Genomic DNA, 72089 nt, shown 5'->3' with positions numbered 1-72089 from the left:
GGCATGAAATACCCGGGTAAGGTTATCTGTCCTGTGTTATCTGGATAGCAGGCTGAAGTTTGCCACTATTCAGATAAGTTCCAGGACCACCCTGGCATTATCTGCATAGTGCGGAGGTAGTCTGTAAGAATATTCAGAAGCACTATCAAGATAGGGCCAGATTCAGTAAATGGCACTGAAAAACAGGAGCCGGGAAAAATCAGCGCTGTTCTATAAAGGGCGCTCCGGGATGAGCAATCCCTGGAATTCTATAACACTACACACATCTTTTGAGAATGCCCCTGAACTGCTCATGTCCCTCCCATGGCCACACCCCTTTTAGGTTATGCGCTGTGGGATTTGGGCACCCAGACTTCTAGAATAGCACGCAGTCAGATGCACCTGCAACCCCTAATTGGTGCCAATTATCATCAATAATTGTTAGAATCCAGTTATTGGTGTTCATTGGCTCATTAATCAATTTCGTTGTGCACGCATCTCGGGATTGCACCCAAATTTGGCTGTACTTTATAGCATCCAGGGAATAGTGCCTGTGATTTTCCTAGTCAGCAGCACTTATCTGGACCCCTTCCCCAGCCCTGGGCCCCTGCATATGTAACCCTGGCTCTGCTAAGACTTCAGTCATCTTATAACTCATGTAATAATCCCTCATATTGATTAGTACATTACCAAGAGCATTAGTACTGTCCTATGATCATAAAATTGATTAGGAATAACAATTTCAAACCTATATTCTCCTTCAGAAGGGTGTATGTTGCTAAAATACACTACCATCCACCCTTAGTAGGAGTGGAGGAGTAGCCTAGTGGTTAGTGCAGCAGGCTTTTATCTTGGGGAACTGGGTTCAACTCCCACTCCAGCTCCTTATGACTTTGGGCAAGTTGTTTAACCCTCCATTGCCCCAGGTACAAAATAAGTATCTGTACATAAATTGCTTTGATTACAACCACAGACAGCATATCAAGTCCCATCCCCCATATAAGCGAAGACAAAAAAAAACATTTTCTTGCAGTTTTAGAGTATTTTTACATAAGTACTGGACAATGTATTTCACTGTTTATTTACCTGAAAAGTTTTTGAAAATTCAATCATACACTTTGTGAGGACAGAAAGCTGATTTCTGAAATAACCTGTCATGTAATAATCTCCCTGCAATGAGAGACAATGGAATGCTTCCTCCATTTCAGGTCCTGATCTCACTAAATTACTTTCTGTTGTCTGCTCTTGGCTGATCTACTTCTGGATGTGATTGTTATACCCTCATTGAAAAACTTCTTAATGCCACCAATAAAGCCTGTGGCACTGCTCTAAGTATTAACAGTTCCCCCATTCAACATTGGTAACCTAGGGCAAAATGTGGTACTCATTCCTAATTACATTCTCTGCAAGCATCAATCATGCTGCTTCTGTAGCCTGGAGCCCCTCCCGCATTTCATTTCTCCTGTTTGAGCAGCTCTGAAATTGTCATCCTGCTGTGGTTTGTATTTGCTGTGTTTCACCTTCTCATCATGAAGTCCCTTCTCCTCTTTCCTGCTACAGTAGAGCTGTGCTCTCCAGCCTCATGTCTCTGAGCGCTAGCTCTGTAGTGGATGACAATTATTTTTTATATTTAGCCATGAAAATAATCTCTTTTATGACAGCAGGGGCCATAGTTTCAGAATTTCTCTGTAGTTCTCAAATGAGTTGTGTGTGTGTGTCTTTTTCTATATAAAATACGCTGATTTTTCGCATCGCATTTTTCTATGACCACCTGTGTGGTGTTTTTCTGCCCACACTCTGGAATGTCTTGTTTGGGTTCTTCAAAGAAACATTTATTCAACTAATCTTTGCCTCTGCACCTTGGACTTGCAATGATTATTTTTTTCCAATTTGGTTGATTACTGTTTTAGGAATTGACAGTCCCTTTTACTAAGCAGCAGTAAGCCCACTGTGGGCTTATTGCTCACCAATCTAGAGCTAACACCAGCATTTCCAGTGGTAGCGGAAATACTCAAAAAATATTTCTGCAGGGGGTTACCCTGTGGTAATCAGGCAGCACTGGAAGTACAGGCGGGACTTGCAGAGACCTGTTCAGCTGGAGGAGCTTGGCATCCCTGCCAGCAAAGATATGCCTCAATGTTGTGGCTCCAGTGGGGGTGGGAGGAAGGAGAGAATACCTGACCCTCAGTCCACCTTTGCCCTCCTCCCCCCCCCCCCCCCCCCCCCCCCCGCAAATGCACTGTTAAGCAGATCTTAATAGTGTCTCTAGCCATTAAAGCAGAGGTAGACTGGGGAGTGAGAGAGGAGCAGATGCCAGGCGGGGGAGGGGGAAAGAGGAGCAGATGCCAGGCTGGGGGGAGAGATGACAATAGCAGAGGCAGATGAAAAGGTATATACGGGGTGGGGGGTGGGAAGGGCCCACCCAGGTTAACTTAGGGCCCACCCAAAATGGCAGATCTGGCTATGCTCCTGGTGTGGTAATTGAAGCCCCAGCTACAGAGCAGAGGATACCTGTAGAGTGTTCTCGGTCTGGGAACCAGAAGGGGTCCTGGGGAAAAGACATCCCGGATAGGAGTAGTGGGAGAAGGAGAGCCTCACTTCTGGTGGACTGTCATTGGATGCTTGAATGAACTTTGATCTGAGATGGGACAGAGTTGATAGAGACTATTCCATGATCATCTGATGCCCTGAAATTGTATAGACCAAGTTGACTGGTTTATGAAACTGTTCTTTTGAGCTGTTGTTTAGTAAAACAAGTTGAAGCAAACACCTGAGACTGCTGGTTCTGATATGGGTGAAAGTAAACCAAAGAGTACCTGAAACACACTACCCCAACATCTACCGGATTTAGCCCGGCTCCTGCCTGCGCCCAGTTCGACACTCTGTTTATACATCCTGGTCCCAAGGTCCTGGCCTGAGGAACTTAGTCTATGAACAGAGTGAGTGGGACCAGGGTTACACATATATACGTATATATTTATTTATTTATTTATCTGTGACATTTATTTCCCACTTATCCCAAACAAGTTTGAGTTCAATGTGGCTTACAATACACAGTATAGGATATATAACAAAGAATAATGCATAAGAAAGTAATCTGTTATAAGAATTCAATTTTACAATACAGTATCATAAATGTACTGGCATAGCTATGGATGTTTAACATTTAGAAAATCTATTCTGAATGAGAAATTCTACATGAAGCAAGGAGAAGGTTAATGGTAAATAGAGTAATAACCAATTCAAGTAATAATTAGTTGTTTGAGATATGGTTGTTCTTTGTGAGGGTTTGAATAGGAACGATTTGTGGATTTTGCGGAATCTAGTATAGTCCTGTTTATTTCTTATTTTGGGTGGTAAAGATTTCTACCATTTGGTTCCTAGGTAAGCGAAGTCTGCAGAGTGGACAGTTTTGTAGATCAGTTTTTTTGTAATTTGGGTATATGAGTATTCTGGTCATTTATTCACATTCTTGGGGCCTAAGTAGGCACCCATTTTTTAGAATTACCCCCATATCTCTCTATATAAAACGCACCTCCAACGTTCCATTGAAGCCTCATTTTCCCAACATTCGAAAGTGAGGCGGCTGAGACCACTTTTTTGCTCCATAAGTGTCTGCCCCGCCCACGCGTCAAACGTGATGACGCAGGGGGCGGAGCAATGACATGCAGCAAAAGCGCTCAATGACGCCCCCCCCGGCGCAACAACATGGCCCCTCCGCGCTGCCCCACCCCCAAAGCTGCAGAGTGCAGGAGGTGCAACCCCCCCCACAAGCCACCCACCATCGCGTTGCTTTGCCGGCGGGGGACACGAAACCCCGCCAGCACAAGTCCTGTCTGCTGACTACGGCGTGATCTTCGGCGTTGCAAGCCTCTGCAGGCAGGGCTTCTGTGCGTCTGACGTCCTGCAAGTGCAGGACGTCAGACGCACACAACCCCGCCCTGCACAGGCTAGCAACGCCGAAGATCGCTGCAGTCAGTCAGACTCAGACAACACAGGACTTCTGCTGGCGGGATTTTGGGTCCCCCGCCAGCAAAACTACGCGATGGTGGGTGCGATGGCGATGATGGGTGGGAGGCCGGCGGCCGGGTGCATCGCGGTGGGTAGGATGGCGGCAGGGGGGGTGCATCGCGTGGAGGAGGCGCTAAGCAGGATCTCCCCCCCCCCAAAACAGAACTATATGGCAGCCCATGGAGGGATGAGGTGTTGGGTCTGGCTGGTTGGAGGGAAAGCATAGGAAGGGCAGGAGCTTTTGGGGGTGGCAGGAGGGGATCTGGGGATTTTGAACAGAATCAGAGTTATGCAATTTTGAGCTGTCCTAATTTAACCCAGTGACCAATGTGGGTGGTCAGTGCTGAACATCATTGGCACTCGCATAAACCACAGTGCCTGCCCAGTACTGTCCACAGCGCCCCCCCCCCCCCACCTCCCCAAAAGTCCCTTAAGCAACAGTTCAGACACAAGGAGGGGGAGGATGAGGGCCGGAAGAGGTCCAGAGACCACAGATGGAGGTGGGGGAGGGGGTCCTCACAGCACAGACGAAGGGGGACGGGGGATCCACAGCCCTGACAGGAGGGCAGCAGGGAGACATAAGAGGAGGAGGGGGGGGAACACTGACCAGACAGAGAGATGAGGGATCCTGCGACAACACAGTGGCACAGGCAGACGGAGGGGGTTCTCTCACTCTGTGTCTCTCTCACTCTCAAACACTGTCTACAACACACGCTATGTCTCACACTGGATCACATTCACTATGTGTCACACAGTCACTCTCAAACACTCTCGCTGTGGCTCACATATCCACTCAAAACACACTGTCAATCTCACACACAAACACTCTCTAACAGACACACTTGCAGCCACAAACATTCAATCTGTCTCTCTCACATAGTCACTCTCACACAAACTCTCTCAAACATACACACTCCAAGGAAAACCTTGCTAGCGCCCGCTTCATTTCTGTCAGAAACGGGCCTTTTTTTACTAGTTGTGCAATAAATATTAAATTTGTAATATGCTAGTGGCTATTGAATAGGTGTGACATCAGCTGGATTTTATGGTTGAGACTCCACATTAAACAGTTTAATAACTAAAAGAGGATCAGGATCTCCACAAGACCTTATCTTGGGTTTCCAACTCAGTGTTATTAATTAGTTCTGAAGTTAGAAAGACAAAGTCTTATGGTAGGAGATGGAAGAAGAAATTTCATATATGATCAACATCATGCTGTTCCTTTCACACATTGGAGGAGTAGCCTAGTCGTTAGTGCAGCGAACTTTGATCCTGGGGAATTGGGTTCAATTTCCACTGCAGCTCCTTGTGACTCTGGGCAAGTCACTTAACCTTCCATTGCCCCAGGTACAAATAAGTACCTGTATGTACTATGTAAACTGCTTTGAATGTAGTTGCAAAAACCACAGAAAGGTAGTATATCAAGTCCCATTCCCCCTACACAAGATTCCATTTAGGGCCCACCAGCAGCTTAGCCTCCCTCAGTTGACTGAGGAGCTGGATTTGCAGTGGTAGTACAGTGAAGGCAGAGATCTGCAACTGAAGTATGACGGTCAACAAACTCTGGTTATAGCTTCAGTAAGGAGATTGATTTATTCCTTAAAGAACAATTTAGACAATTATACAAAATTGTGGATTAATTTTGAAAATGCTATGAATCCACAGTCTAGCTGATTTATACCCAATTAATTGGTTTTCAGTGGAAATGCAAATGGTTCACATGCAAAAGTGCAGTCATATGTTTTTGTCTTTTAATGCATCTGGTTTGATCAATAAATAAAAGTTTAAACAAAAAGCGACAAAGTCAGCAGCATTAAAGAATTATAAGAATTAAAGGTGAGAGAGACTAAATACTGTAGGATGGATACTTTAGACTTAGAAGTAGATAAAGAATCCTATATACTAGAGGCCGACCGAAAACACGCCTTTTGGTTTTGGCTGAAATAGAATCTTCAGCCAGAGTGAAGGCTGGCTAGGCCCCACCCCCCTCTATCCCTCCATCCAGTGGCGTTCCTAGGGGGGCTGACACCCGGGGCAGATCGCCGATGCGCCCTGCCCCCCGGATGCAGTGCAGACCCCCCCCCCTGGTGAAAGGACACCCCCCCCACAAAGGAACTCTCCCCCCCGGGTGCAAGCCGCTGGGGGGGGGGGGTGACACGCACGCCTGTCCTCCGTTGTTCCATGCTTCTTCTCTGCCCCGGAACAGGAAGTAACCTGTTCCGGGGCAGAGAAGAAGCATGGAACAACGGAGGACAGGCGCGCGTGGCACCCCCCCAGCGGCGTGCACCCGGGGCAGACCACACCCACCGCCCCCCCTAGGAACGCCACTGCCTCCACCACCAAATGGAGTCCCCTTCTGGACTCACCTATCAGCCCCCCCCCCCCTTCACCATACCTTAAATCCTGGTGGTGTAGTGGCCTAACCAGGGCAGGGGTGATCCCCATTTGCTCCTGCCCCTGCTGTCTCCACCATCAAAATGGCTGCCGAGACCTTCAGCCATTTTGAGATTAGAGTTGGCGTAGGCAGGAGCGACTATGAATTGCTCCTGCCTATGCCGGCTCCAATTTCAAAATGACTGTCATGACCTAGACCACCAATAGGCATATTTTCAAAGCACTTAGCCTTCCAAAGTTCCATAGGTTTCTATGGAACTTTGGAGGGCTACGTGCTTTGAAAAAGGCTCCTATGGTAGGCCTGGGGAGGGCCTAGGGGTGGTGGGAGGGTGTTGGTGGTTTTGTTTGGGGGGGGGGCAGAGAGTGAGCGCAGTTTTGGTTTCAGCTGAAAATGCACTAGCATTTTCGATTGAAACCGAAGCATGGCTGAATTGGCATTTGGGGCCGATTTCAGCACCAAAGCCAAAAACAAAAACAAAATTCGGTCAGCCTTTATAGTACCATATTCTAAAATATGACGTGACTGCGTGCATTTCCTGGCATTTTGTTCTACTTATTCTCCAAGTGCTCAAACACCAATATTCTGCCTTTTGCACTTTTTCGGCAATCTGATAGCAACATACATAATTATGTCAGCCATGTGTATTTTTCCCAAATCTGTCACAGAAATTGATAGAATGTACCCCCACTTCTGAAAGGGGAAATGCAAGTTTATTTTTTTGTCCTGTCAAAAAAAAATATGCCCATTTTGTCTATGCCCCATTGCTATATGAACGTTTTTAGTTTTAATATATATCCTGGTTTTCTAAAATTAGGATTTAGATGTGTATGCATATCTAAATGCTAGGTTATACACATTTATAATGCTAATAGGGCTTCTAAAATGACTACCACAGTATAATTCAAATAATAATAATAATAATTCAAATCTAACTCTTAGAGCACTTCAGTAGGCATTTGTTTTTTCTGAAAAATAACTTTAGCCCACAACATACATATCATATCTCTCATTCATAATGTTCCATCAGTTTATTTTCTATCAAGTTTCCCACTATGAGGTCTGTCTGCTCTGCACCATAGAGCTCAAGGTTTTTCTTTTTGTATTTTATATTTATCATTCCAAAACATTTAGATGCAAGTGAGCACATAGGAAACATAAGCTATACAAATGAAGAAAATAAACACAGAGAAAAAAAACCCTCATATTTTTCCATTCTTATCCCACAATATATGGTTGGAGGGTGTTGAAGAGCTAGAGCATCAGGGGAAAATATAAAATAGAAATAAAGGACAATCAGTAAGTTATAGGTACGAGAACCTAAGCTGACATTCCTAAGCAGTTACTACCCCATTAGACCTAGTTCCTAATACGCTAGTAAACTATTCTGGGACATAGAACATATAACTAACTTCACCATATTTTCCTTACAAGGGTATATAAGGAATAATGAGGCCCCCATCTGTGAGCTTCTTAATGCACTGAAAAACTCTCTCCTATCTTGAGTACTTTTAGCCAAATCAGGAAATATTCACAATTTATGCTCCATTAAAAATGTCTGCATATTACAAAAATGCAAACACATATATCAGATTGTAATTTTGCTCAAATACCAAGGTCTTCAGGAGTGTAGCTCTCCCAGTCACCACAGAGCTAGAATCCTCCAAAAAGGTAGAAATATCCAATCCTAACTGTTCCGCCCTCACATTCTCAACTTCAGATGACCCAGTTGATTCTAGACAACAAGAAAAAAGAAGGGGTAGACCTTTATGATGTAAACTGTGTAAAATCTTTTTCCTTTTTATAGGGGACGTAATACCTCCTTCCAAGAATAAATCTTCCAATCTTTCATGTAATATTCCCTACAACAACTCATAAGTACATAAGTACATAAGTAGTGCCATACTGGGAAAGACCAAAGGTCCATCTAGCCCAGCATCCTGTCACCGACAGTGGCCAATCCAGGTCAAGGGCACCTGGCACGCTCCCCAAACGTAAAAACATTCCAGACAAGTTATACCTAAAAATGCGGAATTTTTCCAAGTCCATTTAATAGCGGTCTATGGACTTGTCCTTTAGGAATCTATCTAACCCCTTTTTAAACTCCGTCAAGCTAACCGCCCGTACCACGTTCTCCGGCAACGAATTCCAGAGTCTAATTACACGTTGGGTGAAGAAAAATTTTCTCCGATTCGTTTTAAATTTACCACACTGTAGCTTCAACTCATGCCCTCTAGTCCTAGTATTTTTGGATAGCGTGAACAGTCGCTTCACATCCACCCGATCCATTCCACTCATTATTTTATACACTTCTATCATATCTCCCCTCAGCCGTCTCTTCTCCAAGCTGAAAAGCCCTAGCCTTCTCAGCCTCTCTTCATAGGAAAGTCGTCCCATCCCCACTATCATTTTCGTCGCCCTTCGCTGTACCTTTTCCAATTCTACTATATCTTTTTTGAGATACGGAGACCAGTACTGAACACAATACTCCAGGTGCGGTCGCACCATGGAGCGATACAACGGCATTATAACATCCGCACACCTGGACTCCATACCCTTCCTAATAACACCCAACATTCTATTTGCTTTCCTAGCTGCAGCAGCACACTGAGCAGAAGGTTTCAGCGTATCATCGACGACGACACCCAGATCCCTTTCTTGATCCGTAACTCCTAACGCGGAACCTTGCAAGACGTAGCTATAATTCGGGTTCCTCTTACCCACATGCATCACTTTGCACTTGTCAACATTGAACTTCATCTGCCACTTGCACGCCCATTCTCCCAGTCTCGCAAGGTCCTCCTGTAATCGTTCACATTCCTCCTGCGACTTGACGACCCTGAATAATTTTGTGTCATCGGCGAATTTAATTACCTCACTAGTTATTCCCATCTCTAGGTCATTTATAAATACATTAAAAAGCAACGGACCCAGCACAGACCCCTGCGGGACCCCACTAACTACCCTCCTCCACTGAGAATACTGGCCACTCTACCATGCAGAGTAATATACCATAGGTCCCGAGTGTGTCGTCCCAGCCTCCAACACACCCAGCCATTCCCTGTATAACCAACCAATATCAAGTGATCTCCAATGCCCCTTAAAGGTAAAAAGTCCCTCCTAAACAAATCTGCTGTCTTATCTATTCCCCTACCCCACCCGCCCCCGACTCCCCCTCTACCCTCCTGATCTCGTCCCTACTCCCCCCAACCCATTCTCTTCTCGATACCCAACCCTCTTGGATGTTGCCATGTATCGATCACCCTTCCCCATGACCCAGCTACCCATTCTCCCAGGGCACCAAGAATATTATTTCAACCCCTTAAGTAGCAGACCTTATTGAGTAGCATGCTAAGTATTTATATTTATCCAGAATTCTAGATTGCATATCCTCCCCGGGGTTAGTTTATAACAACTTCCCTTTATCCCTAAAGGAGTGCATGATACCACATAAACAAATGTCCAACCACCCCTAAATAAATCATCTGCAGGTTCGCTACTGCTTTCTAGCTCACTAGGGGATCTTACATGATCACACTCTACTCAGTGGCGATCCTAGGTCAGCTGCCACCCGGGACAGAACGCCGCTGCGCACCCCCCCCCCCCCCCGGTGCAGCGGCATCCGTCCCCCCAGGGTGCAACATGAGACCCCCCCCAACACAATGACCCCCCCTCCCTGGCACAAGCCCCCCCCCCCCCCGCGGTGCATTCTTGGCTGCTGGAGGGTGCAGAGAGCAGCCGCGTGCCTGTCAGCTCCACTGGCTCCCTGCTCCCTCTGTCCCGGAACAGGAAGTAATCTGTTCCGGGGCAGAGGGAGCAGGGAACCAGCAGAGCCGACAGGCACGCAGCTGCTCTCTGCACCCTCCAACAGCGTGCACCCGGGGACGGACTGCCCCCACCGCCACGCCCTTGGTACATCACTGACTCTATTTAAGTTGTAAGTTCTTCCTTTAAAAAAATCATATATATTGAGTACTTCCCCCCCCCCCCCAATCCTCCCAACCTTACAATCGTCTCACATTATACCAGTCTACCATTGAGAACAGTGTGATCACCATCGCAGTACTACAAAACAAAAATAAAACCTTTTTTTCATATATGTTGAGTACTTCCCCAAACCTCCCAACCTTACAATCATCTCACATTATACCAGTCTACCATTGAGAACAGTGTAATCACCATCGCAGTGCTACACACACAAAAAAAGTGTTCATATATATTGAGTACTTCCCCCCCCCAAACCTCCCAGCCTTACAGTCCTCTCACATTATATAAGTCTACCATTGAGAACAGTGGAAACACCATCGCAATGGTACAAAAAAAAAAAAAACCCAAAACACCAGCACAGAGGTCATAAGCAAGCATCAGTCATAATCAAATGCATTTCTCTCTTCCTCCAATAGTTCAATCCAGAAATATCAGACACTGGGGAAACAACCAACACTACCCCCATGCCCACAGTCAAAGTACCATATAACCAGCAAATGGTCTATGGACTTTTCCTTTAGGAAGCTGTCCAGATCTTTTTTAAACCCCACTAAGCTAATTGCCTTTACCACATTCTCTGTCAACGAAGTCCAGCTATTGCGGGTTCTATTCTGTATATTATTGTTTATATTTTATATATTTTTTCATTATATTTTATGATATTTTATTGTTTATATGCTTTGTTTTTTGCAGAGATAATTTGTATGGCTCCTGAAGCAGGTATAGAAGGAACGAGGGAACGAGAAAGAGCGAAAAGGAGGTATAGAAGGAACGAGGGAACGAGAAAGAAAAAAGGACTAGAAAGAATGAGGGAAAGAGAAAGTGAGAAAAGGAGGTATAGAAGAAATGAGGGAACGAGAAAGAGCGAAAAGGAGGTATAGAAGGAACGAGGGAACGAGAAAGAAAAAAGGACTAGAAAGAATGAGGGAAAGAGAAAGCGAGAAAAGGAGGTATAGAAGAAATGAGGGAACGAGAAAGAGGGAAAAGGAGGTATAGAAGGAACGAGTGAACGAGAAAGAGAAAAAAGGAGGAATAGAAAGAACGAGGGAATGAGAAAGACCGAAAAGAAGGTATAGAAGGAATGAGGGAACGAGAAAGAAAAAAGGAGGAATAGAAAGAAGGAGGGGACGAGAATGAGCGAAAAGGAGGTATAGAAGGAACCTAGGACCATCTGCTATTTTTGTAGATATTGAGATTTGGAGTGCCTATATTATATATTTTTCCACAGATCTAATTTTTCCCTGATGCAGCTGGAATGGTGAAACGTGGTGCTATGTCAGAATAAAGGATTAGTTTCTGTGAAGTGCAGCTACCCTAAGTTGAAGAATTCAGTTATCTTGAGATAAGTACTTATTATTGTTACTTTTATTGAAGATTATAAAGACTTTGAAAAATAGAAAAGTTGAGGAATATTATCACAAAATGTTTCTAAAACATAGCTAAAAAATAAGGACCAATGAGGAAAAATGGTGTGGCACTATATGTATGATACTACATGTATGGTAGAAATTGGAAATGCTCATCTTCTGGTGATCCTAAAAAAATTGTTGCACTATATAAAGATCCTTTCTTTGGGGTCCTTTTACCAAGCGGCAGTAAAATGGGCCCTGCGCTAGCGGTGGGGGCTGTTTTTGTCGTGTATCAGCGCCCTTTTTTACCACAGTGAGTAAAAAGCACCTAAAAAAGACATGTCCATGCAATAAGATTATTCTTACCACGTGGCCATGTGGGGGGGGGGGGGCCACTTACCATTGAGGTGGTGGTAAGGGCCTCCATGGCAACCTTAGCACCATGCTAGAAATTCCGGAATTATTTTCCATAGCACTGGAAATGGCACATGCTTGAGGCAGAACTACCGCCAGCGGCCGTGTTGGGCTAGCGGTTTTTCCGGGTTGCCAAGCAGCAACCCTTTAATAAAAGGGTGACGGGTCCCTATATTTGTTGCATTAATCATACAGCATATTCAGGCTCTGGTTTGGACTGTGAAACTTAGAGTCTGTTCCAGAATTAGAATACAGGAGAGTGTGCTGCCAGAAGTCTGTTTTGATTCTCCACATGCATTTTTAATTCCTCCTATTTGCACATGATCAGGATAATTTTTTTGTGGTTGTTACATTTGTACCCCGCGCTGGCAGCTGGGATCAATGACTTACAGGACAGCAAAGCTATAAGCTTACATGATTTGGTTGAAGTACTACATAGTAACATAGTAACCTAGTAGATGACGGCAGAAAAAGACCTGCACGGTCCATCCAGTCTGCCCAAGAAGATAAATGCTACTTTTTTATTTGTACTGTCCTCTTCAGGGCACAGACCGTAGAAGTCTGGCCAGCTCTATCCCCGCCTCCCAACCACCAACCCCGCCTCCCACCACCAGCTCTGGCACAGACTGTATAAGTCTGCCCAGCACTATCCTCGCCTCCCAACTACCAGTCCCGCCTCCCACCACCGGCTCTGGCACAGACCGTATAAGTCTGCCCAGCACTATCCACGCCGCCCAACCACCAGCCCCGGCACAGACCATATAAGTCTGCCCAGCACTAGCCCCGCCTCCCAACCACCAGCTCTGCCACCCATTCTAGGCTAAGCTCCTGAGGATCCCTTCCTTCTGCACAGGATTCCTTTATGTTTATCCCACGCATGTTTGAATTCCATTACCGTTTTCGTCTCCACCACCTCCCGCGGGAGGGCATTCCAAGCATCCACCACCCTCTCCGTAGGACTGTAGGGTCCTTTTACTAAGGTGCGCTGAAAAATGGCCTGCGCTGGTGTAGATGTGTGTATTGGACGCGCGCAGGTGCATTTTTCAGCGCATCTGCATAAAAAGGCCCTTTTTTGGCCGAAAATGGATGTGCGGCAAAATGAAAATTGGCGCGCATCCATTTTGGGCCTGAGACCTTCCCCCCACCCATTGACTTAGCGGTAAGGTCTCACATGTTAACCAGGCGGTAATCGTCAGCGCGTGTAAGGTGCCGACTACTGCCCAGTTAGCGCTACTTCTACTACTAGTACTATAAATCATTTTTATAGCGCTACCAGTCGTACACAGCGCTTCACAATTGAACATGAAGAAAGACAGTCCCTGCTCAAAAGAGCTTACAATCTAAATCAGGACAGACAAACAGGACCAATAAGGATAAGGGTAGGACAGACAGAAGGACACTTAGGGAAAGGGACTATTGAAGATAAGGATAAGAGTAGGACAGACAGAAGGACACATAGGGAAAGGGACTATTGAAGAGAGGAAGACAAGGTAAAGGTTACGAGTAAGTGATAAGTTAGGGGTCAAAAGCAGCATTAAACAGGTAGGCCTTTAGCCGGGATTTGAAGGCAGCCAGGGATGGAGCTAGACGTAACTGCTCAGGAAGCCCATTCCAGGCATAAGGTGCAGTGAGACAAAAGGAACGGAGTCTGGAGTTAGCGATGGAGGAGAAGCGCTACACACCAGAAAATCAAAAGTATTTTCCAGCGCATGTAGCAGACACGTGTAAAAAATGAAATTACCGCCCGGGCCATGCAGTAGCCAGGCAGTAGTTCAAAATTGACGCTTGTAGGTGCCTAAGTGGCTTAGTAAAAGGGCCCCTGCATTTTTAATATCCAGTCTCCAGGACTGTAACAAGCCACAGTTGCACCCTGTTCAACTCATCCACTGGCACACCACCTTCTTTGCTACTGCCAATGAGAAATAGTGGGCTAGGAACAATGTTTGCACTTCTCCTTATTTGTGTCCTGCGTAGCTGCTCCGCTCGCACAGTCCTTGTTATGGCACCGACAGTCACTATCCTGTTCATGGCAAAAGGACCATACACATACGAGTTAGATGTTCTTTTCAGGCAAACCTTCAAGACAGTTACTGAATTTTTAAAAGAAAAGGTTAAATGATAGCACACAGTATGATTCTGAGACAGGTTCGGTGCCATTATTAATGTGAAAAGTGTATTTTACTCAGAGGTCTAAGTGTTACTGATTCTTGCATAAGATACCATGCGATCTCTCTTTCTCTCTGCTAGAGATGCCTTTGGATCAGGGGCGTAGCGTAGCCACGGGTGGGCCTGGATGGGCCTAGGCCTACCCAGTTTGGGTTCAGGCCCACCCAGCAGCGAAGCGGAGGGAGCAGGCAGCGCTGATCCTGCATCTGCCTCCTTCTCTCTGATGGCAGTGCTTCCCAGACGCTGCCTCCGCCGCCACGATCTACCTCCTCCCTCTGTCTCACTCAACAGCAGCGGTAGCGTCTCGATTCAAACACGCTGCCTCCTGCTTCTTACCCGGAAGTGTCTCCTCTGCAGGAGGTAGCGTGTTTGAATCGCTACCGCTGCTGTTGAGAGTGAGACAGAGGGAGGAGGTAGATCGTAGCGGCGGTAGGCAGCGTCTGGGAAGCGCTGCCGTCAGAGAGAGGGCAGGCAGGTGGAATGGGAGGGAAGGATGCATGGGGTGAAGGAGAATCGCTGGACACATGGATGGGAGCGGGAGGGGAGAGAGGAGAGTCACGTTATGGATGCTTTGGATTGTAGGAGGTAGGAAGCTGTATATTGGTTGGATGGCATAGCAATGGAAATCTTGCACTTAATCTATAATATTCTATATTTGTCTTGCCAGAAGCTGTGCATAGATTTGATGTCAGAAAGTGTGAACTTGAGTCTGCATTTGGGAAACAGAATTCTCTAGCAATTTCTTTGTATTCTTAAAGTTTTCTTTTAGAGACCCCCAAAATAGAGCCCTTATTCCAAATTAGGCAATAGCTCTTTTATGTTTCTCTTATCTGGGGTAACGTGTGTGAAATTGGAATAGCCTTTTTCTTTAGCTGCTGCTTTTCTCTAGAGTTGTCCTTTGGAAATAAATTATTTTCTTAATACCAAATAATTTGGGAGATTCTAATATTTTCATATTGGGTCAACCAGAAGATGTTATTAAGGTAGATAGTTGCAAGGTACTTTTCCACCAGGCTTTACACCAGTTCTTAAAGGAAAAGTAGCCATCTACTTTCCCTTTGAAAACTATCTAGTGCCATGTTTTCAATGCAAGGCCCAGGGTGCAATGGTAGCTCCTGGAGACCTCTGGAGTGGCCCTCATTGTCATTCTGTTTTTGTTTTTTCCTCTGTTCTCTGTCTTTCTACCAAAGCTCATGACAGAAAGGGGGGAGGGAATGGGGGAAGAATCATTTGCTTGAAGGACAAGGTATTTCTCAATAGATGAAGAGAATTCTTTTGGAAATGCCCACTTCCTTCACGATACCCCCAATGAAATGTTTGAAGGTGGGCTGGTGGGGAGGGATGTCATTGATACATGCTAGTCAGCAGTGTCACGGGTCCACATGGGAAGACATTTGGCTTTTCTCCTTCAGCCTGTTTGGATCCATGACAGCCCCAACTTAAAAATTAGTGGTCTAGGGAAAATAAACTTGCAGAAATTTTGCAACTGCTTTGACTACAGATACAGTTATCCCCCCAAAAAAACAATCTATAGAGGGTCAATATTCAAAGCTATTTAACTGGTCAGAAATGGCTCCTAGCCAGTTCAATCATGTAACCAGTTAGTGCCTCTGAAAATGTTCGGTTAGTGCTGAACTCAAAACCTGCTATTTCGGGGGTGGAGTCAGCAATTGGCCAATTAAGTGCCAATATTCAAGACTTAACCAGCCAATACCACCACATAAATAAGACTACATAAAAGTCAGCCCTATCTTTATGTGGTGACCCATAGCAGGTTAACTGCTGAATATTGCACTTAACCAACCTTTTTAGCTGGCTCCACAAACACAGAAATTCAATACCCAAGCCTGGACATGTCCCGACATTGAAATTCTGGGCATAACACCAGCGGCAGTCAGCAAAATGCTGAGCGCTGCCAGCTGAATATCAACGCCATAGTTTTTTAAAATGCAAAATCCCAAGTGTATTCCCCCCCCCCCCCCCACCTTGAGCTAACCCCCACCTTTTATTTTAGCCTATCTGCCTATCCCATGGGTAAATGTACATGTGTTAATTCCTATGCATACTTTTACCTGCATACAGAGTAGTAATTTCCAGACATCCTATTTACCTATGGCTTTTGAAAATTGTCACCTCCCCAACTCCATGTGTATCTTTTTGTAGATTAGATTGCAGAGCCTCTGAGGCCCCTTGAAATGCCATTCTTGGAAAAACTTCTGGAGTGCTTGAGGACTACAGAAATGTTTTGTCAGTCTGCTCCAATCAATCAACAGGCACCAAGCAGAACAAAATTCCAATGAGTTGCTGAAATATGTGCAGTATACCTTTGACCAACTCAGAATAATTTCTATTAAATCACATGCTGGTCGATATTCAAAATGATTTAACCGGCCAAAAATGGCCATTGACCAGTTAAATTGTTTGTTCGGGACTATCAACTAATTTTCAGTGGCACAGAACTGGTTTTCACCGCTGAAAATTAGTGGTTAGCGCCTAAGTGAAAGGTGGCTATTTTGGGGGGCATTCTGGGGACAGAGTGGGCACTTGGCCGGTTAAGTGCCGATATTCAGCAATTAACTGGCCAAGGTAACCACATAAATGGGATCACTTAAAACATAGTCCTATCTTTATGCGACAACCTATGGCCAGTTAAGTTCTGAACATTGACTTAACCAGCCTTGTGCAAGCCGGCACCACATAAACTGAATATTCAATGTCGAAGCCCGGACATGGCCTGGCATTGAATATCTGGAAATAACGCCAGTGGTGATGAGCAAAATGCTCACCATTGCCAGTTGAATATTTATCCCATGGTAAATTAATCAAAAGCCCTAGAACTCTCTCTCTCTGAGGCCTGCTATTTTAAAGTAAACTGATCATTGGTCATTTCTTTACTCATGCCCCAGGTACAAAACTTACATTGTGAACCCACTAGGGACAGAGAAAGTACCTGCACATAATATGTACTGCACTGTACACTTCTAGTAGCACTATAGAAATGATTAGTCTTCATACCCTTAAACATCTTTCTCTTTCTAAAGTCTAAAAAATACAATTCAGTCTAAAAAATACAAATACAATTTGATTTTTTGGAAATGTACATCTTTTCTAATTTTGTATTTAGCAACTTTTCACAATCCTCTAGCAACTTAACGGCTTTGTCTTCCCTGAGTGCCCCTTTTACCCCCTCGGTCATCTGGCGATCCAACCGATTCTTTTGCTGGCTTCTTGCTTTTAATATACCTAAAAATTTTTACTATGCATTTTTGCCTCCAACGCAATCTTCTTTTCAAAGTCTCTTTTTGCCTTCCTTATCAACGCTTTGTATTTGATTTGCCATTCTTTATTTAGTTTACTATTATTTTCAGTTGGATCCTTCTTCCATGTTCTGAAGGATTTTCTTTTAGCTCTAATAGCTTCCTTCACCTCACTTTTTAGCTATGCCGGCTGTCGTTTGGTCTTCCTGCCTCCTTTTTAATAGACGGAATATATTTGGCCTGGGGTTCCAGGATGGTATTTTTGAACAGCATCCACGCCTGATGTAAATTTTTGACCTTTGCAGCTGCTCCTCTAAGTTTTTTTTTCACTGTTCTTCTCATTTTATCAAAGTCTTCTTTTTGAAAGTTAAATGCTAAGGTATTGGATTTCCTGAGCTTATATTAAATCTGATCATGTTAGGATCACTGTTATCAAGAGACCTCAGCACCATTACCTCCTGCACCAGATCATTCGCTCCACTAAGGACTAGGTCTGGAACTACAGAGGAGGACACGGCAGGGGTGTCCTCTGCCTTTTTATTTTAACATTGGAACCCCTGGCCCAAAATATGAATGCTCCCCAGTGTTATGATTCTGCTAGAGAGGCAGGAGAATGACTGGGACTCACTTCTGATTGGCCTGTCAGGGATTGAGCTGACGTCTGAGGCAGCAGATATCAGAAGTCAGATCTATTTAAACCTACCTTTCCCTACAGTCATCATTTATTTTATCATTTATATACCGTTTCTTATTTCTATTGCAAAGCAGAACGGTTTACATTAAAAAAGAAATACTTCTCATACAAACAAACAAATAAGAACTCCAATCATTGATAGAAAAGCACAGCAACCCAAAAAGACAAAGAAATTGTCACGTTTTCAAATCTGGAACTGGGTTGTGAGCCCTTGGGCCACTGCCGAGGAGCGGCAGTGGCAGGCAAAACCACCCCACACCAGGGGCAAGGCAGAACTCTGACAACAGTTAGGCTTCACCTGTACCTGGCCACTTTCCACCAAGAGTTAAGCTCCCAGCTTCAGGTGGCTGACAGGACTTTGCAGGGCAGGGCAGGGGCTGGATAACAGCTAGGCAACACAGGGACTGAGTGTCAGAGGGGAACGGAAGGAACATGGGCAGCAAGGCAGAAAACTGGGCTAGACAATACAACACAAGGCAGGGACAGGACAAGCTAGGGGACAGAAACTGGAAGCTGCAAACAGCCACTGAAACAGGGAACAAAACACTGACTAATAAGACACAGAACTAAAAGCTGCAGAGCAGCCAGCAGGATACAAACAGACAAGGACTAAACACCAAACTACCACTCAGAGACAAGCAAACAAACAACAATCTAATCTAACTATCCACAGACTAGCAAGAACAGACAAGAATCAAGACAGGCAAAAACTAGAACTGGAAACAGCAGAAGTGCACCAGCACCCCCACATACCAGGGCCTTAGACGCAATGCAAAGGCAAGTAGAAATGTTCCAAGATGGCTGATAAGCCCAAAAGCAGTTGGAATTCAGCTGCTGCAATCACCAGGCCGCTACGGGTGCTGTGAAGGCTCAAACGGCACAAGCAAACCCGGCAGCCTGGAAGATCTGGACCGGACTAGGCTGAAATCTGTAACGGGTGACGGTCCACAGCAGCCACCGGTTCTGGCCACCAGAGGGCGAGATGAACACAGACGTAACAGAAATACATTTCTAGTAAAATCTACTACTCCAAACCCCCCCCCCCCCCACACACAATTACCTATAATAAATATAATTTAACCAAAACTTCTACACCTTCCCTGTTATCATAAATTCTGTTCAATACAGTTTGTAAAAAGAAAAGTTTTCAGAAGTTTTTGAAAGTGAATGTAAGAATCCTCTAATCTAATCACTTTTGGAAGTCTGTTCCAGAGAGAGGGAGACAGAAAAAAGAACGCCGATGCACGCGTAGATTCCCATCGAGCCTTAGCAGGCAGAGGAATGACTAACCTATTATCTGTTAGCAATCTAAGAGTCCGCATAGGAGAATATGGAATAGTCAAATTAGATAGGTAACTAGGAGTAAGTAAATGAAAAGACTTATGTATCAAAGTGAGTACTTTAATTTGACTCTTTAGCGTTGATCCCTCTCAGCTGAAGTCTGTTACCCTCTCTCTGTGCTAGTAGCACACCATGCTTTCATGGGAGTTTGTTTACTCCCCTCTTTGCTCGAAGCTTCTCTGTGTGCTGGTTGTTCCCAGTGTATTCTTGTTTGTTTCCCTAGCTAAGCTGCTTCCCGGATTACCATGCTTCCCTGTACATGTGGGTGCTCTTTTGCTCTGTCTCTGTGTGCTGACTGAGTTCTGGTAAGAACATTGTTTGCTTTTCCCCTTTGTTAGCTTTTATCCTTTAACTGCAGTGTAAGCCCTGCTTCTCCCTGACTTGTGTTCAACAGCCCTTCCATTTAGCCTGCTTTTACACCTTGCCTGCTGTGCTTGTCTCTTGTTTTTTGTGAACATTGCTCTTATCTGTTTGGAGGCAGCCTTTCCTGTTTGCTTGCTTTTCCCTTTGTCTCTAGTATCTGTTATTTGACTCTGTGGCACTGCCTTGCGTACTCTTGTGTGTGGATTTCCTTGACCCTTGAGTGCTCAGTGGCACAGTCCTGTGTATTCCTATAGTGGTTTCCCTTACTCCTTGAGTGCTGTGTAACACAGTCTTGTGTATTCCTTTAGGAGACTTCCCTTTTCCTTTGGGTGCTGTGTGGCACTACCTAGTGTATTTGTGTGCTGTATGGTACAGGCTAGAGTGTTCCTGCGGAGCTTCGCTCTTATAGACTCTGTGTCCCAGGAGTCACGTGATGCACTGAGAGCAGCAGCAGGGGCTAGGCTGTGCTCCGAGGTTCCCACTCCGTTTATCGCACTTTAAACTGATTGAAATCTCCCGCAGCGATTATTTGGAAAGGTGAGAGCGCCTTACTAATGTGCATGGAAGCCTACCTTGTCCCAATGCCCGTCGGATCCGCGAAAAGAAGTGCTAAAAGCGATAAAAACAAACAACAGCCACCCGCGGCTGAATCCAAGATGGCGGACGCTAAGATCGAGTCGGAACCGGAGTTTTCTGACAACAACTAGCGCAGCTGACAGCAGCGGTCGGGGCAGCTCAGAATGCTAGATTTGAATCGCTGGCGGGACAACTGGAGAAATTGGAGGCGAGTATGGCTGACAACACGAAGCGCACGACAGAGCTAGAACACCGTGTATCTGAGGTGGAAGATTCCTGGAACAAACACCTACCGGTGATTAAAGAACTTGAAGAGAAAGTTCGAGCTCAAAACGCCAAGCTAGAAGATTTTGAAAGCAGAACCCGTCGGTCAAACATCCGAATCATTGGTATTCCCGAGTCTACCCCTGAAAAGAACCTGGGGCCTCGGCTAGAAACATGGCTGCAGCTAGAATTCGCGCTCTCAGACAGTCGTGGGGCCTTTTGTATCGAGAGAGCACATCGCTTAGGCAGACTGCAATCGGAGCAATCGAGACCACGTGCAGTTATTGTGAAAATTCATAACTACATCCATAAAGAGGAAATTATGCAAGGCTTCCGAACCAAAAGAGACACTTTACGCTATGATGGAGCTCCGGTCCTGATTTTTCCGGATTATCCGGCAAGCATCCAAGAAAAGCGTAAGCGTTTTCACCCAGTGTGCTCCAAATTGGTGGAAAAACAAATTCGCTTTACACTGGCATATCCTGCAACTTTAAAGATTCAAATTGGAGGCAAATGGTCAAAGTTTGAGTCAGAGAAAGCAGCGCTGGAATTTATAAATCAACAGCCTGAGAACTTGAACGGTCCACCATGAAGGCCAGATAGCACGTGCCAGGGGAAGCTGAAAATAAAGCAGGAATACCATTATCAGAAGAATGGGACGTTAATGGAGTGGGGAGTAAACTGTTATAACTTGAATTTACAATACTGTTATGTTTTGCAACATGAATGTTTCCAGACGGAGGGGGGACCTCTGCATCAGGGTGACCATCAACGATGAAAGACTATTCATCGCTAAGTATAGAAGTTTGTTTGGGGTGTTGGGTCATAGGGGAGGGGGTGGGAGGGGAAGGGGAAGACAGGGGTTTTAGAGATAAAGGGGATTCTTGTGAACTAGTTCTTATTAGTGTTAGAGGACGGGTTGACGCATTGGCTAAATTATCAAAAATGCTGTGTAGAATTGCAATAGAATTCTGGGTGCAGGGGGAGGGCTGGGCCCCTGCAGCCATTCGTATAGGGTTACTGTCTTTTCTGTTAGATCCTTTGCTTAGTGAAATCTTCATCATATGACATAGTGACCTGGAATGTGGGGGGGATTTCCTCCCCCATAAAACGGGCAAAGATCCTTACTCATTTAAAATGGCTTCACGCCGACATTGCCTGTCTCCAGGAAACCAGATTATCGGATGAAGAGCATGAGAAACTGAGAAGAACGTGGGTGGGACAGGTGGACTATGTATCATCGGGAGGGAGAAGAGGAGGGGTAGCTATTTTATACCGCAAAAACTTAGTCTATTCTTCTGAAATTATTCTGAGGGATACAGAGGGCAGATATTTGATGGTTAAGCTTAATATTCAGGGGAAAGAAATATATTTGTTATCGGTGTATGCACCCACTCCCTCAGACCCAGTCTTTTTTCCTGGCCTAATGAGGGCTCTTCTCCCATACAGTGAAAAGGACATAATATTGGCTGGGGACCTGAATGCACTAATGAATACAGAGGTGGACTGCACGGGGCAGAGGAGCCGGGGGGCAGAGCGGGGACATTGTCGGAGCGTGTTGTCTTCCTTTGCGAATGCCCTTGGATTGATAGATACTTGGAGAACTCTTCACCCTGAAGGGAGGGACTTCACACACAGATCCCGTGCACATGGGTCATGGGCTCGTCTTGACTACATATTGGCTTCGGCATCCTTGTTCCCGTGTGTCATGGCGGCCGACATTGAACAGGTGTTGGTCTCTGACCACGCCCCAGTGCGGCTCACATTGGATATCGGGACGGGGATCCCGATGGTGAAACGGTGGAGGTTTCCGGGATATTTGGTGAAGGACTCAGAGTTTGTCCTTTTCTTGCAGCAAAAGTGGGAGGAATTCTCCATGCATAATGCTGAACACAGATCTGACCCAGTCCTGTTCTGGTGTACTGCTAAAGCAGTTTTGAGAGGGGAGGTGATTTCGTATGTGGCGACTAGAAAGAAAAAAGTAGCGGCCAGTATTCTTAATCTGACAAGACAATTGAGCAAAGTAAAAAAAATGTTCATGGCATCCCCTACTCAAAGTCATAGGGACAGCTATGAAGCCTTACAGGTCACAGTTAATTCCTTGATACATGAACACACGCAAAAACACCTTTTATACCACAAATTTAGGCTACACAAATATGGGAACAAGCAAGGAAGGGTATTGGCCAGGATGGTGGGTCCCCGGATGGGGAATCGCACGATTGTAGCCTTAAAAGACAACCAAGGGACCGTACATAATAAAACAACTCAGTTACTAAGACTGTTACAGAAACATTTTAGTGATGTGTATGCCCCTATGGCCCCGCCACCTAAGGAATTGGTGCACCAGTTCCTGGATAAATCAGGGATGTCAAAACTGGGACCTGGGGTACGTGAGTGTTTAGGGTCACCCCTGCAACCGAGGGAACTACAGCGGGCTATCAAAGATTTAAAAACAAACACAACACCAGGTGCTGATGGTTTCTCCGGAGAGTTCTATAAAGTCCTACAATTGTCCCTAGTGGCACCTTTACTTGAGTACTATCAGACAGTAATAGATGATGGGGAATTTCCTCCAAATGAAAACACAGCATTGATTACGCTTTTACTTAAACCGGGCAAGCAAGCAGACGATCCAGAGTCATATCGCCCTATTTCTCTTATCAATGTAGACATCAAACTTTTGGCAAAAGTTTTAGCCAACAGAATGTCAGCATACATACCAGAGTTGATTAGTGCGGCTCAGGTGGGGTTTGTTCCCAAACGACACTCGGTTCTACATGTGCGACGTATTCTTCTCGCATTAGCCCAGTGCACTGATCGAAGAGAACCTTGTATGGTGGTTAGTTTAGACGCGGCCAAGGCCTTCGATCATGTGGACTGGAGCTACTTATTCCAGGTGCTGGAGTGGCTAGAATTCCCGGAGGTTTTCATTCAGTCCGTTCGGGCACTTTATAAAGGGTTGGGTGCTCAGGTGGTGGCCAATGGGGGCAGGTCAGAATGGTTTCCGGTTAGCAGAGGAACGAGACAGGGGTGTCCGTTGTCACCATTTCTATTTAATATCTCCCTAGAGCCCTTGATCAGGACACTAAATGGGACAGGGAACATTAAAGGGGTGATCCTTGGGAATGAAGAAGTGAAAACCTTGGCCTATGCAGATGACATTTTGCTGGTGCTGAGAGAACCACAAACGTCATTACAATATACTTTGGAAACCATAGAACATTATGGGAGACTCTCTGGGTTTTCATTAAATCTCCAAAAGTCATGTGCACTGGCATCGGATGATACATTACAGCAGGCTTGGCGGGGGCATTTCCCGCTGCGATGGGAGGACAGGGCCCTTAAGTATTTAGGTATATTAATTCCCAAGGAACTATCGGTGCTATACCGAATTAATGTTGACCCAATGATAAAGAATATGAAACAAAGACTGAGGTTGTGGCAGGCTCTTCCCCTCTCGCTGTGGGGGCGGGTTGCACTTTTTAACATGCTTATTGCGCCGCGATGGCTCTATTTGTTTCAACAACTTCCACTATTTTTGCGGGTAAAAGAGGAGAGAGCTTTAAATAGGCTCATACAGAACTTTCTCTGGCAGGGCAAGCGTCCAAGATTGTCTATGGAAGTGATCACCACCCCACGGGAACAAGGGGGAATGGGTCTGTTGAGCTTGCGGAATCTTTCAATAGCATGTGAAATGCGCCACATAAATGATTGGTTCCGGGGTACAACAGAATTTTCTAACACAGAGGCAGAGATAGCGGTATTCCCTGAGATTCACTTTAGCTACCTATTGCATACGGGACGCAGCCTACCACCGAGAGCATTCCAAAGACATCCACTTTTGCGCCCGATGAGAGCTACTTGGCGGTGGGTATGTCGGAGATACAAGTTTAGTGCAAAAGTCACGCCTCTGCTCCCTATTTGTAATAACCCAGATTTCCCCCCGGGGGTAGGGGCTAGTGTTTTTGGCCAATGGAAAGACAAAGGAATTATTTATTTGTCTCATATAGTCACAGAAGAGGGACAGATTAAAACACTAGATGCGCTAATTGAAGAATTTGGTATCTCTAGATCACAATATTTCGCCTATGCTCAGTTAAAACATTATGTGTCCTCCTTAACATGGACAGATCTCACGGAGGACGTGATTGATGTCCTCACGGAACAGTACTCTTTGGGGGCACAGGTCTCTGTTCCTTTAAGATTTCATTTACAGCAACTAAAAGACACAACCCAGGAAATAGATTACATAGGGGTGACTAAAGCGTGGACTGAGGATCTTGGCTGCACAGTTACAACAGATACTGGACAGAGGTTCTTGGGTAGTATCTATAAAATGCACTTTTCGGTCCCTCAGGGTGAACGGTTATATAGATTTTTTATGAGAACCTACATGGCCCCTAAAAGAATGGCCAGAATAACTGAGTCTTGTGATGGGACATGCGCAAGATGTGGAGGGGGGGCAGCTACGCTTGGGCACATGTTCTGGCTCTGTCCCCGGGTGCAGGCCTTTTGGAGGGCCATACTTTCCTCATTGCAGTCACAGTGGGAATGTTCTGTAGTGTGTGACCCGCTGATATTATTTTTTAGTTACAAATTTACTGCGACACCACCTAAAGGCTTTAAGAGATATGTGCAGTGGTCAATTTTATTTGGTATTACCACGATTCTGAAATCTTGGCGATCAGATCTCATGCCACCACTAGCATGCTGGCGTGCGCAGCTGATACATCAAATGCGGCTGGATAGATGCCGTGTGAAATCCCTGGACAGCACAGAAGGAGAGAGGTTCCGCATGGTATGGGAGCCATTGTGGTTAACCATGCCCTCAAGAGCACGAAGCTTTATTTTGAATATTTAAAAAGTTCACAAGTGGGTTGTGGGAAGGTAGGGGGGGTGGGAGTGATCTTTTCAGTTTGGACAGTTGTTGGGGTGAATTTTTTTTGCATAACTTTTTGTAATATTGTGGTATATGTGCGAAAGCTTTGCTTATACTGGTGTCTGTTTTTTGAGGCAACTGGTTCCAATAAAAAGACTTAACATGTTGGAAATGGGGTTGGGGAGAAAATGTGAAACTTTGATGATGATCTAGCTGTATGATTTAACTTCCGATGTATAACCATGGTTAGTTGTTTATTGTTTAGGGGTGACATATGGCGGTCTGTTTAACCTGTTGATCATCAATAAAAACTATTGAAACATAGACTCTGTGTCCCATTCTGTTCTTGACTGTCTCTTCCCCTGGTCGTAGCTTATACCTGCCAGCTTCTTGTCTGTCACCCTTCCCTTGTGTCACTAGCTAGCGCTGTGTACGTTGCATGTGCGCCAGTCCCTTTTGGGACCTCTTGTTGTTTTTTTCCCTTCCCCAGTGTGTGACTCGGTTCCCGTTCAGCCGTGAGGCCCGCCTGAGTGGTCTATCTCCCTTTTCTAATGGTACTAGTTGTTTGTCCTGAGTATGCGGGGCTTTGTGGCTGAGGTTTGCTTAGTGCCTGTTTGGTCCACCCTAGGCCTTGGCCAAGGTCCTTCCTAAGCCTCAGCCTGGGCACAAGGGCTCACGAACAGTTTAAGACCCAGACATTCATAGTATTTATCTAGGTGACCATGAGCAGCATATACACCTTTTTGCAGATAATTTGTTGTTGTTTTTTAGGGGGACCAGATTTAGATCTGGAGAACTTTATTGCGCTGATCACATCATTTGATAGTTTTACAGGTCTTAAAACTAAATCTGAGTATCTGGGGGTAGGGGGTTAAATGTGGGGTCTCTCTCGGTATCCCTTTAGGCAACTAATGGTGCTTTGTGGTACCTTTATATGTAGCTTGTGCCAGATTTGTGATGTATGTATCATCTTAACATATGTTTTCACTTGGAGAAAATTAAGATGGTCTGTGAGCGTTGAAGGAATCTTCCACTCTCCTTGATGGGGAGATGTGCCCTTTTTTAAAATGGTGATGTTACCTAAAATTCTTTACCCTCTTCAAATGGTACCCTTTTGGATGCTCCAGAAGGAGGATGATTTCTATAGAGGAATTTTGCAATCATTTATATGGAGGAGTAAAATTCCTACGTTAAGCTATACTAAACTGACCTTGGATAAGCTAAAGAGGGGGGCTTAGGAGCACCTAATCTTCATATGTATAATGTAGCAGTGTTAATGTGCTGGATTTCAGAACTGTATGCTGGTTAACCCAGATATTCTTTTTTTTTAATGAGAATGTAAACCACTTTGTTCTGTTCACCAGTGAAAGTGATATAGTAAGTGTAAATAAAGAGCTTAGTTACATGCTTTCAGAGCAATGGGACTTTATGATTCTGTTCCATATGCCACAAAGAGGAGGAATGAATAGAACGCGTGGCTTATCGTGCTCCTTCCGCAAAGCATGGAGTTGGTGGCGGACTTTCTGGCAGTTGTCCCTGCAGGTATCCCACTTTTTAGCTATCACTGGCAATCTAGGTTGGAATTCTGGGTGCAACAGGGCTGTAAACACTGGGGGATATCATGTTACTCTCAGAGTGCACCGTCTTTCCTACCTTTGAAGCTATTATACGAAAGTGGCAACTCCCTAATACCTATCATTTCCATTATAAGCAAATCCGACAGTATTGGGAGACACTCAAAAAGAAAGCTACATCTAGTTTGCAATGGAATGAAAGCGGTAAGGATTTCCGGGCATTACTCTTTAAATGTAATACACTATCTGATATAAAGATAGCCTAATAACCCAAGATATCAAACATATTGATTCATTAGCTAGGCAGTAGGCAGCAGAATTAGGAGTGGATGTAACATCAGATAATCTGTGTAAATATTGGGAGGAGGGCTATAAGTTGATATCTTCGGTGTTACAAGAATTAAATTTCAAAACTTCCCATAGGGTGTATAATACTCTTTACAAAGGCTATCAAATTAAGCTATGGAATAATGATATTTGTCTAAAATGTAAGAGAGACAGAGGTACGTGGCTCGATTTGTTTTTGGAATGCTGTGCCTTGAAAACATTATGGAGCTCTGTCTTTAAAGCAATTGAAACTGTTCTGGGGAAGTCGCCACCATATACACATACTACTACTACTACTACTACTACTACTATTTAACATTTCTAAAGCGCTACTAGGGTTACGCAGCGCTGTACAATTTAACATAAAGGACAGTCCCTGCTCAAAGAGCTTACAATCTAAAGACAGTCAGTCCGATAGGGGTAGTCAAATTGGGGCAGTCTGGATTTCCTGAGAGGTGAGAGTTAGGTGCCGAAGGCAGCATTGAAGAGGTGGGCTTTGAGCAAAGAGTTGAAGATGGGCAGGGAGGGGGCTTGGCGTAAGGGCTCAGGAAGGTTGTTCCAGGCATAGGGTGAGGCGAGGCATACTTCGCTTATGCTAGGGAATTGGGAACCTGATGTGGATAGAGACAGTGAACGTATTATCTCTGTTGCCCTGAAAAAAATGTATTCTTGCTGCGCTGTTATTGGCTAAGAAGTTGATTTTAAAAGAGTAGATAAAAGAAACGGCACCTGTGATACTATTTGGACTCAGTGGATGTCTGGAATGGGCTTGTTCCAATTGTGCTCATATGTTTGTAGCATCAGACCCTGGGCTAAGACGTATGTCCTTTTGTGGAAGAAATTTCTGGGACTTTATGGATACCAGGAGGAAGGAATGGTGAAGGACCTGAACTCTTCTTAAGATGCTGTTCATTTTTGTACATGGCCTTGTATACGTCTGCTGGGATGGTGAGGGTGGAGGAAGGGGGAAGGCAGTGGATGAATGGAAGGATGTTGTGTGGGTGAGTGTTGTGGTTTAGGGTCAATGTTAATTTTCAGTGGAATAGATGATACATTTGTCATGCGTCGGAGCCCTCTTGGATAAGAACCCACTAGGAGGGACGTTGTGAATCTACCTTCCATTTGTTATGATGTTTGATAATTGTATTTCCTTTGCTTATGTTCACATTGAGCAGAGCTATGTTGTTTTTATACTCGTTATTCCTGCTGAAAAGATAAATAAAGATTTTTTTAAGGCTTTTCAGGGTGAGATAATTAGTTAACACCAAAGATATTGCTTTTCAGAAGAGGAGGATTGAAAAGCTAGAATAGTCTAATTTGGTCCAGATCAAGGATAATACTTTTTTGAGATCTAAATTGGATAATGTTGAAAATAACTCTCACTATAATAATTTGAGAATTATGAGTTTTTCCATTCATTATAATGATTTCTGCTATTGAAGTGTTAAAGGCTTATTTTAATAATACTCTACAGTTTATCTGCTATATATCTGCCAGAATTTTCTAAGGTCTATTATGTGCCTAAAACTGTAAGAACATCTAGCAATAATGAGAGAGGTTTTGAAGTTTTGGTACCTTCTAAACATTCTGATTTGACTAGTTTATTGGAATCCGAGTTTGGAATTTCCACAAAAATGTATAAAAAATTAGTCTAGATCTTATGGGCCCGATATTCAGCCAGTGGTGATGAGCTTTTTGCTGATGTCTGGGTGCTGGCATTGAATTTCCAGGTTTCTGGAGCTGGCCAACACATAACTGGTTAAGTGCGATATTCAGCATTTAACTGGCTCTGGGTTAGGACATGGGCATAGTTTGGGGGGGGGGGCAAGGGGGCACTGCCCCCCCAAACAAGCTGTCTGACTGGCATATCAACTTCATTTGCCATGGGATCTGGTACTACCCTCTCCTTTCCTGCTCCCTGCACTGCTGCCCTCCTTCAGTCTTCTGGGCCTCAGGCAGCATCAGTGAGGTAAGCACTCTGCCTTCAGCAACCCCATAAGCTTTCCCTCTGCTACAATGCATCCTGCCTATGTGGGATAGGAAGTTGTAGCAGAGGTAAAGCTTCCGGGGCTTCCGAACACAGTGTGCTTACTTCACTGACGCTGCTGGCCCAGAAGATTGAAGGAGGGCAGTGATGCAGAGAGTGCGAAGGGAGAGAGTAGTATCGGATCCTGCAGGGCATAGGCGGTCGGTGGTCCAACTGTTTGGGGAGGCTAGAGGGGGCGGGGTTAGGGGGTGGGGCCAGGGGTGGAGCTTAAATCCATAATTATCTGATAACACACAGAACAAATAAATAAATAAAAATAAAAGTCACAATTAATACCTTTTATTAAATTTAGATATTATATATTTATCATATGTCAAAGAATAAAGTGGTTCCTCAAAGCATATTCTAACCACAATCGCTCAACTGCAAAACACTATGCACAACTTTGTGCAAAAACACACTCAGAACCTGAATGTACCATAAATATTACACTGGGCAGAACCTAATACACCAATATACCACCCATACGGAAAATGCAGACCGTCAACAATATGAAACAAGGGATCATATCATCACAATTCTCATGTAGAGCCACAAAACACCCTAATCCATGTTTAATGTGGGATAAAATGCCATAAATAAGTAAATAAATATAAACTTTTCATGTTGAGCACCTGATTCTCAAAGTGGACATATTCCAAACACTATAATGAAAATAAAATGATCTTTTCTACCTTTGTTGTCTGGTGACTTTTTCTGATCATGCTGGCCCAGTATCCGATTCTGCTGCTATCTGTCCTCAGGTGTCAGTGCAAGTCTCCTTGGTATGAACTGCTCATGTACAGCACTGCAGGTCAGGAAGTCATCCTCGTTAAATATCTCCCTGGCAACCCAGGACACCTCCAGCCAACACCCCTGCTCTCCCAGCAGTAAGGTAAACAAATGAAACCATAAACCAGTTTCTACAACTGCAGCTCCTGCTGTGAGGATGGAGGTAAATCAACAATTTAAACCCCCCCAGAGCAGCTGGACTCCACAGCTGATCCATCCTGCAGCAGCAGGGGAGGCTTAGCCTTCCCAAGCCTCTTATACAGGACGCCTATGCTGCAGGGGGAGGGAGTAGAGGAAGAAAGGCATGTTGCATCTGCAGATTGGGGGTGAGAAAGAGGCACTACATCGCCAGCGATGGGGAGAGAAGGATAGAGATGCTAGATCACGGGGGGGGGGGGGGGGGAGGAGAAGGGAAGGAGAGAGTGACAGACCGTAAGGGAGAGGGGAAGGGGAAATAGAGAGATTCCAGACTGCAAGCGGGGAGGAGGGAATCAGAGATATGCCAGACCATGGGTGGGGTGAGGTGAAGGGAAGAAGATTGATGCCAGACTGGGGGGAAGGGGAAAGGAAGGAGAGAGATATCAGACCATAGCAGGGAGGGGAACAGAAGGAAATTGATGCCAGACTGGGGGGGAGGGGAAAGAGAGAGCTGAAAGACCAGGGGAAAGGGGAAGGGAAGGAGGGAGATGCCAGATGTAGTGGGGGAAGGGGAAGGAGAGAGACAACAGACCATGGCAGGGAAAGGAAGGAGATTGATGCCAGACTGGGGGGGAGGGGAGGGAAGGGGAAAGAGAGAGCTGAAAGACCGGGGAAAGGGGAAGGGAAGGAGGGAGATTCTGGACCATGGGGGGGGGGGAGGGAAGAGGAAGGGAAGGAGATAAGCCAGACCATGGGAGAGAGGTGAAAGGAAGGATAGAGATGTCAGACTGCATGGAGGAGGGGACTGGGGGGAGGGGAGGGGAAGAGAGCTGAAAGACCAGGGGAAAGGGGAAGGGAAGGAGGTATATGCCAGACTGTGGTGGGGAGGAAGGGGAAGGGAAGGAGAGAGATGCCAGTGGTGGGGGAGAAGAGGAAGTGAAGGAGAGAGATGCCAGACTGTTGGGGGGGAGGGAAGGGAAGGAGAGAAAAGTCAGACTGCAGGGGGAGGAGGGAAGGAGATAAGAAGCCAGACAACGGGAGAGGAGTGAAGGGAAGGACAGAGATGTCAAACTGCAGGGGGAGGAGAAGGGAATGAGACAGATGTCAGATCGTGGAGGGGAAGGGAAGAGAAATGAGATTAATGCCAGAGGTGGGGGAAGCGAAGGGAAGAAGAGAGATGCCAGACCATGGGGGGAGGGAAGGGGAAGGGGAAAGGAAGGAGACAGATGCAAGGCCATGAGGGGAAGGGGAAAGGGGGAAGGAAAGAACAGAAACATAAGAATAGCCATATTGGGTCAGACCAATGGTTCATTTAGCCCAGTATCCTCCTTCCAGCAGCAGGGCCGCGAAGAGCCAGAGCCGGGCCCGGGACAAGGCCGCCCCCGCCCCCCCACCACCCGAGGTTGTCGTCGTTGCCACCGGGCCCCCCCACCCGAGGTCGCTGGCCCCCCTCCACCCGCTACCGGGCCGGGCCCTGCACTAACCTTAAACGCCTCCTTTCAGCATGTTTGCAGCAAGCAGCAGAAGGGCAGACCTCTCCTTCCTTCCGTGCCCCGCCCTCGCGGACGTTACATCAGGCGAGGGCGGGACACGGAAGGAAGGAGAGGCCTGCCCTGCTGCTGCTTGCTGCTAACGTGGTGAAAGAAGGCATTTAAGGTTAGTGCTGGGAGCGACAGAGGGAGGGCGGGTCGGACTGCGGTGTCGCCGGGCCCCCTCCGGAGGCCCGGGCCCGGGGACTTTTGTCCCCCCTGTCCCCCCCTCTCGGCGGCCCTGTCCAGCAGTGGACAATTCAGGTCACAAGTACCTAACAGAATCCTAAATAGCAGCAAGATTCATGTTACTGAACACAGGGACAGCAGTGGTTTTCCCATGTCTATCTCAATAGCAGACTGTGGACTTTTCCTCCAGGAGCTTGTCCAAACCTTTTTTTAAACCCAGATACGCTTACTGACACCACATCCTCTGGCATCAAGTTTGAGAGTGTAACTATTTGTTGAGCGAAAAAATATTTCCTCCTGTTCATTTTAAAAGTTGTACCATGTAAGTTCCTTCAGTGTCCCCTAGTCTTTGTATTTTTCAAAAAGTAAAAAATTGATTTACGTTTACCTGTTCTAAAGCAGTAAGTATTTTGTAGGCCTCTATAATATCCCCCCTCAGGCATCTCTTTTCCACGCTGAAGAGTCCTATCCTCTTAAGCCTTTTCTTATATGAGAAGAGTTCCATCCCTTTAATCGTTTTAGTTGCCCTTCTTTGAACATTTTCTAATTCTGCTATATCTTTTTTAATATACCATGACCAGAATTGCACACAATACTCAAGGTGTGGATGCACCATGGAGCGATACAGAAATATAATATTCTTTATCTTATTTCCTATCCCTTTCCTAATAATTCCTAGCATCCTATTTGCTTTTTTGGCCATTGCCACACACTGGGAAAAAAGTTTCACCGTGTCTACAATGACACCTAGATCTTTTTCTTGGGTGCTGACTCCTAAGGTGAATCTTACCATCAGGTAACTATGATTTAAATTATTCTTCCCAATGTGCATCACTTTGTATTTGTCCATGCTAAATTCCATCTGTCATTTGGATTCCAACTTTCTAAGGTCTTCCTTCAATTTTTACAATCCACATTCTAACAGCTCTGAATAGTTTTGTGCCATCTGCAAATTTAATCACCTCATTTGTCGTTCCCATTTCCAGATCATTAATAAATATGTTAAATTGCACCAACCCCAGTACAGATCCTTGAGGCACTCCACTATTCACCCTCCTCACTGAGAAAATTGGCTATTTAACCGTACCCTCTGTTTTATATCCATCAACCAATTCCTAATCCACAACAGAACATTGCCTCCTATCCCATGACTTTAATTTTCTCAGGAGTCTGTCATGAGGGACTTTGTGATATGCTTTCTGAAAATCTAGGATCGCCTGGTCACTTGCCTGCCTGGTGCAAAGGTTTTGGCTCTCACGCATCACCTAGATAGGATGTTAGGTAGTGCTGGGCAATTGCTGGTTATCTTGGTACGTGTGGGTACCAATGACATAGGAAAAAGTGGGAGGGAAGTTCTGGAAGCCAAATTTAGGCTCTTAGGTAGAATGCTTAAGCCAGAACCTCTAGGGTAGCATTTTCCGAAGTGCTCCCCATTCTACATGCAGGGCCCAAGAGAAAGGCAGAGCTCTGAAGGAGTCTCAATGCATTTAAGAAGGAGATAGTGCAGCTTTTAAACTAGAAACTGGAGGAAGGCTGACAGTTGTTCAAAAGCACATGGTTCAGAGCAAGGTATCGTTCAAAGATATCACCAAAACAGGGAAGATAGGATATCCTGATAGCGAGGTTGCAATAGAGACCATAATACACCAGGTATCTTTAAATAAAAAACAGACAAAAGATTGCAAATTATCGCAGTCAACTGTTGAGCAAGATGTAAATAGGAACAACAAACATACGCCTAAGGTGCTCTACACGGGTACATTAGTGGTTTTAATGCGCATAAATGGTTTACACACGTTAAATGCTAATGCACCCATTGAAATGTATAGGTGCATTAGTGTTTAACACGCCTTAAACTTAAAGGTGTGTTAGAAATGCTAATGCACCTTAGTAAACGCTATCACGCCCATAGAAATGTATAGGTGCATTAGCATTTAATGCACCTTAAATTTAAAGGTGTGTTAGAAATGCTAATGCACCTTAGTAAACATATTCCATAGTTTGAAATGCCTATATGCGAATGCCAGAAGCCTAAGAAATAAGATGGAAGATTAAGAATATATTGTACTAAATGAAAAATTAGATATAATAGACATCTCTGAGACCTGGTGGAAGGAGGATAACCAGTGGGACACTGTCATACCAGGGGACAAATTATATTGTAGTGATAGGGTGGATCAAATTGATAGAAGGGTAGCATTGTATGTTAAGGAGGGCCTTGAATCAAATAGATTAAAAATTCTGCAAGACACAAAATACATCTGGGAATCCCTATGCACTGAAATTCCATGAGTAAAGGGGAAAAGGATAGCGATACGAGTGGACTACCATCCACCTGGCCAGGATGAACTGACAGATATAGAAATGTTATCAGAAATTAGAGAGGCTAACAAACTGGAGAACACAATAATAATGGGTGATTTCAATAACCCCAATATTGACTGGGTAAATATAACATCAGGGCATGCTAGGGAAGTAAACTTTCTTGATGAAATCAAGGACTGCTTTATGGAGCAGCTGGTACAGGAGCCAACAAGAGAAGGAAAAATTCTAGATCTAGTCCTTAGTGGAGTACATGATCTGGTGCAGGGAAAGTAATAGTACTAGAGCCGCTTGATAACAGTGACTTTCAAAAAGGATACTATGATAAAATGAGAATGGTGAAAAAAAAACTTAGAGGAGCAGCTGTGAAGGTCAAAATTTACAGCAGTCGTGGATGCTGTTCAGATAGGGAAATTTAACAAGTTGTAATAAACATAAACATAAATACCATCCTGGAAGCCCAGGCCAGTTATATTCCATGTATTAAAAAAGGAGAAAGGAAGGCCAAGCAACAGCCGGCATTGTGAAAAAGTGAGGTGAAGGAAGGTATTAGAGCTAAAAGAAAATCCTTCAGAAAATGGAAGAAAGATCCGACTGAAAATAATAAGAAATAGCATAAGGAATTACAAGTCAAATTCAAAGCGCTGATAAGGAAGGCAAAGACGGACTTTGAAATAGGTATATTAAAAGCAAGAAGCCAGCAAAAGAATTGGTTGGACTGCTAGATGACCGAGGGGTAAAAGGTGCGGCAATCAGGGAAGACAAAGCCATAGCGGAGAGATTAATTTAATTCTTTGTTTCGGTCTTCACCAAGGAAGATCTGGGAGAGATACCAGTGCCACAAATGGTATTCAAAACTGATGAGTCAGAGAAACTGAATTAATTCTCTGTAAACCTGGAAGATGTAATGGGCAATTTGACAAACTGAAGAGTAGCAAATCGCCTGGACCGGATAGTATTCATCCCAGAGTACTGATAGAACTGAAAAATGAGCATGCAGAACTCTTGTTAGTAATATATAATTTATCTTTAACATCAAGCATGGTACCAGAAGATTGGAGGGTAGCCAATGTAATGCCAATTTTTTTTTTTTTAAAGGCTCCAGAGATGATCCCGGAAATTAAAGACTGGTTAGCCTGACGTTGGTGCTGGGCAAAATGGTAGAGACTATTATAAAGAACAAAATTACAGAGCATATTCAAAAGCATGGATTAATGAGACAGAGAGGGGCATTTTCGAAAGGGATGCCCTAGTTTTAATTTGGACGTCCTTGCAAAATGGCATGATCCAGGGGCAGGGAAATCCATATTTTCGAAACAAATTGGACATCCATCTTTTGTTTCGAAAATACCGTCAGGTACGTCCAAATCCTTAAATTTGGTCGGCCCTAGATTTGGATGTCCTTAGACATGGACTTTTCTGATTTTTGGCGATTTGGTTGTGGAAGGAGCCAGCATTTGTAGTGCACTGGTCCCCCTGACATGCCAGAACACCAATCGGGCACCCTAGGGGGCACTGCAGTGGACTTCATAAATTGCTCCCAGGAACATAGCTCCCTTACCTTGTGTGCTGAGCCCCCCAAAACCCACTACCCACAACTGTACACCACTACCATAGCCCTTATGGGTGAAGGGGGGCACCTAGATATGGGTACAGTGGGTTTCTGGTGGGTTTTGGAGGGCTCGCTGTTTCCTCCACTAACAGGTAGGGGGGGTATGGGCTTGAGTCGGCCTGCCTGAAGTGCACTGCACCCACTAAAACTGCTCCAGGGACCTGCATACTGCTGTCATGGACCTGAGTATGATATCTGAGGCTGGCATAGAAAAATGTTTTTTGAGGATGGGAGGGGGTTAGTGACCACTGGGAGAGTAAGGGGAGGTCATCCCCAATTCCCTCCGGTGTCATCTGGTCATTTTGGGCACCTTTTTGTGCCTTAGTCATAAGAAAAACAGGTCCGGATGAAAATGTCCAAGTGCTCATCAGGGACGTCCTTCTTTATTTCGATTATGGGTCAAGGAAATCCAAGTGTTAGGCATGCCCAAGTCCCGCCTTCACTATGCCTCTGACACGCCCCCTTGAACTTTGGCCATCCTTGCGACGGAGTGCAGTTGGAAACGTCCTAAATCAGGTTTTGATTATACCGATTTGGACGTCCCTGGGATAAGGACATCCATCTTCCGATATATGTCGAAAGATGGACATCCTTCTCTTTCGAAAATGAGCCCAAAAGCCACCATGGATTTAGTGAAGGGAAACCTTTCCTCACGATCTATTGCATTTCTTTGAAGGGGTGAACAAATATGTTGATAAAGATGAGTCAGTAGATAATTGTGCATCTGGATTTTCAAAAGACACTTGACAAAGTACCTCATGAAAGACTCCAGAAGAAATTGGAGAGTCGTGGGATAGGAGGTAGTGTTCTATTGTGGATTATAAACTGGTTAAAAGATAGAAAACAGAGAGTAGGGTTAAATGGTCAGTATTCTCAATGGAGAAGGATAGATAGTGGGGTTCCCCATGGCTCTGCGTTGGGATCGCTGCTTTTTAACATATTTATAAGTAGAGGAGTGTGGTAGCCGTGTTAGTCCACTCTTAAGGTTATCAATAGAAATCAAACAAAATAAAACATGGAAAAGAAAATAAGATGATACCTTTTTTATTGGACATAACTTAATACATTTCTTGATTAGCTTGAAAGCTAATCAAGAAATGTATTAAGTTATGTCCAATAAAAAAGGTATCATCTTATTTTCTTTTCCATGTTTTATTTTGTTTGATTTCTATTGATAACATATTTATAAATGATCTAGAGATGGGAGTAACTAGTGAGGTAATTAAATTTGCTGACACAAAGTTATTCAAAGTTTTTAAATCATAAGAGGATTGTGAAAACTTACAAGAGGACCTTATGAAACTGGGAGACTGGGCATTCAAATGGCAGATGACATTTAATGTAAGCAGATCGGGGGGGAAGGGAAGAGAAGGAATAAGATGGCGGACCATGAGGAGGGGGGAGAGAGGGAAGAAAGAGCTTGGATCTGGAATGACTACTGAGGTGATTACATTTGCAGATGACACAAAACTAGTCAAAGTTGTTAAAACACATACGGTTGTGAAAAATTGCACGAAGACCTTAGGAAACTGGAAGACTGGTCGTCCAAATGACAGATGAAGTATAATGTGGAGAAATGCAATGTGATGCACATTCGGTAAAATAATCCACATCATAGTTACCTGATGCGAGGGTCCACCTTGAGAGTGAGCACCCAAGAAAATGATCTAGGTATCATTGCAGCCAATACGCTGAAATCTTCTGCCCAGTGTGCAGCAGTGGACAAAAAAGCAACCAGGATGCTAGGAATTATTAGGAAAGGGATGGTAAATAAGACCAAGAATACTTTAATGCCTCTGTATCCTTCCATGATGCGACCTCACCTTCAGTACTGCGTTCAGTTCTGTTCACCATATCTCAAAATAGATATAGCAAAATTACAAACAGTTCAAAGAAGAATGACCAAAATGATAAAGGGAATGGAACTCCTTTCATATAAGGAAAGGCTAAAGAAGTTAATGGTCTTCAGCTTGGAAAAAAGATGGCTGAGGGGAGATATGATTGAGGTCTACAAAATCCTGACTGGTATAGAATGGGTAAAAGTGAATCGATTTTTTTATTCTTTCAAAACGTACATAGACTAGGGGGACATTCAGTGAAGTTAAATGGAAATATTTTTTCACTCAACAAATAGTTAAGCTCTGGAACTCGTTGCCAGAGGATGCAGTAACAGTGATTAGTGTATCTTGGTTTAAAAAAAAGGTTTGTACAAGTTCCTGGAGGAAAAGCCCTTAGTCTGCTTTTGAGATAGACATGGGGAAGCCACAGCTTGCCCTGGGATCAGTAACCTGGAATGTTGATACTATTTGGGTTTCTGTCAGGTACTTGTGACCTGGATTGGCCTCTGTTGGAAATAAGGAGGTTTTATGACAGGAGACAGCATGACATCAAAACGTTAAAAGCCTGTTCCCCCAGTAGTCACCATCTTGGTTTGTCCAAAACATGCCAACTTGTGTAGCATACAAATGTACACAGAGGAAACGTCAGCAGGCATAGAAGACAATTATTGGAAAATCTAAACTGTCCATAGCAGGAACACATTGAGTGCAAAGAGCTGATGGGTCTTCACCCATTCAAGACTCTATTGCATCAGCTGAGGTAGTTGCAATTACCTTCTCTTCCCTTTCCAAAACAAGAAGCAGACCAGCACCCAAGGAAGGTTTGTCATACAACCTCCATCCAGGCACCACACACCCTTTTATAATACAAGTTCAGAAGTTTCCTGCCTCATCAAATTGCTGGGAGGAGAGAATGGTATGGGATTTGCGTTACAAGACTTATGAGGAGAGACTTGTTGACCTGAACATGTATACCCTGGAGGAAAGGAGAAACAGGGGTGATATGATACAGACATTCAAATATTTGAAAGGTATTAATCCACAAACGAACCTTTTCCGGAGAGGGGAAGGCGGTAGAACTAGAGGACATGAAATGAGATTGAAGGGGGGCAGACTCAAGAAAATTGTCAGGAAGTATTTCTTCATGGAGAGAGTGGTGGATGCTTGGAATGCCCTCCCGTGGGAGGTGGTGGAAATGAAAATGGTAACGGAATTCAAATATGCGTGGGATAAACATAAAGGAATCCTGTTCAGAAGGAATGGATCCTCAGGAGTCTCCAATGACCTATTACTGGCTAAATCCAGAGGTCAATATTCCATCTTCATTCTTCTTGATCTTTCCGTTGCTTTTGACACTGTCGATCACAGCATACTTCTCGATACCCTATCCTCACTTGGATTCCAGGGCTGTGTCCATTCCTGGTTCTCTTCCTACCTCTCCCTCCGCACCTTTAGTGTTCACTCTGGTGGATCCTCTTCTACTTCTATCCCTCTGCCTGTCGGCGTACCTCAGGGTTCTGTTCTTGGTCCCCTCCTCTTTTCTATCTACACTTCTTCCCTTGGTTCATTAATCTCATCCCATGGCTTTTCCTACCATCTCTATGCTGATGACTCCCAAATCTACCTTTCTACCCCTGATATCTGACCTTGCATCCAAACCAAAGTTTCAGTGTGCTTGTCTGACATTGCTGTCTGGATGTCTCAACGCCACCTGAAATTAAACATGAACAAAACCGAGCTTCTCATTTTTCCCCCCAAACCCACCTCCCCACTCCCCCCCGTTTTCTATTTCTGTTGATGGCTCTCTCATTCTCTCTGTCTCCTCAGCTCAAAATCTTGGGGTCATCTTTGACTCTTCTCTCTCCTTCTCTGCTCATATCCAGCAGATCGTCAAGACCTGTCGTTTCTTTCTTTACAACATCTGTAAAATCCGCCCCTTTCTTTCCGAGCACTCTACCAAAACCCTCATCCACACCCTTGTCACCTCTCGTTTAGACTACTGCAATCTGCTTCTTGCTGGCCTCCCACTTAGTCACCTCTCCCCTCTCCAATCGGTTCAAAACTCTGCTGCCCGTCTCGTCTTCCGCCAGGACCGCTTTACTCATACTACCCCTCTCCTCAAGTCGCTTCACTGGCTCCCTATCCATTTTCGCATCCTGTTCAAACTTCTTCTACTAACCTATAAATGTACTCACTCTGCTGCTCCCCAGTATCTCTCCACACTCGTCCTTCCCTACACCCCTTCCCGAGCACTCCGCTCCATGGATAAATCTTTCTTCTGTTCCCTTCTCCACTACTGCCAACTCCAGACTTCGCGCCTTCTGTCTCGCTGCACCCTATGCCTGGAATAAACTTCCTGAGCCCCTACGTCTTGCCCCATCCTTGGCCACCTTTAAATCTAGACTGAAAGCCCACCTCTTTAACATTGCTTTTGACTCGTAACCACTTGTAACCACTCGCCTCCACCTACCCTCCTCTCCTCCTTCCTGTACACATTAATTGATTTGATTTGCTTACTGTGTTTTTTGTCTATTAGATTGTAAGCTCTTTGAGCAGGGACTGTCTTTCTTCTCTGTTTGTGCAGCGCTGCGTACGCCTTGTAGCACTATAGAAATGCTAAATAGTAGTAGTAGTAGTAGTAGTAGTAGTAGTAGCAGTGTCTGTGCTCTCCTTCCCGGCTCGCTTTCCATAAATTCTTTTTAAAGCATATAGCACAGCATTGAATTCTACAATACAGCATTACAAATAACAAAGCAAGAGAAAGGGAATGGGGCTTGATACACTGCTTTTCCATGGCTTTCGCAACTATAATCAAAAAGGTTTATATAGTATATACATGTACTTATTTGTACCTGGGGCAATGGAGGGTTAAGTGGCTTGCCCAGAGTCAGAAGGAGCTAGAGTGGGAGTTGAACTTAGTTTTCCAGGATCAAACCACTAGGCTACTCCTCCACTCCAGCTTACCTTTTTTTTTTTCCAAGCAGCTTCAAGTAGATCTGAGCAAAACCTCTGCATTGTACTGCTACCTTCACAGAATAGTCTTGGAAGCAGAGAATTTTCCTATCATTCCTCAGGGTTTTCCCAGAATAGCAGATTTGTGGGCAAAATTCAAGATCATGAATCGTTACTCTGGATTGTATGTCTCGACACTGCTTGGGCTCTACACAATGTGCCTGCTTCACTCTTAAAGGCCCCAAATGGTCCAGTAACTACAGTGATTGGGTGAGCCATGTCTCCAAAAAACTTATGAGTTCTCTGTCTTTTAAGGTTTCAGGTAGTTCCACCAATCTCAAGTTGCTCCTCCTGGACCTGTTTTCCAGGTCCTCTAGCTTTTCTTCTAATGCCACCAGTGACTTTTGTATTTGTGTCTATGAGCCCTCCACCATGATCATGCAGTCTTCCAAGTCACTGGTTCTTTGCTGAAAGGTGATAAAATCTTGACCCAATTCTTCTACTTTGCTCACCACCTGCTCTAAGTTTGCATCTGTGGGTAAAAGTCATTTGTCGAGCAAGGTCTTTAGTGCTGTGGATATTTCCACTACAACTTCAGTAACCCATGCTGAGCTGATGGTATGGTCTTCTGGGTTGTGCGGTACTGCCATCTTGTCTTCTGCAGGCTTACGACACTCCCTGTCTTTCTTAAGTGATTTCATTGCCATTCTAGCCATGGTCTTATTCTATTTCAGATCCATTCAACTCCACAACTCTTCCGCTGCACAGCAAAGTATTTAGGGAGCAGGTATCACGTCAAAGTCGGGGTTTATTTCAGAGGATGGCAAAAGAAGCAGTGTTCAGCCACTTCCCTCTAGCATGGCATCACGTGATCCCCTTTTATAGTGGCGCACCTTAGGGTCAGTGGAGTAGTGGTGAGCCCCTGCCAGAGGTTGGTGACTGGTGGCTGACATAGCCCCTGGTCTTCACCTGGCCAACCGCCATTCCTGAGTTGAGCCCATAGGTTTGGGCAGCCAGCAGGTCTTGGAGAATCAATATGTGGGGCGGACGGAAGGCGGCACTAGAAGCAGGCAGGTTGCAAGAGGCAGCCGACAAGTGAAAAGACAGGAACCCAGACCAGGTCAGGTCAGACAGCAGTCAAGAGAAGTCAGATACGAGGTGAGGGTCATGTCAGGCAGAAGTCAGACATCAGGCAAGGGTCAGGTCAGGCAGCAGGCCGTAGAAGTCAGATACCAGGCGAGGGTCAGGTCAGGCAGCAAAAGTCAGAAACCAGGTGAAGGTCAGGCAGCAGAAGTCAGATACCAGGCGAAGGTCAGGTCAGGCAGCAGGCAGGAGAAGTCAGATACCAGGAGAGGGTCAGGTCAGGCAGCAGACAGGAGAAGTCAGATACCAGGTGAGGGTCAGGTCAGGCAGCAGGCAGGAGAAGCATCCACAGAGGACGAAGCAACATATAGGAAACCAAGGCATCCAGGGCCATTGCTGAAGTGCCGAGTGAGCCACGGAGCCTGTAGAAAAAGGGGTGGCGGTACATCTGATTTCTGCCAAGATGATGTCTTCAGTGTCAAGTGTGGCGACTTGGAAGCACAGTCCTGCGGGCATTGCACAGAGTGAGCGCTGGGACAGTACGAGGGGAAGAAGCCGCATCAGTGCAGGAGTAGGCTCACCAGGTAGGGGAGCGTGACATAGTTATTGTGTGTGATATTTTAAAATCTGTTATCTGATTTCTGCTACTTAAAAATAAACTCTATTTTATGGGTCTTTCCTCAATTATATTTAATGTCTCTTTTTATAGTACTGATCTGGCCTAGATGTCAGATAGTTGCTCAGAACAGTGAAAGCGAGCCTTATCTATTTGTGTCTGTGAGCCCTCCACCATGACCAAGCAATCTTCCAAGTCACTGGTTCTTTGCTGAGAGGTGATAAAATCTTGACCCAATTCTTCTAGTTTGTTCTGATCCTCTTCTAGTTGTCTCTGATCTTTGCTTAACCCCAGTGGACACTGGAGCTTGAGGAGAAGGCTTAAGCTGACAATTTAAAAGAAAATTCCTGTGGATGGTTTCCAAGTTGTCCCTTTGTTGCTAAAATGCTGGGGATGTCTAAAATGTGCTATTTACCCCAGAAGGTGGTGATGAAGTCATGGGGGCTCAAAGATTTGGATATTAGAAAGAGAAAGGGAAGGGAATATTTTGAAAGCTGACTTCTTGGCCTGCTATGTTTTCTATGCAGATCATGAATGAATATAAAAGATTTATTCCCACCACAATGAGATACTGTTTATGGGGTGTGTGTGAGGGGGGGGGGGGGGGAAACCATGTTTCCTGATGTCTCTTTTAGAATGAAATCAATGAACTTCTCGCAAGACTGATGATGTCATCCAGTCCTATGCGCCCTAGGAACTTAAGAAGCAGATATCTGTTAAGTTTAAGGTATTTTATCTTTTCATCTGTGCTTATTCTCCCCTTTATTAGATGTTTGATCTGAGGAGCTTTTCAGCCTCATTCTATTTGGCACCTAAAATTAGGTTTTACTAACTAAGCACACTCTAAAACAATATAACCCTATGTCTATTTATATACCATATTGAAAATCAATTTAATTTAAATGAACATCCACTTTGAATGAAACTGTGTTATAAACATACTTATTTATTAACCGCCTTAACTGAAAAGACCTAGCACATACAATGTTATTGCGCTATCAATTCAACCATACAGAACACCTAGGTTAGATTACAATATCTTAATCAATCTTTAACACAGTTTTCAGTTAGTCTGCATTCAAGATTATGCAGGCTTATATGCACAGTTCCTTGTCTAGGTGTGATACACTATCACTTTTGGATGTTCTCAGGGTCCATATAGGCTTTGCACTTGTCTTACAGCTCTGTCCCCCACAGTGTGTGTCCAAAGAGAAAAACAATCCTGAAAAAGGACCGGTCCCACAGATTAGGCTAGATATTGTCCCTTCTACTTTTTTGGCTCCTGCTGTTCCACAATTGTTTCTTTTAAAACGTTCCTTTTACTCATGCAGAGTTTCACCATATTGCTTCATCAGAAGGAATCGCTTTGTATATAAGAACGACACATAGCATTCAAACAAAGTGTAACTTCACGAAAATAAGGTGGCAATTGTGCACATAAATTACGGAATACTAGCACTTTTGCATGTATAATGTGCACTTATGTACTATTCCATAACTTATGTGTACAAGTAACTTACCATATGAGGGCAAGGGGGCATACACATGGTCGAAGCATAGGTGGGTCTCCCAGTTACATGCATAACTTGTAGAATACAGTAAGTTATGCATCAAAATGGCACATTCAGGTGTCAACATTTACACCTGCCAGACGTAGTATAACTGTTCACTCCTAGGCACACCAATGCCAATTTACTCTAGTATTCTATAACAGAATCTGAGTGCACATTTGCCTTAAAGAATTAGTGCTCAGCACATGGCATCAGCACACCCAAATTGTGATGCCTCGCTACAGAATTGCCCCTTTTGTTTCTGGCAAGTACTGTAACTTGCCTTTAGCTCCTCCTGAACCAAAGCTTTTTACATGCTGTCTTGAAAATTTTGGGTATAGATGTAACATGGTACAAGCTTGTTACACTGGATTATATCCATTTCCTATAATCCTGGCCAGATTTTCCACCGAGCAGCCAAGAGTTTGCAAACTTGCTGTAAAAAAACCCTAACAATGAAAGACTGTGCGATGCTGACAAGGTGAAAAGATCACCTGATTAGGGGGAGAAGGCCAGCAGGGCCTCAAGAGATGCACACGATGGCAGACTGCATGACTCTCTGTAAAAGTGCCTAACATTCCAAACTAGGCCTTATTCCCAAGAGACTTTCAATCCCTACTGTAGGGATGTTCAGTTGCTTAAAACGTCATGGAACTCACAAAATATATTTTAATATTTCATTTAGTGTTTCCCATCCAAAATAACACAAAACCAAATGCAAATATTGGTGTTTCAGCTATAGCATTTGAGATGAGAAGCTTGAACCCTCTGACGTTCCCTCTAAGCTCTGGGGAGCTCTCCAACAGCATTGCTGCCGGGGGGGGGGGGGGGGGGAGAGGGGGGAGGGGGATGCTTCAATACTGTTTTTCAATTGCTAGGTACAGGCAGGTCCTCTGGAGTATTGCAGAAGTTGTCTGTCCCTTGTTATTGAAAATGTGATATTGAAACAGCCCTCCCCCCTCACCCACCCACACACACACACTCTGGCAGGAATATAGATGGATAACTTCTGACCATATAGCTTCTGTGTTGGAGCCACCAGCCTTAGGTGCCAACATGTCAAAATTGGGAGCACCAAATATAAATTGCCCCTCCTTGGGCACAATGAAAGAGTTTGCTCAATATTGGGGTTGCTCAGCACCACTGGCACCCACAGAGCTGGCTTCTATGTCATCAGCAATTTTTAAGTGTGAGGACTAGCACTTCATGCATGTTCAGCTTATAAGATAAGATCAGCAAGCAGACTGGGCCTGCCTGTGAGTTTTAAAAAGGCATCAAATGTTGGCACTGGGCAGCTGACAGGTGCCAAATATGGGAGAAATGGGCTACTGCTGGAGTCTATACTTCCAGTGTCTAAAGACAGTAGAAGCCTGAGCTGCTAGTGGAGTTCATTGAGCCAACATACAAAGACAGCAGGAAGACTAGAGACACAGGGAGGCCAAAGGTGAGAACAGATGCTGGGGATGGGAAGAGAAGGTACCGGCGATGAGGAAGGATTTTGTAGCTGTGGTTGCAAGACAGGGCGGGGAAATTGCTGAAGAGAGGGAAGAGACAGGGGGAAAGACTTGGCAGGGGACTACATTTGTGTCTAGTTTCTATTACAGTCAATGAAGGCCTCTTTTTGTGATACTGTGAAAAGCAGTTATTTTATGCCATTTGATTATGATGCCCAAGCTGTGCTTTGCTTCTGCAAGCTGCCTAAATAAACCTTTTTTTGTAATTAATTACAGACCTGTCTGAGCTGTCCTGCCTACTCACCCACCCCTATAATAGCATACACACTGCAAACTCTTTTTCTATAGACAATAGTAGGTAATCACTTTGTTAAAGTTATATTTTAAAGCAACCCAGCTGTAATCAGGTGAATTTAAAAAATCAGGATGGAACATTTAACATTGTACTTCTAGAGGATGTGATGCCATTGAAAGATAGCAGCATAACTGACAGGCTCTGAGTTCACCAAGTAGCTCCAAATATACTCTAAGGTAAATACAAACCATCTACAAGTAAAAGAGCATTATCCACATTCATCAAATATTGTTGAATTGAAAGATGATTTCCTGGAAGAAAGCTGGTGACCTGAAAAGTTATTTTGTCCAGGTGAGCAGGAGGTGGAAATGGAAACACATGCCTTGGTCTGCAGCCTGAAGGAGATAGCCTATTATCTCATGCTGAATATTCCCAGTCAGTGCTTAGTGGATAACCAGCTATATTGTACAATATAACCAGCTATCCGCGAATATTCAGCACATCACCGTCTAAGTTTGGCGGCCAAATTGGGCCACCGAAATAGCAGGCCTATCCTTGGCCTGTTGAAACTTAACTGGCAAGCGCTGAATATCGACTTGACTGGTTATGTTTAAACTGGCCAAAAATAAACCAGATGTTTAATGCCTGTCACCAGAAACAGCCTGGCATTGAATATCCAGGCTCAGTGCCGACCATGGCCAGCTATTTTCCACGGTCTGAATATCGGGCCCATAGTCAACTAGGCATTTGCAACGGAATTTAAGGAAAAAAGAAGCACCTATTGCTAAAACTTTAGATTTAATTAAAGAAAACCTTTCCTACTTAATTTAGTTGGCCTAGAAACATCTGGGAATACCATAATGGCCTGATCACAAAAAAGTAAATGCTTCTTAGGAAAATAAGTTCTCAGAATTGCCAGCACTGGTCCTCTGATGAGTAGAGTTGTGAGTAGAGTTGCTCACTTATTAATGACATCTTGAGATGATTCCAAAAACTGAGAGATATCTAACCTATCTGGGCAATTGATTACATCCATTCCACCTTCCTCCCTAACCTCTTTAGTACCTCTAGGGGGCACATAATACAGACTTAACATTGTTAGAGTATTAGTAACATAGTAACATAGTAGATGACAGCAGAAAAAGACCTGCACGGTCCATCCAGTCTGCCCAACAAGATAAACTCATACATGCTACTTTTTGTGTATACCTTACCTTGATTTGTACCTGTCCTTTTCAGGGCACAGACCGTATAAGTCTGCCCAGCACTATCCCTGCCTCCCAACCACAGCCCCGCCTCCCACCACCAGTTCTGGCACAGACCATATAAGTCTGCCCAGCACCATCCCCGCCTCCCGCCACTGGCTCTGCCACCCAAGTAAGTGGTACTATTGCTAAAATTAGGGGAGAGGGGGGATCAGGTTTTTCTGCAGGATGGGGAGATTAGGGATCAATTTGTCAAGTATTATACAGCTTTATACTCAGAGACTAGTGGGTCCAGTATAGAGATACAGAAATATCTGGAGCGAGTGGATCTTCCAAAATTAACGGAAGAACAAAGGGGACATATGGAGAAGCCTATCTCTGTGGATGAGATACAGGGAGTAATAAGGGGGCTGAAAGGGGGTAAAGCACCGGGAATGGATGGCTACACAGCCAAGTTCTACAAGGTGCTGGGTAGGGAATTGGGACCCCAGCTGCAAAGGGTCGGAAATGAATGTTTTAAAAGCAGGGAACTACCACCAAGCATGCAGGTAGCGGGCATATCAGTGATCCTAAAGCCAGGGCGAGATTCGACTACCTGCGGCTCATATAGACCTATATCCTTAATTAATGTTGATGCAAAAATATTAGCAAAAGTCATGGCCAAAAGGCTAAAGAAGATCTTACCCCATTTAATCCACGTAGATCAATCGGGCTTCATTTCCCAGAGACAGGTTGCTGATAACATTAGGAGATCACTTCATATCACATGGGGAGCACAACAGAAAGGGAAGGCATTTGCTTTACTAACTACGGATGCAGAAAAAGCATTCGACAGGGTAGAGTGGGATTATCTATGGGCAGTGATGTATAAAAGGGTTAGGAAACTGCAATAAGTCTCTGAAATATGTCTTATCTTCAAAGAAGATGGATAATACCTCACAGGGAAGTTTAAGAGTCTCAAATTACATGTGCGTGCTGAATTCTCAATTGCTTCCATCTGAATATGAATCATTAAATTATCCTTAGTAACTGCAGATATCACAGCATGAACAGAATTAAGCTGAGAATCAGACTTGAGCACTTGTTCTTCCAAAAAAAAAAAACCAATTCGATTGTCATGTTCAGTGAGATTTTGAGAAGTATCTTCAGAGAATTTCCATCATAATAAAAGCAAATTATCATGTAGAACCTTCTCCACTATAAATAATGCTGATGCAATGTCTTTTAAGGTCATTTCTTCAGAGGTTTTACCATTGATGTAAGCCACATTGAATCCAAACCTTTTTGGGAATATGTGGGGTATAAATGCTATATATAAAGAAAGAAAGAAAATAAAGAAACTGACAATGGAGAGTCCAATAAGAGTTTAATTGAGACAGGCGCTTCTAAATTATCTTTAGACAAAGTAATAGAAGAACTGGGAGTGGTTTCTATAGAAGATACTGCTTCTCATAATTCATTACTGCCATTACTAGGAGGCAGCTGTATCTCCCATATCACTACCAGTTGGGGAGGGTGGAATTCAACCACCCGAAGATAGGAAGACCAGAGTAGGAGACTGCGCATATTCAACAGACTGCTAAAACCTGTCGTTTCTTCCTCTATAATATCGCCAAAATTCGCCTTCTCCTTTCTGAGCACGCTACCAGAACCCTCATCCACACTCTCATCACCTCTCGCTTGGACAACTGCAACTTGCTTATCACAGGTCTTCCACTCAGCCATCTCTCTCCTCTTCAATCTGTTCAAAATTCTGCTGCACGTTTAATATTTTGCCAAAGTCGCTATGCCCATATCAGCCCTCTTCTGAAGTCACTTCACTGGTTCCCTATCCGTTTCCGTATACAGTTCAAGCTCCTCTTATTAACCTATAAGTGCATTCACTCTGCTGCCCCTCACTACCTCTCCACCCTCATCTCTCCCTACACTCCTTCCCATGAACTCCATTCACTAGGCAAATCTCTCCTAACTGCACCCTTCTCCTCCATTGCTAACTCCAGACTCCGTTCCTTTTATCTTGCCACACCTTATGCCTGGAATAGACTTCCTGAGCCATTACGTCAAGCTCCATCCCTAGCCGCCTTCAAATCTGGGCTAAAGGCCTACCTGTTTGATGCTGCTTTTAATTCCTAACTTGTCACCTGCTCGTACCTTAACTTGTCTTCCTCTCTTCAATAGTCCCTTTTCCCTGTGTATCCTATCTGTCTGTCCTACCCTTATCCCTTATTTGTCCTGTCTGTCTGTCCTGATTTAGATTGTAAGCTCTTTTGAGCAGGGACTGTCTTTTCTTCATGTTCAATTGTGAAGTGCTGCGTACGACTGGTAGCGCTATAGAAATGATTTGTACATAAGTACATAAGTACATAAGTAGTGCCATACTGGGAAAGACCAAAGGTCCATCTAGCCCAGCATCCTGTCACCGACAGTGGCCAATCCAGGTCAAGGGCACCTGGCACGCTCCCCAAACGTAAAAACATTCCAGACAAGTTATACCTTGTAGTAGTAGTTATTACTCTCAGTTCCAGCAGAGGAAGCCCCTCCTTTATGTTGCACATGCTGATCCATAGGACCTCTCACCATTGTTATTTTTACAAACTGACCTTCCTTCCACTTTCCCATATGGAAAATCGAGCAGAGTCTCCCGCTCCTTGCTTCTCAGATTGCTCCAAAGAGACTCCAAAGGCCACATGCGTGCAGCTATGCGGCCGTGGCCACATTCTGTGGTAGAGCATAGATCTTAAAAGCATAGGCGTAGACTGGGGGGGGGGGGGGCGAGGGGGGGCAATGCCCCCCCAAATGACGCGAGGCGCCGCCGCACCATTAGTTTAAAAAAAAAAACCACATGCAGGCACGCGCTCCTCTCCATCCGCTTGGCTTCCCTGCCCTCTCTATCTGCATCCCGCCTTCCTCTGACGTCATTTCCTTTCGGGCGGGACGCAGACAGAGAGGGCAGGGAAACCAAGCGGACGGAGAGGAGCGTGTCCGTCTACCGCTCTCTCTTCCTCCCTCCCTCCGGCGCAGGCAGCAGTCTTTTCCAGCGTTCCTGGCAGCGGTAGCGTTGTACACGCTGCCTTTGGCTCTGCCCCGAAGCCTTCTCTTCAAGTTCCTGTTCCCGCATAGGTGGGAACAGGAACTTGAAGAGAAAGCTTCCGGGGCAGACCGAAGGCAGCGTGTACATCGCTACCGCTGCCAGGAACGCTGGAAAAGACTGCTGCCTGCGCCGGAGGGAGGGAGGAAGAGAGGGGGTAAACGGAGTCACCATCTTGGACCTCGCGGGGGGGGGGGAGCAGAGGGAAGATGGATGGGACGGAGGGATGGTGAGCAGAGGGAAGGAACAGAAGATGGATGGGACTGGGAGGGGTGGGGAGCAGAGGGAAGGAGCAAGAGATGGATGGGACTGGGAGGGGTGGGGGAGCAGAGGGAAGGAGCAAGAGATGGATGGGACTGGGAGGGGTGGGGGAGCAGAGGGAAGGAGCAAGAGATGGATGGGACTGGGAGGGGTGGGGAGCAGAGGGAAGGAGCAGGAGATGGATGGGACTGGGAGGGGTGGGGAGCAGAGGGAAGGAGCAGGAGATGGATGGGACTGGGAGGGGTGGGGAGCAGAGGGAAGGAGCAAGAGATGGATGGGACTGCGAGGGGTGGGGAGCAGAGGGAAGGAGCAAGAGATGGATGGGACTGCGGGGGGTGGGGAGCAGAGGGATGGACCAGGAGATGGATGGGATTGGGAGAGGTCAGGCACAGCAGAGGGAAGGAGCAGAAGATGGATGGGACGGAGGGATGGTGAGCAGAGGGAAGGAACAGAAGATGGATGGGACTGGGAGGGGTGGGGAGCAGAGGGAAGGAGCAAGAGATGGATGGGACTGGGAGGGTGGGGAGCAGAGGGAAGCCTACTGGAAAGAAGACACTGCATAAAACAGAAGACACTGGGATCAAAGCGAATAGAAAAACTAAATGATCAGACAACAAAGGTAAATAAAAGTATTTTATTCATTATTTATTAATTGAAATGTGTCAGCTTTTTGAAATGTGCATCTGTGATATTTTGCCTGTAAATTTCATTTCCTTCCTCCATATTAGCATATTCATTTGCATATGTATATATGCAAATGATATGCTAATATGCTCCGCCCATTCTTTGCCCCCCCAAATGAAACAGTCAAACTACGCCTATGCTTAAAAGGCTAAAAGAGGACCTCTGATCAAGGGAAAGCCTGTAAACTGTATTAGTGTACCTCCACCAAGCTGCTGGTATTCCTCTAATTCCATACTTTTTCTCTACAGGAGAAGTAATAAAGGCATAGCCTAAGGGAGTATGAGTTGTGGGAGAGTGATTGTTTCTGTTATTTGCAGACAAAGCATTAGTTGGATTCCTTGCTGGGGGACAAGAAAGAGGGCCCCAAAGAATTTGATAAGATGTGACTTGCAGAGGAGATGGAAAAGGGATTAATACCAAGATGCTACAGAGGATTTGAGAAGAAATATAGAACTTCACACTTTATAGACATGGTAGGCAAATGATCAAGAAAATTGGGTATTGGGCCATCAGAGAAGAACTTCTAAAGAGGTGTAAGCTGGAGAAAAGAATTAGTAGAGTGTGTGCAGTTGAGGGAAGTAGGTTTTAAAAGTCTGCAAAATTGGCTTGAAAGGCAGAATAATAAAATCTTGGATATGTAAGAAGTGTGATGACCCTGAATTTAATATTTAACATTTAATTTCATCACCGGAGGTAGATACCGCCTCACGGTATTATGTAAGCCATATTGAGCCTGCAAATAAGTGGGAAAATGTGGGTTACAAATATAACAAACAAACAAATAAATAAATAATATGGTATTCACTATAGTGCTTCTTATGAATACACATATCGAAGCAGTGTACAATCTAAATATTAAGAAAGGAAAGGAACATCAAATAATAATAGAGTATGGGAACATCTTAGCATCATTATTGGAGTCAGAACAGAAATTAAATCAAAGGTGTGTTTACTGGACTTAGAAAAAGAAATTACATTAGGCTCTGGTGCAGCAATCCAGTTTACTAGGAAAGCATGTCTAATAGCTAAAAGATGTATCCTGATACAGTGGATTTCAAAGACATGGCCTGATGTAACCTAATTGAGAAACCAGATGTATAAATTGCTGAGGATGGAAAGAATGTCAGCCTTGAATGCAAGGAAGCTATCAATGCATACATTTTTTTAAGGGGTTGGCTAGATAATATTCTGGGCTGGTGAACCCTTTGGCTAGATGTGAGATAAAATAATTCTGGGGAAGTTTTGCAGTCCATCTGCATATTCTCTACTGCATCCTTTGGAGGACTCCCAGGTCTACCTTGAACCACTCAGCCCTCCACTGGTAGTCTGTGCTAATTTGCCCTCCTTCTGGCCGCTTGCCAGGTGGTGCACATCATCATGTTATATCTCCACAGGTTTATATTTTCTCTTCTCCTATTTCCTATGACTTCACCTTACTTCCTCTTCCTGATACTAACTCTTCCTAATTTTATTCCCATCTCAAACCACTACATACCTCAAGCTCACTGCCCAATCCATTTTCTGCTTTCATCACCTCACCAGCCATTTTCTCTTACATTACATTACATTAAGACATTTGTATTCCGCAAATATCTGTTTGGTTCATAGCGGATCACAATCTATTACTAGGCAACCCTAGAAAGTTGCACTAAAATCCATAATAACAATGACAAGTTTGCAATATCAAAACATAACTTCAATCATGTGGCCAGTCATTATTTATCTAGTACAAACTTTCTAAATAAATACGTTTTTAATACTTTTCTAAATATCAAATAGTTCTTAATCAATCTTATTGCTTCAGGTAGAGCATTCCAAATTAAAGGTGCTTGATAAGCTATCTTCTCCCCAGCTCTAGAGCTTCAACCTTTTCTTCCTTTCATTCAAATAACTCTATTCTGTCTGAGCACATCTTGTCTTTGACACTGTTGTCATTCCTCCCCATACTTTTCTCCCTACTCTCTTCCTCCTTCTCCTGCTCTCTGCTGGGAATGTCAACCCCAGTTCTCACCCTCCAAATCAACACTTGTCCTACCTGTGCAAGTCAACAGGCTCTCCAATCTTATTTATATTCCCCTCCTTCCTCTCTCTTCTTTCCCTTTCTCATGTGCCCTGCGGAATATCCACTCTGCCTCTAACAAGGTTGCCTATATTCATGACCTCTTTATCTCTCATGTTCTCCATCTTCTTGCTCTGAGCCTTGGCTTTTCCTCACAGATTCTGCTTCAGTTGCTGCCCTTCATCATGGAGATGTCATTTTCTCCCATACACATTGCCCAGTAGGCCATGGCGGTGGTATCGGGTTGCTATTCTTGCCTTCTTGTAAGTTTTCCAACCTCTTCTTCCACCTCAGCTTCACTGCTTTTCTTCCTTTGAAGTCCACTCCATCTGCCTATTCACTCTACCACCTCTCCGGGTAAATATCATTTATTGACCCTCAGATAAGTCCCCTCTTCCTTTCTCATTGACTTCTGGCTTTCCTTCTTTCTTAAACCATAAGAACCGAAGGTCCATAAAGCCCAGCTTGAGCAAATTACATTCAATTTGTGCCTTTTTGGATAATACAGCCCTACATACACTATATCACACTTACATCATTTCACGTCTAGATTATTGTAATGTCATTTATGTTGGTCTCCCATTGACCAGCCTTAAATGGTTGCAGTCCTTATAGAACACTACTGTCTATTTCCTTTGTAGAGCAAAACATCAAGATTCAGTCACATCTCTTCCTATGCCTACATTGGTTACTGATTCAATTCTAAGTCTAATTTAAGATTTTAGTTTTGACATTTAGAGGCCTTTATGATGGAACCCCAGATCACCTATCTCGATTTACCATTCCTTATCTTCCGACAAGATTCTTGCGGCCCCTTCATGACCATAGATTGGTACTCCCCTTACCTTCTGAGGCACACTAGAAGACCTCATGAATCTCAGCCTTTTATTTTCTTGCACTATATTTCTAGAATAACTTATTTGAAGTCCTCCCTGAATCACTTCAAAATAAATTTGAAAACTTACCTTTTTACTTTGGCCTTTGATGTGAGTTAGCGCTGTCAATTGTGGTGGCAGCAGCAGTCACGTTCAGGTTCAGTTTTATATTATTGTATGGTTGCTTTCATCTCTTTTATCTGACTCTTTCTTGTTCTACCTGAACTGGCATTCCTTTCCTATTTGTGGTTTTTTTTTAACTTTGTAAATCGCTGAGATTTGGCTTTGCCATTATTTGGCAATTAATCAAAAAACAAATAAATATAAACATATCCCTTGCTAAAATGAACATGACTACCTGTTTCCTCAATCCTTTTCCTTTTGCTTGGCTTAAATTGCCTTCTCTTGGCCTTCTGCCAATGTTTATAACAAGGTACAGTAACTTATTCTTGTAAAGTAGCTGTTGTCTGATCCATTTTTAATTTTGTTTTTATTCGACTTGTTTGTGCAACGAAAGACCTTTGTCTTTACTAAGGGGCCCTTTTACTAAGCAGCAGTAAGTCCACCATGGGCTTACCATGCGCCAAACAGGAACTACCACCAGGCTACCGCAGCAGCCTGGCAGTAGTTTCCACCCCAAGCATGCGCCATTTCCAGTGCTACAAAAATATTTTCTATTTTTGTAGCGCTGGTGTTTGTCTGGCGGTAATCGGGCAGTGCTGCGTGCTGCCTGGTTACCACCAGGTTAGTGCAGGAGCCCTTACCGTCATCTCAATGGGTGGCGGTAAGTGCTCCCCCCTGAAATGTCCTCGCGGTAAGTGGTTCACTTACTGCACAGCCATTTCTTTTTTTTTTTTTAAAGAAACAGCCTTTTACCCACTGTGGTAAAAGGGGGCCTCCGCGTGTACCAAAAACACATATTGATGCTAGCGCAGGCCCCCTTTTACCGCAGTTTAGTAAAAGGACCCCTAAGTTCCTTCATTAATGGTTATCCATATATGATTAACAGTATTAATTCTATACTATTGTCTAAATCTTAATGTAACCCTATGGGTTAAAGTTTAAAAGATTACCTGGCTCCTTCTGGATCTGGTGTGGAGACAGTGAGCAGTGCAGAGCCTTGTGCTGTGTATGACATAGTTAGAGTTCCAAATGTTACTGTTAGGCAGTTGGGAGGTAAGGAAACAGCTGAGCAGACGTATGTTAGGGGTCTGTCTCCAGCTTTAGAGAAAATCTGTTTAAAAAACAGATTTGAGAGTGTTTTAAAGGTAAATAATGAGAGTGAAGTGAGTGCCTAAGAGTGATTACTTAAATTAAAAAGCCTGTCGAGTCTTAGAGGCTTTAGAGGGGACTGAACTGTTTGAGAGGTTGGAGAAAAAAAATGAATTGACAACAAATCTTGCCAGTGTATTAATGTTACTGATGAGCTGGTAAATCAGGATTTTTGTTTAATGAAGTGTCATTGACACATATATTCTGCACAAGTGCTGACTGTAAGGGTACACTAACATTCTATCAAATCTAATTGATTTGAGAAGAGGATTTTAAAGGTGAAAAGCCTCATTGGAATTGTGGAAGACAATTCTTTAAAGGAGAATTGATTTTACCCTGTATTAAGATGACAGGGTACATACAAAGGGGTTGGAAGTAAAGCTAATATTAAGGAATTATATGCTCCCAGCGGTTTAAGGTAGAACTTCACACTCAGTTTATTTTTAATTAACTGTGGGAGGGAAAGTATAGGGAAACCTGATCATTCTTTTCTTTATATGGGATAGCTAGCTAGGGACAATCTCTTATCCCTGATAGCTGCGAGTGGCGACATTTTCAAGGGCCATCACTTAGGTAGGGAGTAGGGTTTTCCCTTTTTGTGTTAATTAAAGCCTAGTATAGTAGGTATCTGGAGGAGTTCCTGATCCCGGACAGTTTTTTTTTTTTTGAAGCATCACCTAAATATATGGTACCCACCGAAAGAAAGGAGACGATAAGAAGCAACAAGAAAGAAAAAAAAGTATCTTTTACATCGGCAAATGCATATTGACTAAGGATCTTGCAGAGATTAAATTAAGAGAGAGAATTAATACAAGAATTTATACTTACCATATTCTGGAGAAATACCTAGGGAAAGGAAATAAATCACAAAGAATCAATTCTTGATAAGGGACACATTCCAAACAGTTATTTTTATTGCGTGCATGCTTAAATTATAAGTAAAAAAAATTATGTTTCAATATTTTTATTGATGACATTTCAGAGAAAGGAACAAAACATAAACAACAATCTGACTATACAGTGTTGTACCTAATAACCTGTGTCCAAACAAAAAAGAAAACAAAATGGTACAGTCCGTCATCATTTTTGTTTTAACATTAACCCCCCCCCCCCCCCCTCCTATTGTAAAGTTTCTTTTATGTTTCAACAGTTTTTATTGATGACTCCTCAAAACAGATTGATGACAATGCAAAGGACTACATCCAACCATAAAATCTCTCTATATAAAATGCACCTCCAACATTCTAATGAAGCCTCCATAAGTCCCAACATTCTAAATCTGTGGTGGTGTAGATCAAAGTTTGCACATGAGTGTTTTCGCCCTGCCCTCGCCCATAAGGGAAGGGATGCTACTTTAGCTATCATAACAGGAGGGGGGGGAGAGAGGGGGGGCAAAGGGGAAGAGAGGAGTAGGAGGGGGGGGGAACACACTCACTCTCTCACACTCACTGTGTCTCACATATGCACTCGCACACAGTCATTCTGAAACACACAAACTCACTCACAGATACACAACCACACAGACACAAACTCTCTCTGACACACAATCGCACAGTCACTCTCTCTCTCACACAGTCACTCTCACACACACACTCACTCAAACATACACACTACGAGGAAAACCTGGCTAGCGCCTGTTTCATTTGTTTCGGAAAAGGGCCTTTTTTACTAGTTGTACATAAATTCAAAAGAAACAGGTGCTCCTTAAAATAAAATGATACAGCCATCATCTTCAAACTTAACTTTTTATCCCATCTTCTCCTTTCTATTTGTGTTTATGGTTTCTTCTTCCTTTATGTGATCCTCATCACCATTAAGGTTAATACAATTCTCTTATGTCCTCAGAAACCATCTAGTCTTAATATCAGATACAACTATCATGTAGATGTAAAAAAAAATTAAACTAATACTTATCTGATGTCAGTTACATTCATTAACTGGTAGAGTGATCCTGTGAAGAAACAGCAAAACGAATGTTAAAAGTTACTGTGTTTATTATTTTTGAAAAGGTTTCTGGCAAATAGAAACAAAGTTTGTAAGGGGAGAAGGGAACATAGAAGCTTAAGTGTCTAAGTGTTACAATTTTTATGTCTAAAGAATAACTGGTGAATGTGGAGTGTATAAATTATTAAATTGTGGGTTGAAAACAATTGTGTTTAATAAAGTTGATGTTTTAAATAAAAGAACTTTTATATCAATTCCATCTTGATAGTTTTTTTTGTACCTCTTCTCCGCTTCTGGGTGGTGTGTTCAGACCACTCGGTTGAGACTACATTGGAAAACCAAACCTGAACACATCTTAAATTCCATTTGAACCCAGGAGTGGGGAAGGGGCTTACATTAATATGTTGCTTGTTCTTTATACACACTACAATTTGTATTCACATTATATTGTATTAACTGTATTACTCTATTACTAATTATTGTAAGCCGTAGAGGGGCATAATCAAAAGGGACATCCAAGTTTTGTTGAGGACGTCCTCGTAAAACGTCCCAATGGAGGGGCGGGGAAATCCGTATTATCAAAACAAGATGGACGTCCATCTTTCGTTTCGATAATACGGTCAGGGACGTCCAAATCTTGAAATTTAGGTCGTTCCTAGAGATGGTCATTCCTAGACTTGGTCGTTTCTGATTTTCGACGATAATGGAAACCGAGGACGTCCATCTCAGAAACGACCAAATGCAAGCGCTTTGGTCGTGGGAGGAGCCAGCATTTGTAGTGCACTGGTCACCCTGACTGCTAGGACACCAATCGGGCACGCTAGGGGGCACTGCAGTGGACTTCAGAAATTGCTCTGAGGTACATAGCTCCCTTACCTTGTGTGCTGAGCCCCCCAAACCCACTACCCACAACTGTGCACCATTACCATAGCCCTTATGGGTGAAGGGGGGCACCTAGACGTGGGTACAGTGGGTTTGTGGTGGGTTTTGGAGGGCTTGCTGTTTCCTCCACAAACGTAACAGGTAGGGGGGATGGGCCTGGGTCCACCTGTCTGAAGTGCACTGCATCCACTAAAACTGCTCCAGGGACCTGCATACTGCTGTCACGGACCTGAGTATGACATCTGAGGCTGGCAAAAAATATTTTGAAAGATATTTTGTGAGGGTGGGAGGGGGTTAGTGACCACTGGGGGAGTAAGGGGAGGTCATCCCTGATTCTCTCCGGTGGTCATCTGGTCATTTTGGGCACCTTTTTGTGCCTTCGTCGTAAGAAAAACACAACTAGGTAAAGTCGGCCGTCAGGGACGCCCTTTTTTTTCCATTATGGGTCGAGGACGTCCATGTGTTAGGCACAACCAAGTCCCGCCTTTGCTATGCCTCCGACACGCCCCCTTGAACTTTGGCCGTCCCTGTGACAGAAAGCAGTTGGGGATGTCCAAAATCGGCTTTCAATTATACCAATTTGGATGACCCTGTGAGAAGGATGTCCATCTTCCGATTTTTGTGTCGAAAGATGGGCGTCCTTCTCTTTCGAAAACAAGCCCAATAGTGAACTAAATAATTATATTTGGATAAAAGTGGTACCGTAAATGTTTTAAATAAACCATTTTAAAGAAGGCCTCATTGGATCCCTTTGCTCTAGCAAACTATCGCCCAATTTCAAATCTATAGTTTCTCTCCAAACTGACAGAGTTTGCTAGGGGATTGGGGTGTTCTCAACTACAAACTCACATTGACTCAGTGCATGCTTTACATCTCAGGCAGTCACGCTTCTATTTTGGTTTTAGCATTGAGACATAGCCCTTCTTAGTGAGGTCCACAGCAAACTAGTCAGAGGCTTCATAGCTCTTGCAGTGCCATTGGATCTTTCTGCTGCATTTGATTTGTTAACCACAGATTGTTACATCAATGTTTATCTTCTATAGGTGTTGCAGGCTCTGTTCTTGAGTGGTTCACCTCTTGTTTGCAGAACCATTCTTTCCAAGTCGCCATGTTTTCATTGTTTTCTAGTACACACTCACCTGTGGAGTCTCCCAGGGTTCCATCCTTTCTCCTACACTATTCAATCTTTTCCTTAGTCCATTGGCCACACTCTTTTAGACACATGGCATCAGCACATACTGTTACACCAATGACATTCTCCTTATTTACTATACTAGCTCAGATTCCATTGACCTTCTTCCTTTGCAATCTTACCTGAAGGATGATGCCAGCTGGCTTCACAATCACCATCTTGCCCTAAACCCAGGAAAGACTACTGCCTGTTGGCTTACAGGACACTCCTCCATACATTATCATAGTTCCACTTTGTTTGACTTGTCTGTATCCCCGGTTAGCTCTTTCCATTATTTAGGGGTAACTCTGAGTTCTACCTTATCTTTCTTGGATCAGATTTCATCTATTTTGTGCACTGGTTTCTTAGCTCTTTGGCAAATCTGGTCAATTCACTGCTTATACAGATAATGATTCGCTCTACACTGTGCTTCTATTACCTCTCACCTCGACTACTGTAATTCAGTTTAGACAGGGATCACTAAATGAGAATTGAAGAGATTGCAAAGTTTACAAAACTCGGCAGTCCGTGATTTATGTCATGTGAAGTGGCATGATCATGCCAATTGACTCAGCTTCTTTGCTTACATTGGTTACCTGTTGAGCTCAGGTTCAAGTTCAAAAAATTGGTGATTACTCACAGAGCATTACACACTGGCATTCCCACCTATTTATCGTCTCTTGCCATTCCTTATATCCCTACTCACTTTATAAACGACTACAGATTGGTGCTCCCTGACCCTTTTCAAGCCTGCTTGGAATCCACCAGTCATAGTGCCTTTTTTTTTCTTAGCACCATCACTCTGGAATTCCCTACCCCTGTCTATATCTGTGCTGAATCATCTTATGTGCAATTTAGACCAGCTCTTAAAACCCATTTCTTTCAGATTACATTTTCCAGCTGATTAAGTTGCTGAGTAGAAATTGACCCCTGTAATTTGCCCCTTTGCATAGTGGACAATTGTGATGTTGTTGGTCTGAGTGAGCCAGAACTTCTGAATCCAGAATAAGGAATCGATTGATGGATTGATTGAGAGTTCTTAGTATGTTTGCTGTTTTTCCTATCTTTTTATGGAGCTGTTTTTAATTTTTTAAATTTGATTTTACATATTGTTAACCACCTTGACATGCTTTGCATAATAGTTGGTATATTAAACCTGAATAAATGATAAATTGGTGCAGTTGAGTGTGGTGAATCTTTGCACATGATGGGTTTCTTCTTTAGAATAGCTAATTAACGTGAAGAAGCACTCGAGAAACAGCATTAAATTTACTAAGTGAAGGTTTTCAGACTTATGAGGAGCCTGCACCATATCCTACTATAGCAGAAAAACGTCTGCAAGACATATGAGGCAGCCTATCATACACGCGAATATAACAGGGAGTGAATGCAGACCATCTGAAGTCTTTCCTCCGGTAAGAAGAATATTGAGAGAATTTATCTTGCTTAGCAGTGTATATTGAATAGATAAACATCTGCAAAACAGGCTTCAAAAATAACCATTTGGACATTTTGAGAAGAAATTCATTCAAGTGCTGCTTTATGACACTTTTTAAATGGGTTTCTGCTTCAAAAATGAGTCCTGAAGTTATTTAAAGTTGTTAAATCACAAGAGGATTGTGAAAAATTGCAAGAAGACCTTACCAGACTGGGAGACTGGGCATCCAAGTGGCAGATGATGTTTAATGTGAGCAAGTGCAAAGTGATGCATGTGGGAAAGAGGAACCCAAACTATAGCTATGTGATACAAGGTTCTACATTAGGAGTCACTGCCCAGGAAAAGGATCTAGGTGTCATCATAGGTGATATGTTCAAACCCTCTGTTCAGTGTGCAGCGGCAGCTAAAAAGCAAATAGAATGTTAGGAATTATTAGGAAAGGAATGGAAAACAACAGTGAGGATGTTACAATGCCTTTGTATCGCTCCATGGTATGAATGCACCTCAAATACTGTGTGCAATTCTGGTCACCGCATCTCAAAAAAGATTTAGCAGAATTAGAAAAGGTACAGAGAAAGGCGACAAAAATGATATAGGGGATGAGGCAACTTCTCTATGAGGAAAAGCTAAAATGGCTAGGGCTCTTCAGCTTTGAGAAGAGACAGCTGAGAGGAGATATGATAGAGGTCTATAAAATACTGAGTGGAATGGAACAGGTAGACGTGAATTGCTTGTTAACTCTTTCCAAAAATACTAGGACTAGGAGGCATGCAATGAAGCTACTAAGTATTACATTTAAAACAGTTAGCTTAGCAGGGTTTAAAAAAGGTTTGGATAATTTCCTAAAGAAAAGTCCATAAGCCATTACTAAGATAGACTTGGGAAAACTGAGACCTTTCTTTCCAAAATTAATCTTCAGTTCTTTGGTCCAAATACTAGTACTCTCTGAGTCTGACTATTGTAATGCCATTTACTCAGGCTTAAAGTACTCTTTAGTCAAGAAACTTCAATCAGCGTGGAACACCGCTGCCCATTTTATTTGTAAAGTTCCTCATTATACCAAGGCAATTCCTTTCCTGGCTAATTATATTGGCTTCCAATAAATTCTCGGATTACCTTAAACTTTGTGTACTTGTTTATCTAATTTTGTATGGTTTATTACCTTGCTACAATCAAAACCTGATAGAACTGCCTGTACTCACAACAGACTCTTTGATGCTCTCATTACTATAGCCCAAAATATTATCTTGGCCAATTGGCAATCGGCCAACTTATTAAATGTATATTTTTGGTGGCACTCGGTAATTCAACATCAAAAATTTGAAATTGCTATTGCTGAAAAGTATAGAACACTTCATAGCAAAAAGAAATTATGGTCGCCTATTGATGATTATTTTCAAATTATGACCTCCTCATAATAGATCATTGACTACTATATCTATATTACCTAACTCTGTTTATTTCCTAATTTTGTCAATATTATTGTCATGCTTTATTGCAAAACTATGGTGCAGTGTGTTTGATTTGTGGTTTTATGTCCCCCTTTTGAGGATATTATCTTTTGCTATTGTTCTTTTGTTTTTCTTTTTGTATTGTTCTCTTATTGAAAATCTTAATAAAATTTCTGGTGAAAAAAAAAAGAACATGCTTGTCCATATCCTATGAAATGTGGGCTGCACTGTTATATTCTACTGCAGTTCTTTCCACACTGCTTAGTTTTATTGTGCCTCTCAAACTGCACATATAATAGTCTTCCAAATCATTTTTTGGGACCTTTATTTTCAAGGCGTTTGATTATGCAGTGTGCACTCCCTGCAAACCCTACAACCACAGTACTCCTACATATCTTTATCTTACATAAAGATGGCAGATTCTGTTGTGCTGTAATTCCCAGCAGTTTTCCTTTTTGATATTTCTTGTTGAGGGCTGTTTAGATGCAACATACAAAAAAATCATTCAGAATATCTAGCTTTCTTCTTTCGAGCAGTTGCTGTTGCTTGCTGTAACAGAGTTTCTGCATCACCTCATTGTCTTATTCCAATATCTCAAAAATATTTGCACAATGCAGGTCGGATTCATCATTGAGCTGAAAGAAATTGTCCATGGGATGCAGATTGCACAGCAATCTATTGTGTGGCATAGATGCCAATCTGGGAGCTATTCCTACCAATCAGATGAGTCTATTTCTTTCCGCCTTCAAAAAATCCTCCCCTTGCCAAGTCTGGCAGAGAGATGCCATCCATTAGTATAGCCAGTCTAACCTGTTTAGTTAACAGCCTACCACAAAATAGGGAGAATGCTGAAAGGCCCACTCTTGACCAACTCACAGTTAATTGGCATAGCTATGGTTTAATGGGCCCTGGGTGGAAAAATTAAGATGGACGCCTATAACACAATCTCTCCCAAGTGGGAACCAGGGACAGGGGGAGTAAGGGAACTACAGATCAGTAATAGAAATATGAAGACAAAAATGAACTGGAAACCTCAAGAACTTAGACCCTGCATGTAAAGCAAAACTAGAGAAATAAAAACTGAAACGCAAGATATCAGAGATGCACATTTTCCAGATCTGACATATTTGAATTAATACATTCAGAATAAAATACCTTTTTTTTAAACTTTTGTTGTCTAGGCATTTTATTTTTCCATGCAGTTTGGTCCCTGTGTCTCTTTTTTGCTTGTACATTACATTATATTAAAACGCTAGCATTCCGCGATTACCTGCTTCATTCATAGCAGATCACAATCAACTGCTAGGCTAGAAAATTACACTAATATCCATACTAACTTTAAAAGTACACATCAGGACATAACATAAATCAGATAGCAAATCAATGTTTATCTAATACAAACTTTCTGAATAAATACATCTTTAGTGCTTTTCTAAACATCAAATAGTGCTTAATTGACCTTATTGATTGAGGTAAAGCATTCCAAATTAAAGATGTTTGATAGGCTAGAGATGATGTTAACTGTTTAAACAACTTTACATTTTCAACACTAGGAAACTAGTATAAACAATTTACGCAAAGAAACCTTTGAGCTATGAGCAAGTTGAATATATGACAAAAATGGACTTATTTTCGAAAGAGAAGGACGCCCATTTTTCGACATAAATCGGAAGATGGGCGTCCTTCTCACAGGGTTGTCCAAATCAGTATAATCGAAAGCCGAATTTGGATGTCCCCAACTGCACTCCGTCACAGGGATGGCCAAAGTTCAAGAGGGTGTATCAGAGGCGTAACGAAGGCGGGACATGGGCGTGCCTAACACTAGGACGTCCTCGACCCATAATTGAAAGAAACAAGGATGTCCCTGACGAACACTTGGACGACTTTACCTGGTCGTGTTTTTCTTATGACCAAGGCACAAAAAGGTGCCCAAACTGACCAGATGACCACCGGAGAGATTCGGGGATGACCTGCCCTTACTCCCCCAGTGGTCACTAACCCCCTCCCACCCTCAAAAACATCTTTAAAAATATGTCGTGCCAGCCTCAGATGTCATACTCAGGTCCATCACAGCAGTATGCAGGTACCTGGAGCAGTTTTAGTGGGTGCAGTGCACTTCAGACAGGCGGACCCAGGCCCATCTTCCGCCACCTCTTACGTTTGTGGAGGAAACAGTGAGCCCTCCAAAACCCATCACAAACCCACTGTACCCATATCTAGATGCCCCCCCTTCACCCATAAGGACTATGGTAATGGTGCACAGTTGTGGGTAGTGGGTTTTTGGGTGGGGGCTCAGCACACAAGGTAAGGGAGCTATGTACCTGGGAGCCCGGCGGCGATGACAACTACCTCGGGTGGTGGGGGGGCCGGGGGCGGCCTTGTCCCGGGCCCGGCTCTGGCTCTTGGCGGCCCTGCCTGCCATTCCCTACCCACAGCACAACACCTCCCTACTGCTACTCTAGAATCCCTTCTCCATTCAGACTGCTCCCCCCCAAAAAGAAATACTCCCCCCCCTCTACTGCTCACAGGCAAATGTCCTACCCTCATAGTATGACTTCACCAGAAAGAAAACACCCTCTCTTGTGCTGGCCATAAATTATTTCCTCCCATTCTCTCCATCTCATTCCCATTTAACATATGCGCTTTCTGCACACAGGATGAAACAACGGATCGTCGATCGCTTCTGCCTCCACCAACATCTATCTCCTTCTTCCTGTGCTCGCCCTCCTCTGAAGTAAGTTACCTACGTAGGAAACTGACGTCAGAGGAGGGTGGGCACAGGAAGAAGGAGATAGATGTCGGTGGAGGCAGAAGTGATCGACGATCCGTTGTTTCATCCCGTGCAGCGCCTTCACACACAGGTGACAGGCGCTGCACGGCCGGTAAAGCGGAGGGGGGGTTCGTTGGAGGGGGGGAACGGCGGCGACGAACTCGGGGCGGGGCAAGAGGCAGAGGATGGCGGGAGGCGGAGCAGTGTTGGGAAAAGAAGAAGATCGAGACAGGAAGGGAGGGGGCCCGGCGCTGCAAAAGTTTAGATTTTTATTTTCAGTTTTTAATTTAGTAAAGGGCGGAAGCGGGGAACAGTGGCAATCTCGGTGGGGGGGGGGGGGGCAAGGCCGTCCATATAGGACGCTCTTGATGAGCGCCTTTGCCCCCTCCCGATCCTTTTTTGATGTTTGTAAAGCTTTTATATTTTATGCAGGGGAAAGCAGGGAGCCAGTGTTTGTGGTGTTTTTATTTTTATTATCTCACTTTTCCTTTTAAACATGCCAGCTTTGATTTTTATGGTGCAGGGGGCAGCGGGGAGATGACAGCTCAGGCCTTTACGACTGCTCTTACCATACGTTTAATATGTTGCGGTAAATGATTCGGTGTGATCGTCGGTATTGTTAGTGCATCCCGAATCGCCCACATTACAATGGTAGTTACTCTTTTGTATTCTGTTTTCGTTAGCTGCTTGCTTTGTTGGAAAAAGGCCTTTAATGCATGCAACGGTTAGGAATTTCCTTCGTTAAAGGGTTGTTAGAGGGTCGTTAAGGTTTAGTGCATCTGGCCCAGAGTTGCTTAAGTCCTTGTAGAATCGTGTTCTTCCCATGCTCTTTGTTCAACTCAAAACGATCCTGCTTACTGTTAAATGCTTGGTTCCCCTTGGATTGTCTCCTGGTCTTCCACTGTCTCTTAGTTTCTTTCTGTTACTTGCTGCATGCTGTAGGTATTTTCTTTCTCACTGAATATGATTTGTCCCAGCTTTCTGTTCTCACCTTTTGTAGTGCATGCATGATATTCACAGATTGTTATATCACATTCTATATTCTAGTTCATCCAGCTTCTCAGATAGGGACATTAAGGAAGTGGAGAAGTGCCTAAGGGTTGATCACATGCTGCTCATATCCTCCATTTGCTCATTCACTTGTCCTTCCATGTCTTGGACACTCCTCCCAAGCTTCACCACTTCAGACCTCAATTTCCCCATTAATTGTACCAGGTCGCTTTTGACCACCACAATCTTATCTATCATTTCCTGAAACCATTGCCCCCCCATCAGAGGCAATATGGCATTTGTATCCACTGCTTCTCCATGCACAGCAGCCTCTTTTCCTGCTGCAACTTGGCAGGCTATATTTTGCCACTATTGTTCGGACGAGCAAACGTTTTGCCTTTATTTTTCAGACAAGCAAATTCTTTCAAGTACAATACTTTTCACATCATGGTTGAAATTTGTGGGTGGGTCCTGTACTCAGAGTGAGTTTAGCACTCACTGCATTGAATTACAGACTGTGGATGGAGGTGATTCTCTATTTAAGTGCTGGAACCAGAGCTCACATTCACACAGTTTAGTTTAGTTTGCTTAATATACTGCTGATTGGAAGATCTGGCACAACAATACATAATAAAAGGCAGGAAACAGAGAAAAAATGAAAACAGCAAAGTTACATCTGCAAAAAATACAGTCTGAAAAAAGGAGAGAATTGTGCTGCAAAGGTGACAACTGTAGTACTAGTTTCCATGCTACTGTCTCTCAATGGCTCAGGTATCAAATACATCATTGAAAAGAAATGCTTTAAAATGTTTCCTGAATTGTACATAAAAGGGTTCTAAACATAAATAATTTGGGAGATGATTCCAAAGGAAAGGGCCTACCAATTGATGCACCATTTCTTGATCTCCACTCTCGCTTTTCAAAATCTCCAACTCCTTTACACAGTCCATGCGCTCCTCTCTGGCTTTTATCCAGTACACCACACTGGGCCCTTGTGCTTTGTCCCACAGCAGCACAGCTGAAGTCACATGAGTTAATTGTCCAATATAAACTCGCCTCCAGTATTCCATCCAACGGTTAGCGATTTGGCGCACTTTTCTCCATCCCCTCGCTGTGAGCACGTCTGACTCACTGAGCTGGGCACAGGCCGGGGAAAGATAAAATCCAGAAGGCCATAGGGTACTGAGCCAGGGGTCCTTTATTCTTTATACTGTTTTCTATGGTAGTTTAGGAGTAAGAAAGTTTCCCTCTCATACCAAGAAAATCCTCCAGTCCAGGTTTTTAATTAAACAAACAGAAACTTTACTGAACTTCTGCAATAGGCAGTTCAAATTCTTTCAAAATAATAATAATAAAAAGAAGTTAATTTGTAATCCAACTTAATATCCAGTTTACAAGTTAGTCAGAGCCAAACAGGGTTATGGTGTAAATCCTCTAGTCCACATTTTGTAAATTCCTACAGTATGTACATATTTACAACTCTTCCTGTCCATTACCCATCCTTTCTGGGTGAAACAAGCCAAGGCTGTGCTTGCAACACTGGTGCAGCAAACGATCTTCCTTTTGGATCAGACCTCCCTGTCTGTCCACACTCTTCCAAAGGAGTACCTTTACGGGCTACCAGCTTTGGCTCTGAGGCTCTTTTCTGTTCCCGCTCCCAGGCTAGGATCCCCTGCTTCCCCCCTGGAGCACTTCTCCACTTCACGGTTAATACTTGTACTGGCAGAAACCTCCATGTAGTTCAGCTTTAGTTTCTTGAACCCATCCAGGTCACTCTCCCCCCTCTCCACAAGGGTCCCAGCGGGAGTAGAGGCAGCCAAAGACCTCATGCTAAGCCCAACAACATTATTTGCTAATTTCGAACTCCTTCCCTTCTGTCATTCAACAACCAGAAACATTTCCAACAGCACTTTCCCATAAACACTTCCCTTGGAGTTGGGCTTCTCCCTATGTCCATTACCAACCAATTCCCTTCCCCCAGTAACTCCAGAGAGGGGTCCCCATCCAGGGCTTCCGAGAGGGGTGGCAGGGGGGATAAAATTCCTGGGGCCCGGGCCTCCAAGGGGGGCCCAGCGCTGGGGTCTCTCTCCTGCTCCCAGGCCACTGGTGCTGCAGTCCCCGGTCTCTCCTGCCTGCCCTCGGCTTCGTCGATACCCCCCTCTGCCTCCCTTTGGGCCCTCCCTCACTGTGTCCCGACACAGTGAGGGAAGGCCAGAAGGGAGGTGATCTGCCACTTTCACACTGAGGTGAGGTGCTGCCGATTTGAATGCAGGGTCACGGTGGCGGACGGAGGGGGGCTATTGATGGAGCCGAGGGCGGGCAGGAGAGACCAGGGACTGCAGTGCCGGCGGCCTGGGAGCAGGAGGGAGGCGACAGTGGTAGGGATTGGGGGGGAGGACAGAGGCGGCGCCCCCGGACCCAGCTCAGTCTCTCGGTGGCCCTGTCCCCATCAGCTCAGTAATCTCCATTATAATGGAGGATCTCACAAGTCAAAGACTCTCTCCCTGGGGCAATACGACTTTTGATTCAACTCTACATACTGTAAGTCAGTGGTTGTTCACCCAGTCCTTGGGACACACCTAGTCAGTTGGGTTTTCAGAACATTGACAATAAATATACTTGAGATACATTTACATACCAAGGAAATTTATCTCAGGGATGTATCTTTTATTCTGTAATTACTTTGAATGTAAAATGGAAAGTGAGGTAAGAAATATTTTGTTACAGTTTTTATTATTGTAATTCCTGGATATTGACCATTATCTTATTTTATAAACCACTTTGAACTGGAAGGCTAGTGCAGGTAATACGTTTTTGTTATTATTATTATTATTCATTGTGGATATCCTGAAAACCTGTAAGCAAATTGCTTATATTTATCTTATAATAAAGTCGAAATTCAGAAAACCCCCCAGTATTCTTTGGATGTTGGGGATCACAGTTTAATTCTGAATGAGTAGTACATGTGCAGGTTGATTAGTACATGTGCAGATGTTATGAGGCCAGAATCGTATTGTGCCTACCATGTGGAAAATCTGGATGTTGGGACATGAGCCAAACAAAATAAGTTAATATACACCTGCAGCATTGATGCCAAGAAGAAGCATTTGTTTAGTGGGAGTCTGTAAAAGTTCTCTGCCAGTCCTGCAACCATGAACAGCTTAAATTCTGTCAACTAAGTTGAACTAAAACTTCCTATCTGTTAATGTCGCAGCATGAACTGTTGCCTGTAAGAGTTGAAGCTGTCTATGATCCAGTACAGGCAGAGAAAAAGCTAAGCTGCGACTACGAAGTCCTCGCGTTCCTGCATGAGATTCACGATTTTAAGCCGGAACTGGCCCTCCAAAGCAGGAGTTTCCCGCTTAATATGGGGAATTTGGCTTGTGTTTATGAGGGAGTGTAAGCCAGGGTGAAGTTCTAATTTAAAATGTTGTGCCACAAAACTGATATAGTGTTTGCAAGACTTGCTGAGCATTGGAAAGGGCGGAAGGTGCGCAGAAATGGCTAGGCGGGCGGCTACTTTCGTTTGCCTTTGCTTTGCTCCCTTAACCTTTAAAGTCTTGACATACTTTCCGCGCTACTGCGGCTCCTCGGCAGTCTGCAGTGCACGTGCAGCCCTAAACACAGACACACAGCCAGTCTAAGAGCACGCAGGCTGCACCTGCTCTAGTCGCGGCAATTCGGCAAAGGTTTTCATTGGCTAGCGTTCACATCGGGGTGGGCACCAGCGGCAGCCGCCTGCGAATAGCATGCCCAATGTTACTCACTGCAGAACCGTAAGTAGCGGTTGGTTAGTTTACTGCAGGTTTTATCTGTCCGCAGCTCGTGACGTAGTCCTGCTGGTGCGCATGCGTGGAAGAATGCTGTACCCTCCCTTCTCATCATCCCCCGTTCTCCCGGTAGCTACGGGAGCGAGTAGGGGACCGGTGGTTCATTGACAACAGCAGCTGGGTGAAAAAATATCCCGCCCATAACTTTAGAAGGAATCCTAACTTGGCGAGAAAACCGCCCACTTCTCAGTATTGCTGTGCTCTCTTGCTAATATCGCAGTCTGTCTCACGAGATAAGTGTCAGAGCGCAGGTATCAGTGCGTCGTGGATATCTGCTTATCAGCTCTTTGGGATAATGTAGGGGGAGAGCAGCAGAAAAGTTGGTTGGTTGGTTTACGGCTGAAGTACTTCACCCTCTTCTGATACCCAAGGATGACTACTTCAGAAAATACATATGTATATCTATGTATTAGCTAGATGTGGCTAAATATATTGGAAGCATCGAGTATCAACGTTTAACATCTTGTAAAATTAATTAGAAACATAAAAATGAAGAAATTTAATTTCCGTAAAGTTCTGGATGGGTTGACTGCGTCTTCTCCGGGTAGCGGCGGCGGCGGTGGTGGCGCAGGGGGCTGCGGCATCGGAACCGGTGGAAGTGGCGGTTCTGGCTTTGGCTCTGGTTCCCTTTACCCAGGAAGCTCCACTGGGGCCGCAGTGTCCCCCAGGGACCTTGAGATCCAGGAGACCTTAACCTCCGAGCACTTCCAGCTCTGTAAGGTAAGAGGAGGTGGTATTAAGCCTGCTGGTTCATTTCGTTTTGCTGCTGGGGAAAGCTAAATGGCCTTCAAATTCAACTTGTCTTTTGTATTTTGGGACGAATATACTAACTGAACGGGATCTACAATATTCCTCCACCCCTTATGTTCTCACTGTAGGGAAAATGCTTAGTTCATTTGGCGTAATGTGTGTATAATAATTGCCACTGCATCTGTTCCTGTTAAGTGACTTATTTTTTTAACGGGTGACGAGGATAGCAATGACCTTAATTTACATTTTAGGGGGGCACTTTGCAACACCTGAATTGATAATCCATAACATCCAACATACATTCATCCTAATAGTGAAAAGATGTGCCTTTTGGAAATCGAACAATGTTGTTTTGCTCCAAATGGTCTAAATAGATGGGAGCACCGGACACCTGCCTCTTTCGCGTTTATGTTTCATGTTTTCCTCGTTAGTTGACTCGTTTGCAAGTTTCAGGTAAATGCAGGTAGGATGGTGCCTCGCATACTCTGCAGTGGAAACCGTAGCTGAACGCTTATTCAACATTTCAGGAAAGAAAAGGATGGAAAAGGTTTTAAAGTTGATATCTGTTGTATTTATAGGTGTAACTTTTTTTTGTGGAAAACATACATTTATATATAAAATAATTGATAAAACCAGTCGAAGAGGCATATATTTAATACATATGTTTTATTTATACCGATAATTAGTATGGTGAAGTGCTTTAAGTGTGCACACTGGTCGCAGTTGAACATTTAAATCGTGTTTTTTGTTTTCTTATTAAACTACTTTGGATGGCTAGTGTTAATGTACAAGCAGAATTGTGTTTTTAGTACTTTTTCAAAGATTTTTCATGCCTAAAAATTCGAAATATTAATAATGAGAATTTAATTTATCTAATGTACTAGTAAGCTTACCTATACTGTAAAAACTGAAAGCTACATGATAACTCAATTTACACGCATATGTCTGTGGATGCAAATTGTAAATTAAATACGTGCAAGTAATTCCTAACACTGATTGACATCTTAGTGCTTGTTTCTTTCATACTAAGAATGCATTGTAAGTCCCAAGCTGAATAGGGAAAGTATTCAGAATAGCTTTGTTGAAGCAGCATGTGCTTATAATAAGGCTGTGCTCCTGCAATAGCTTTTGTCTACAACATAGGCACATACTGACCATTTTTTCTTTTCTTGTCAAAATGTTAACAAATCATTATGGTTCTTCCTCAAATTTACATGAAAGATGAAGATATATTTATTGTTATCCAGGATACCTCCCTACCAGTGTGCTTATTTAACAGTTAAGTACATATCTTTTTTGCACAGTAATGCTTTCTCAAACCCTATAAAATGAGCCAGTAAAATCATATTCCTAAGTGAGGGATCTGATCAAGCATTCCAGTGTAAAGCCTGACATAAATTAGATAGGATTAGTTTGCTTTTAGAACATTTATTACAAATTATAGTAG

At 43.9% G+C, this 72089-nt stretch overlaps 1 protein-coding gene across 2 annotated transcripts in view; it reads left to right on the top strand.

Annotated features, from left to right (window-relative positions):
• Positions 1 to 69988: 69988 nt before the first annotated feature.
• STXBP5L (syntaxin binding protein 5 like) overlaps positions 69989 to 72089 on the top strand; it is a 663841-nt gene continuing 661740 nt past the window's right edge. For both annotated transcript variants that reach the window (XM_030203985.1, XM_030203984.1), the window contains exon 1: positions 69989 to 70612. In XM_030203985.1, coding sequence (XP_030059845.1) covers positions 70382 to 70612 — 231 coding nt within the window. In that variant the 5' untranslated portion in view covers positions 69989 to 70381. The remainder of the gene's footprint in view (positions 70613 to 72089) is intronic.

The sequence above is a fragment of the Microcaecilia unicolor genome, chromosome 5 (genome assembly GCF_901765095.1).
Source record: "Microcaecilia unicolor chromosome 5, aMicUni1.1, whole genome shotgun sequence".
Classification (NCBI taxonomy): Eukaryota; Metazoa; Chordata; class Amphibia; order Gymnophiona; family Siphonopidae; genus Microcaecilia; species Microcaecilia unicolor.
Note: the sequence above shows the minus strand (reverse complement) of the source record. Positions and strands in the feature narration are given on the sequence as shown.